This window comes from Ziziphus jujuba, chromosome 11 (assembly GCF_031755915.1).
Source record: "Ziziphus jujuba cultivar Dongzao chromosome 11, ASM3175591v1".
Taxonomy (NCBI): domain Eukaryota; kingdom Viridiplantae; phylum Streptophyta; class Magnoliopsida; order Rosales; family Rhamnaceae; genus Ziziphus; species Ziziphus jujuba.
In genome coordinates this window covers 18,291,563-18,363,651 of record NC_083389.1, presented here as the reverse complement: position 1 = coordinate 18,363,651, position 72,089 = coordinate 18,291,563, and the positions used below count along the sequence as shown (strand labels likewise).

General features: G+C 33.6%; 5 protein-coding genes and 1 long non-coding RNA gene across 8 annotated transcripts in view; 3 read left to right on the top strand and 3 right to left on the bottom strand.

Moving 5' to 3' along the window:
• Positions 1–23,981: 23,981 nt before the first annotated feature.
• LOC107432906 (protein ENHANCED PSEUDOMONAS SUSCEPTIBILITY 1) lies at positions 23,982–25,457 on the bottom strand. Its single transcript, XM_016044113.2, has one exon. It carries the CDS (start codon positions 25,455–25,457, stop codon positions 23,982–23,984), a length of 1,476 nt encoding a protein of 491 aa, XP_015899599.2.
• A 16,708-nt stretch (positions 25,458–42,165) lies between these two features.
• On the top strand, positions 42,166–46,260 carry LOC107432915 (thioredoxin-like protein AAED1, chloroplastic). Its single transcript, XM_048466108.2, has 9 exons — positions 42,166–42,433; positions 42,735–42,879; positions 43,009–43,054; positions 43,587–43,646; positions 43,949–43,985; positions 44,733–44,812; positions 44,958–45,049; positions 45,560–45,620; positions 45,879–46,260. Exons 1-9 carry the CDS (start codon positions 42,229–42,231, stop codon positions 45,936–45,938), a joined length of 786 nt encoding a protein of 261 aa, XP_048322065.1. The 5' UTR covers positions 42,166–42,228; the 3' UTR covers positions 45,939–46,260.
• Positions 46,261–46,701: 441 nt separating this feature from the next.
• LOC125418194 (DNA topoisomerase 6 subunit A) lies at positions 46,702–48,923 on the top strand. Its single transcript, XM_016044140.4, has 2 exons — positions 46,702–48,142; positions 48,702–48,923. Exon 1 carries the CDS (start codon positions 46,825–46,827, stop codon positions 48,097–48,099), a length of 1,275 nt encoding a protein of 424 aa, XP_015899626.3. The 5' UTR covers positions 46,702–46,824; the 3' UTR covers positions 48,100–48,142; positions 48,702–48,923.
• Positions 48,623–53,841, bottom strand: LOC107432922 (pentatricopeptide repeat-containing protein At5g02830, chloroplastic). The gene is made up of 12 exons (XM_016044139.4): positions 53,227–53,841; positions 52,671–52,758; positions 52,288–52,492; positions 51,903–52,010; positions 51,270–51,434; positions 50,572–51,165; positions 50,326–50,391; positions 50,112–50,192; positions 49,926–50,023; positions 49,641–49,851; positions 49,366–49,426; positions 48,623–49,153 (listed from the first exon to the last, which is right to left on the bottom strand). The coding sequence occupies exons 1-12, from the start codon at positions 53,792–53,794 to the stop codon at positions 48,810–48,812; spliced, it is 2,589 nt and encodes an 862-aa protein (XP_015899625.3). The 5' UTR covers positions 53,795–53,841; the 3' UTR covers positions 48,623–48,809.
• A 145-nt stretch (positions 53,842–53,986) lies between these two features.
• Positions 53,987–61,954, top strand: LOC125419281 (uncharacterized). Of its 3 annotated transcripts, XR_009634904.1 has the most exons (4): positions 53,987–54,219; positions 57,003–57,212; positions 60,849–60,892; positions 61,384–61,954. It is a non-coding gene; the product is annotated as an uncharacterized LOC125419281 (long non-coding RNA). The 3 variants fall into 3 exon arrangements; XR_007238265.2 differs by lacking the exon at positions 57,003–57,212 and having other exon boundaries at positions 61,470–61,954; XR_009634903.1 differs by lacking the exon at positions 57,003–57,212.
• A 9,773-nt stretch (positions 61,955–71,727) lies between these two features.
• The window catches only part of LOC125419698 (uncharacterized), a 2,283-nt gene continuing 1,921 nt past the window's right edge, over positions 71,728–72,089 (bottom strand). The window contains exon 2 of the mRNA XM_016044129.4: positions 71,728–72,089. This exon is cut by the window's right edge and continues 46 nt beyond it. Within this exon, the coding sequence (XP_015899615.1) occupies positions 71,864–72,089 (226 nt within the window). The 3' untranslated portion in view covers positions 71,728–71,863.

Sequence of the window (72,089 nt, the reverse complement as noted above, 5' to 3'; positions counted from 1 at the left end):
TTTCCAAAATCACCGTGGAAAATATACCAAATTTCAATTTCACCATCCCACATATTTTCCTTTAACATACCCGGTACGAAACCATCGATAACAACATAAAAATAATTTTTCTCGTAACACAAGGTCTAACAAATAATATTCCACGGGCATAATTATAAAATTTAAACCACCAATTTAAACAAAAATTTTTCTTAAAATATTTAAACCAATTATGCCCAAAAACAATATTAAAACCACATATGATTTATTACTGAAAATACCTTGCTCATGCATAATAAATAAAATTAAATCACAATAAAATAATAATTTTCCACAATTATAATTAAATTGCACCACATGAGCATAATTTCAAATATCAATTAAACACCAATTAAATATAATTAATCCCAAAATATTTTTAAAGGTGGGTCACTCACCTTAAGCGCGTATATCAACTAAGATCCTCCGCAGGATCAACTCCACTACCCCCACGTGCACTTAAAACATCCACAGTACACCAACCAAATATATTAATATTTTAATCGGGTAACTCCCAAATGGGTACCCGGGGAGCGAACACAAACGACAACTAAAATTGACGAGTAATATACCAAATCGAAGCTTGAGTGACGAGGATCACAGATCCGGTCTTACTTCCTGGAGATCGGACCCGAGGTGGCCGGAATCTTGCCGGAAAGCTTTCGGGATTCAACTCCTCGATTCTCCCAAACCGTCGTGAATTGAAGGAAAAGGACACCGGATTTGGGTTCAAGAGGTCGGATTTAGTGGAGAGGGACCGGCGGTGCAACTGGGTACTCGCCGGAACAGTGATTCCCGGCGAGCCGGCGGCGGCGCATCCGGTGGCCGATGACTGAAATTTTTAGGGGTTTTGTAGATCGAGGGGAGAGGGTTCCAACGGGACCGGGGGTGAGGCAAACGGAGGCCGGACAGCAAAGAGATCGGGGTCTGAAGGTTTTCGGTGCCTCGCCGGAAAATACTCAGATCCCGGCGCGTCGGAGGTCCGGTGGCCGTGAAATTTGGTGGGCTGGCCGGAAATGAGGAGGTGGTGAAGGGTGACTGGCGCGTGTGATCTGAAAATGGCCGGAAATGGGTCAAACGTTGGTGGCTGGCGATGGAGGGGAAAAATCACCGTCGAGCTTCGCCGGCACGATCTGGGCGCGTCTGGCGACCGGTGGTCGAGAAATTTCGGGGTTCGGCCGGGAATGGAGAGGCGCTCCCATCTGGCTGGCGCGTGTAGCAAGAATCGACCGAAAAATTTGACAATTCCGGCGACTGGTCATTTCTCTCTCTCCCTCTCTCTCTCCTCTCTCTCTCTTTCTCTCTCCTCCCCATCGTTTTTGCCAAATAAAAGCCACCGTGGGTGACACTGTTCACCCACGTGGACCAATCAGGTGAAGACACGTGGCGTTACTGTGCACTTAAGGCAGATATAATAAAATATTATGGTATCCGGCGAACTTTACACGTCCATAACTTTTTAACCAGATGTCCAATTTAAGCGTGCCGCTAGTCTATGAACTTGTATCGACAAGTACTTTACAACCATACAAAAGTCAAAACAAAATTATATAACGATAAAAAGTCAACTCTCGGCACCTTTTGGACAGTTTGCACCTCGACTTGTTTTGCCCATAACTTTCAAACCGTATTTCATTTTTCGACGTGCTACTAGTCTACGCACTCGGGGCATCATGCACTTCACCACGGTACCATAGTCAACTAGAAATTTCAACTGGAACAAAAAGTCAACTTTTGACCCACTCGATCAACGGTCAACCTCGGTCAACGTGCACGAATTCCGATGTGGTTTGGGTCGGGGTATTACAATCTTCCCCCCTTATAAGAATTTCATCCTTGAAATTTCGTACGTCACTGGAACAGATAGGGATACTGATCACGCATCTGCGCTTTGGGCTCCCACGTTGCTTCCTCAATTAAATGGTTCCGCCATAAAACTTTAACTAGAGGAATAGTCTTGTTACGTAGCACCCGCTCCTTACGATCCAAAACTTACACTGGTTGCTCCATATACGAAAGATCTTCCCTTAATTCTATGTCAGGAGTCTCGAGTACGTGTGAGGGGTCTGCAATATATTTCCGTAGCATCGAAACATGAAACACGTTGTGCACTCGAGCTAGCTCTTTTGATAATGCCAATCTATAAGCCACAGGGCTAATCCTCTCTGTAATCTCGTAAGGCCCAATATAACGAGGACCCAACTTACCTCGTCGGCCAAACCGTACTACTCCTTTCCATGGAGATAACTTTAGGAATACCCAATCTCCTACTTCGAATTCCAAATCCTTCCTACGCACATCAGCGTAACTCTTCTGTCGATCTTAGGCAATCTTCAACCGATCCTTAATGATCTTCACCTTGTCCAAGGTCACCCATAAATACTCAGATCCAACCGCATTATTCATTGCAAAGAGTCTCTCTTCTCCTACCTCACTCCAGCACAAAGGTGTCCGACACTGCCTCCCATATAAAATCTCATACGGGGACATCCCAATACTCGCCTGATAACTGTAGTTATAGATAAATTCTATCAATGGCAATTGTTCATCCCAGCTACCACGAAATTGCATAACACAAGACCTTAGCATGTCTTCTAATGTCTGAATTGTGCGCTCAGCTTGTCCATCAGATTGCGGGTGAAAGGTGGTGCTGTAGTTAAGTCTTGCTCCTAGTGCATCAGCCAACTTCCGCCATAGTCGTGAAGTAAAACGTGGATCTCGATCGGATACGATGGCTAGCGGTACTCCATGAAGACTCACAATACGTTGCACGAACAACTGGGCTAACTTCTCGGGTGAAAAACATTCTCGTACCGGTAAGAAGTGTGCTGACTTGGTAAGATGATCAATGATCACCCAAACACCATCATATCTCCTGGGCGTAGAGGGAAGCCTGAACACAAAATCCATATTGAGTTCCTCCCACTTCCACACAGGAATAGGTAAGGATTGGAGTAGTCCTGAAGGCTTCTGTCTTTCTGCCTTTACTTGTTGACAAATTAAGCATTTGGATACAAAATCTGCCACTTCTCTCTTCATGCCAATCCACCAATAATACTTAACAAGCGTTCAGTACATTTTGGTACTTCCAGGATGCATCGCATACATCGAGCTATGTGCCTTATCAGGAACGCAAAGTCATCCTTTATACACGAGGGCTCCATCTCTCCTTATGGAAAACTCCAAATCAAGACCTTCTTGTACCTTGCTCTTAATTGTTCTCAATTTAGGATCTTCCATTTGAGTCTCCACTATACGATCCACCAGCACCGGTCGCACCTGAAAACTAGCCATAAGAACTCCCGAAGGATGCATGTGCATTAACACCCCCATCTTCTTCAACTCCACCATGAGAGGTAGTTGGATGGCTTGGATGTGAGCAAGAGATCCGATAGCCTTCCTACTCAAAGCATCTGCCACTACATTCGCCTTGCTTGGGTGATAATCAATCACACAGTCATAATCCTTCAATAACTCCATCCATCTCCTTTGCCTCATATTTAATTCCTTTTGAGTGAAAATGTACTTGAGACTTTTGTGGTCGGTATAAATTTGGCATGTGGCCCCATACAAGTAGTGTCTCCACTTCTTGAGAGCAAAGACTACCGCCACCAATTCTAAGTCATGCATAGGGTAATTTTGTTCGTGCTGCTTCAGTTGCCGTGATGCGTACGCTGCCACCCTTTGATTCTGCATTAGCACGCAACCCAAACCTTAATGGGATGCATCACAATAGACTTCAAAACCTTCATTCCCATTAGGTAAAGTTAAGACAGGTGCGGATGTTAACCTTTGCTTCAACTCCTGAAAACTCTACTCACACCTGTCCGTCCAGCTAAATTCAATCTTCTTTCGGGTTAAGTTATGAAGCGGTCCAGCAATTCTTGAAAACCCTTCTATAAAACGATGGTAATATCCCGTTAATCCAAGAAAACTTCATACTTCCCTCACAGTGGTAGGGCGCTGCCCACTCAACACTACCTTCACCTTTTCAGGGTCCACATAGATGCCTTCGGCTGACACGATATGTCCGAGAAAACCCACTTGATTTAACCATAACTCACACTTGTCGAATTTAGCATATAGTTGATGCTGCCTTAGAGTTTGGAGCACTCTCTTCAAATGCCTCACGTGCTCTTCTTGGCTCCTAGAATAGATCAGGATGTCATCTATAAATACAATGACAATGATCCAAGTACGGACGAAACACCCGGTTCATCAAATCCATAAAAGCTGCTGGGGCATTGGTGAGTCTGAACGGCATCACTAGGAATTCATAATGTCCGTACCTCGTCCTAAAGGCAGTCTTAGGAATGTCCGACTCTCGGATCCTTAACTGATGGTATCCAGATCTCAAGTCGATCTTGGAAAACACTTTGGCACCTTGGAGTGGTCAAATAGATCATCTATCCTTGCCAACGGATAGCGATTAGGGATGGCTACCTTATTAAGTTGTCGGTAGTCGATGCACAGTCTTAGACTACCATCTTTCTTCTTCACAAACAAAACTGGAGCTCCCCGTGGCGATATGTTTGGTCTAATAAACCCCTTATCTACCAAATCTTACAATTGGACCTTTAGCTCTCTTAACTCCGTTGGAGCATCCGATACAGTGGTAGAGAAATAGGCACGGTACCCGGAATTAATTCAATGGGAAAGTCAACTTCCCTTTCCGGAGGCAATCCTGGTAACTCCTCAGGAAACACATTCGGAAAATCCTGCACAACAGGCATGTCTTCCAATCTGACCCCACTTACTCGGGTATCTATCACATGAACTAAATACCCTTGGCAACCCTTATTCAGTAGCTTCTTGGCGGTGAGGGTAGATATCAATCTCGGCAAAGGCCTCCCAACTTCCCTATGGAATACCACTTCAGGTAAACCTGGCCTCCTGAATGTAACTTCTTTTCTAAAACAATCTACAGATGCATGGTTCCTTGCCAACCAATCCATGCCCAAGATTACATCAAGTCCGGATAGATCCAACAGGATCAAGTCTGCTTCCATCACTTGATCTTCGATGCAGAAGAAACACTCCTTGATCAACTGGCTGGGCCACAAGGATTCTCCTGCAGGAGTGGCTATTTCTAATAGGCATTCTAAAGGAGTAGGGGTCATACCGACCCGAACGACAAATTCTCTTGAGATGAACAAATGTGTTGCTCCCGGGTCTATAAGCATACGTGAATCATTACCAAAAATATTCAAAGTACCTGTAACAACATCAGGTGTGGTCCGGGCTTCCTGCTGCGTCATAGCAAACACTCGACCTTGACCTGTCTGCTGGGGCTTCCTTCCTCTACCTCGACTCGATCCTGCAAACGACTAGATCCTGCAGACGATTGAGCCAATCCCGAAGAAGCTCCTACTGCCTGACTCCCCTGGGAACTCTGACCCTGAAATACACCAGTATGCTGTGCTCGCCGACCTGCCCCTGGCATGCTGCCATTACCATAAGGGCACTCCCTCCTTATGTGGCTTGGCTGCCCACACTGAAAACATAAACCATCCATCTGACACTGCCCGGAATGCTTCCTCTTACAAATTGGACAAATCCGCGTAGAACCAAAGTGTGACTGCTGATACGAGCTTGTATCCCTGCTGATCGAATGGCGAGCTGACTGGGACATACAATAACTGCCTCTCCACTGAAATCTACCTCATGGGCTCGGTCCACCACTACCCGATGAGCCTGAACTATGGCTCTTCTTGGATGCTCCCTGGCTAGGTGCTCCACCGTATGAACATTCGAATAATCTGCGCCTCAAGGGTTTGAGCATCTCCACCTGTCTTTCTAACTCCAGCGCTGCATCCCTGGCGGACTAATAAGTAAGATGTACTGATCCAGCAAGGGTGAGGGCTATGTTTTCGTTCAAGCCATCTATGAACCTCACCTTCTTCGCATGATCATCGGGAATCATGTGCATGCAGAATTCGGATAGTTCCCAAAACCTTCTCTCATTCTCGGACATTGTCATGTTCCCCTGTCGCAATTCCTCGAACTCTCTCCTTCTTGCCTCACGGTAGGCAGGAGGACAATACTCAGTAGTGAAGGCAACCTTAAACTGATCCCACGTATGCCTTCTGCGAGTCTTTTCTACTTTCCACCACTTCCGGGTGTCTCCTTCTAACATGAACCCAGAAATTCTCACCATATCCTCGTCGGGGCACTGCATCCCCTCTTCTAGGATTTTCTCCATGTTGGATAGCCAATTCATGGCTGCAGCAGGGCCTTGGCTTCCATCGAAATTCACGGCTCCCAAACGTCGAGCCTGATCCACGGATTGATTACTAGAGCTTGAACCTCCTAAGGCTCGAGTTAGTTGAGAGACAAGTTGCCTAAGGCTCGATCGACTCCCGGAACTCTCAGCTGAGTGTTCCCGAGTACTACGTGCGTCTAAAATTCCTCACCGGAACTCTAGACAAGCTCTGATCCCAGGGAAACCCTACCGGACCCTCCAACAGAAAATCCGGCAAAACCTCCCCTAAGGGTTGGACTTACCACAAATTTCCTGCACTCAAAACACACTTCTATATTCGTCCCCTTATTCCTCCCACAATACCAAAATTGATTCCACAATCTTACAGCACTTCACAGGAATAACAGTAATCCAGTGCATAAATAATACATAGGTGTCCAAAACAGTATACAGAGTTTCATGAAGTACTATTAAATAGAGAATACAACAAGGATGAAAGAAATATTACAATTGAAATAAACAAATACAAAGGTACTTCTCGAACTACGATAGCGGCGGAGATTTTGTTCTCTCCGGAAGAACGTCTACCACCTCTTGTACCTAAGGGAACGGAATTTAAAAACGTGAGATGCTAATCATCTCAGTGAATGACCCTATCTACTGAACACTTTTAATATTAATAATATAACAAATAAGGAAATTTAATTTAATACCGACAATTAAATAGATAATTAAATAATAAACAATTGAAAGTAATAATTTCTCTCAAAACTCTCACTATTCACTCCGTTGAAAAGGTTCCCTTTTTAAAACGTTTTCACAAAACCCATTATTCGTATTTCCCAAAAACCAAGGGATCAAATAATTTAATAAACAACAAATAAATAAATAACCCACATATAATTAAAATGTAATAAATTATAATAAATAATTTTTGAACACTTTGGGGTTTGAAATTTCCATCCAAAAATTTATACTTGACGCACCACACCATATACCAGTGATGCCCTCCAATACCCAGCGTCCCGAGCACCGACTGGCGTGGGGTTAAAGAGAGAAACTTGCAAACGGCACTTCGGCATTCTAACAGTACCGCTGCTGAAACCGTCATCCCGGCCAAGGAGGGGGGCGGCTGTGGCCAATATCAAACTTGCCTGCCTTTGATCCAATAGCAACTCATGGGAGACATAATAGCTTGCGCGCTAACCACATATACACCGGAACACCAATACTGTATGAGTGCGTCTAAAATAATTATTAAATTAATTATTACCGTACCGATTTTCCAAAATCACCGTGGGAAATATACCAAATTTCAATTTCACCATCCCACATATTTTCCTTTAACATACCCGGTACGAAACCATCGATAACAACATAAAAATAATTTTTCTCGTAACTCGAGGTCCAACAAATAATATTCCACGGGCATAATTATAAAATTTAAACCACCAATTTAAACAAAAAATTTTCTTAAAATATTTAAACCAATTATGCCTAAAAACAATATTAAAACCACATACGATTTAATACTGAAAATACCTTGCTCATGTGTAATAAATAAAATTAAATCATAATAAAATAATAATTTTCCACAATTATAATTAAATTACACCACATGAGCATAATTTCAAATATCAATTAAACACCAATTAAATATAATTAATTGTCCCAAAATATTTTTAAAGGTGGGTCACTTACCTTAAGCGCGTATATCAGCTAAGATCCTCCGCAGGATCAACTCCACTACCCCCACGTGCACCTAAAACATTCACAGTACACCAACCAAATATATTAATATTTTAATCGGGTAACTCCCAAATGGGTACCTGGGGAGCGAACACAAACGACAACTAAAATTGGCGAGTAATATACCGAATCGAAGCTTGAGTGACGAGGATCACGGATCCGGTCTTACTTCCCAGAGATCGGACCCGAGGTGGCCGGAAAGCTTTCGGGATTCAACTCCTCGATTCTCCCAAATCATCGCGAATTGGAGGAAAATGACACCGGATTTGGGTTCAGGAGATCGGAATTAGTGAAGAGGGACCGGCGGTGCAACTGGGTACTCACTGGCACAGTGATTCCCGGCGAGCCGTCGCGGTCACCGGCAACCGTCGCCAGCGGCGGTTTGCGTCCGGTAGCCGATGGCTGAGATTTTTGGGGATTTGGTAGATCGAGGGGAGAGGGTTTCAATGGGACCGGCGGTGAGGAAAATGGAGGCCAGACGGCGAAAAGATTGGGGTTTGAAGGTTTTCGGCGCCTCATTGGAAAATACTTCGATCCCAGCGCATCGGAGGTCTAGTGGCCATGAAATTTGGTGGGCTGGCCGAAAATTAGGAGGTGGTGAAGGGTGACTGGTGCGTGTGGCCTGAAAATGGCCGGAAATGGGTCAAACGGCGGTGGAGGGGAAAAATCGGGGTTCGGCCGAGAATGGAGAGGCGCTCCTGTCTGGCCGGGGCGTGTAGCAAGAATTGGTCGGAAAATTTGACAATTCCGGCGGCCGGTCGTTTCTCTCTCTCCCTCTCTCTCTCCTCTCTCTTTTTCTCTCTCCTCCCCGTCGTTTTTGCCAAATAAAAGCCACCGCGGGTGATACTATTCACCCACGTGGATCAATCAGGTGACGACATGTGGCATTACTGTACATTTAAGCCAGATATAATAAAATATTACAGTATCCAAACTTCACACGTCCATAACTTTTTAACCAGATGTCCAATTTAAGCGTGCCGCTAGTTTATAAACTCGTATCGAGGAGTACTTTACAACCATACAAAAGTCAAAAAAAAATTATACAACGATAAAAAGTCAACTCCCGGCACCTTTTGGACAGTTTGCACCTCAACTTTTTTTGTCTATAACTTTCAAACCGTAGCTCCGTTTTCGACGTGCTACTAGTCTACGAACTCGGGGCATCATGCACTTCACCACGGTACTATGGTCAACTAGAAATTTCAACTGGAACAAAAAGTCAACTTTTCACCCACTCGGTCAATGGTCAACCTCCGTTAACGTGCACGAATTCTGATGTGGTTTGGGTCGGGGTGTTACAAAGTAGCTGCGAACTGACTGTCCATATTGTGTGCCCTTTTTCGATTGCATCCCTCCGTTAACATGCCGAGAAGTATTCTTTCTTATTCCTTTACTTTGTTATTATCACTTCTTTGTAATTGCAATATTTACATTTTCCTTAAGCTATTTTTAGAACGCTCTGTTACTAAATTGTGGACTTGGAGAACCATATAAGATGGTTTATGTTTATTAATTATTTATGTGTTGTGTTCTTTGCTTATTTATTTTTTTTAATGCAATGTTGTAATCTTATGAAAATTTTATAGTAAGGGGGAGAAATAAGGTAGATACACGTTAATAATGTGTTTTATATGTAAAGAAAATTTAGGAAAGTCCATATTCAGGGAAGCTACTGTGGGATTTTCCATAAAATTTCCAATAGAGTTTTCCTTAGTTGAGGCTATTCTAGGGTTCTGGTAAAAAACTCTGGGAGGGTCCTGATAATGTTGGTATCAAAGCTTTAGGTTCTTGTATTCCTAGGAGATTGTACATTGTTAGGCATCACATCATTTAATTGCTTTACCTATCCAATGTTTTTGAAGTTCTTTTTCTGAATATCTGTTTTGTTCTTCTAGAATTCAATGTAATGCCCAAGGGAAGTAGACATGATACCCAAAAAGACTTATAGAAGTAGGTTGATGGTCAGGAATCTTGTCACACAATTAACTTAGGAGTTAGGTAACATCGATGCTACAGGGACACTATGGACCAGGCGAGACATTTAGGAGCTATAAAGTTTGGTGGAACTGAAGGCCTAGTAGCAGCTACAGCATAGTTGACCAACATGAAAAATATCTTAGGCAAAAGGTTGTAATGTCCAGATGACTATCAAATCAAGATAGCAGGTTTTATACTGGAGAGAGATGCCAGAAAATGGTGAAAGAATAAGACAATGAGAAGACATTATACTTGGGAGCAATCTAAGAACATGTTCACCACAGAGTATTACCCTCCTGTTTTCTGTGAGTTCAGGAGGAGAGAATTTGAGAGGCTACACCAAGGGAATATGATAGTTTCTGAGTATGAAAGAAAGTTTTAGGAGTTGTTTGAGTTTTGTACCCACCTGATTTTGGATGAGGAAAGTAAGAAAACAAGATTCATGGATGGCTTGAACGAGAATATAGCATTGCATATTTCAGGGGCACTGCATCCCACCTATCAGTTTGTTAGAAATGCCACCCTGAGGTTGAAAGGCAAATTCTGATGTGCAGATCAAGACACATGTCATCAGAGGTACTTATTTTGCAATCCTTAATGAAGAGTCACCTAAGAGAAGTCACAATTAGGGTTATTTTAGTAGTGGAAGATGGGGCAATGTAGACCAAGTCCCCTAGGTAGCTTAATGCAAAGAGGTCATAGTTTCCCGCAGTCAGCTCGACATTCAATGAACAACGATATCAAATCTTACTACAGGTCAAATCTTAGAGTAAGCTCTAGACTAGCTAGTAAGATTTAGGGCAAGCCATGTAGTGAGCCATGTGAGTGGGATGGCATATGTTTCCAGTGTAGATAGTCAAGTCCTTTGAAGAAGAACTACCCCTATCTTCACAGTGGTACCAGAGTATGTGGATCGGGCCCACAAACACATTAGTTCAGCAATTACAAAGGTTAAAATTTGCAAGCAAGCTAAGCTATAGGTGGTTCATCCGAATCAGTGCAACAATCCATAGTACCTAACAGAGGCATAGGGTAAAGACCATAGCCAATAGGCCAGACTAGGTGTTCGCTATGATGCAAAAAAAATCCTAGCTACTCCTGATGCGGTGAAAAGTACTTTGAATGTTTTTAGTAGTAATGCACTTGTTCTTATTAACCTAAAGGCCACATGTTCCTTTGTCTCATGAGAGTTTGTTGCCCAAGATGGAATAACTCCAATTCCTTTAGAATGTCAGTTAGAAATCTTTACTCCTGCAGAAGAGTCCTTATAGCCTAACGAAATACTTAAAGGATGTTTTTCTTTATTGAGAATAAGTAATGGAAGCAGATTTAATATTATTGGATCTTTATGGTTTAGATGTAATTCTAGGCATAGATTGGCTCATTGCAAATCATGCCTCCATGGATTGTTATAAGAAAGAGGTAACATTTAGGTGATCAAGTTTACTAATAGTAGTGTTCTGCAAAGAGTGCAAGCGATCCTCATCAAGTCTAATCTTTGCCCTTACTGCTAGACACCTGCTCAAAAAGGATTGTGAATGATATCTTCATATGTGACTAATACCCGAGTTAATGAAATAAAACTGGAGGATGTACCTATAGTAAGAGACTTTCCGAGATGTAGTCCCCAAAAAGTTACTAGAACTACCTTAAAAAAGAGAAACATATTTTGTAATTAACTTAGTTTTGGGCACTGTTCCCATTTCCTTACCATCGTGTCAAATGGCACCAATAAAATTGAGGAAATTAAAGGTTCAACTGCAAGAATTGGTGGATAAAATTTTCATTAGGCCTACTGTATTACCATGGGAGCACCAGTCTTAGTCATAAACAAAAAAAACGGTACCCTAATGTTGTGGATTGACTACAAGCAGCTTAATAAAGTTACTATCCTAAACCAAAGCTTCAATGACTTTCATGAACTCAATGACCTGTATATTTGGTCGTACTTAGATCGGCTTGTCATTGTGTTTATAAATGACATCTTAGTTTACTTAAAGAGCAGAGAAGAGCATCCAAGACATTTAAAAAGGGTACTACAAACTCTAAGGTAGCATCAATTGTATGCCAATTTTAATAAATGTGAACTTTAGTTAGATAGAGTGAGGTTTCTTGGACACATAGTGTGAGAAATCTACATGGATCCTGAGAAAGTTAGGGCTATGTTAAATTAGGAACACCCTACCACGATGACCGAAGTACAAAGTTTTTTTAGTCTAGGAGGGTATCACCACCGCTTCGTTGAAGGATTTTCAAAGATAGTCAGACCACTCCACTATCTAATTCGAAAGGGAGTTGAGTTTGAATGGACTGATAAATGTGAACAAAGCTTCCAAGAATTAAAGAAGAGGTTCACATCGACTCTTGTTCTAACCCTAATAGAAGGTAATGATAGTTTCGAGGTTTACTATAGTGTATCCCATTAAGGTTTAAGCTGTGTTTTGATACAGAACTAGAGGCTAGTTACTTATGCTTCAAGGCAAATGAAGAAGCATAAGTTAAACTACCATACTCATGATTTAGAGCTTGTTGCGCTAATCTTCACCTTGAAAACTTAGAGGCATTATCTACATAAAGGCACATTCAAATTTACACGAACCATAAAAGTCTCAAGTATATCTTCACACTAAGGGATTTTAACATGAGGCAAAAAAGATGGATGGAGTTATTAAAGGATTACGACTGCATAATTAATTATCATAATGGCTGACACTTTAAGTAGGAAGGCTATTGGATCCCTAGCCTACATACAGTCTGTTTAACTCCCTCTAATGGTTGAATTAAAAAAAAAAATGTCAGTGGAAATGCACTTGCATCCTTTTGGGGTACTCCTAGCAAGTTTTTAGATGAGGCCATTATTAGTTGATCATATTTTACAAGTCCAAATGGAAGACCCCTAGTTGAGAATAATCAAAAGCAAGGTACAAGAAAGGCTCAATCAAGGCTTTTCTATTAGGAGAGATAGGGCCTTAGAATATAGGGATAGGCTTTGTGTTCCTAACATAAAGGAACTAAAATAGAGATTTTAGAGAAAGCACATAGTTTAATATACGCAATGCATCCGGGAAGTACTAAGATGTACTATGCATTAATAAAGTACTATTGGTGGATTGGCATGAAGAGAAAGCTAGCAAAATTCGTATCAAAATGCATGGTTTGTCAACAAGGTAGAAAAACAAAAGCCTTTAGGACAACTCCAACATTTATCTATTTCTATATGGAAATAGAAGCACATCACCATGGATTTTGTATTTAAACTCCCTCCTACAACTAAAAGGTATGATGGTATTTGCTAAATTAGCACATTTCCTACCAGTGCAAGAAAAGTTCTTTCCCAAAAAGTTGGCTAAGCCATTTGTGAATCGTATAGTGAGTCTATGTGGTGCACTAGTGAGCATCATATCCGATAGAGTTCCACATTTCACCTCGTGGCTGTGGCAAAATTTGGTGAATGCATCTGGAGCCAAGTTAAATTTTAGTACTATTTTTCATCCACAGACAGATGAGCAGTTTAAAAGGATGATTTAGACTTTAAAAGACATGCTAAGGTCCTACAGCGTGTAGTACAAAGGGAAGTGGGATGAGCATTTACCGTTAGTGGAGTTTATTTATAACAATAGTTACCAATTGAACAAATGGATGTCTCCTTATGAGGCATTGTATAGGAAATAGTATGGAACTCCGCTATGCTACAATAAGGTGGGCGAAGAAAAGCTTATTGAATTTGAAGATTTTGTTAGATCTGATTATTTTCATATCACCATGGATAAGGTGAGAGTCATTCAAGACAGGTTAAAAGAACCATTAGATCGACAGAAAAGTTGTACAAATGAACGAAGGAAGGTCCTCAAATTTAAAGTCGGTGATTGGATATTTCTAAAGTTATCCCCATGGAAAGGTGTTGTGAGGTTTGGCAAATGAGAAAAACTAAGCCCTTACTACATAAGTCTATATGCAATGATCAAAATGGTGGGATTAGTGGCATACAAGTTGGCATTACCGGATGAGTTATCCCAAGTGCACAACGTGTTCCATGTTTCCATGCTACATAAGTTCATTACTGACCCATCGCATGTGTTAAAGGTAGCAAACATCAAGTTCAGGGAAGACATTTCCTATGTAGAATGGCCAATGCAGATTTAGATCGTAAAGAACAAGTGCTTCGCACAAAACAATACCTTTAGTTAAGGTCCTTTGGAGGAACCATCTAGTGAAAGAGGCGACGTGGGAATCTAAAGATCATATGCAAGCCTAGTACCTTTACCTATTTCAGTAAAATATAAAATTTTATGGATGAAATATTTGAATATGGGGGTAGACTATAACACCCATACCAAATAATACCGAAATTTTTCGCATTTTGATCAAATCTAACCGAAGTTGACCAAGATAGACCAAGTGGGTCCCATAGTTGACTTTTTTAGTACAACTAAAATTTTATTTTAACCATGGTACCAACTTGAAGTACACATCATAATGAGTTCATAGACTAGCAGCATAGCAAATTCGAAGTTGAAATCAACAAATTATGGTCAAAACAAAGTGTGGTCTGGATTGACCAAATGAGGCCTGAGGTTGACTTTTTATTTATAAAAGTTATGGTTTTGACTTATACACTATCATATAATGTTCATCGATACGAGTTCATAAACTAGCAGTACATTGAATTTGGAACTACCATTGAGAAGTTATAGATCTATAAGTTTATAATTATTTTTTCTAGTATTGATTTTACTAGGTATTTTTGAAAAAGTGCAAAATGGGAGAATTAAAATACCAGCCGATACGTGCCACATGCAGCATATGAATGGCTCACATGTGATGAACAGCATCCACTTTGTGGCTTATAATTGGGCCATTTGGACCCGATAGGAGAGAGAGAGAGAGAGAGATAACCAACCACCCTTGAAACCCTGATCTTCGACCATCAACCTTTCTCCCTACACCACCACCTCGAAGCCCACCTCAAACTCGATCAACTGGCCAAAAATCATAGCGAGATCATCGGTGCGTGCTGGGATCGGGTAATTTTCGACAGCAACAGCAATTGAGTTTTTCAACCAAATTGACCTGTCTTCAGCCACCATTTTACCTCACCACCACCATCTTACCCACTCAAAGGTCGACCAAGCCACAAAATTTCATGGCCAAATCACCAGCTATGTGCCAAGAATGGCATGATTTTCTGGCAGCAGTGGCGACCGTTGATTCCCATTTTTCAACATGTTTCAAGCTAAACCACTCTTTTCCACCATTTTTAACCCTTCTAAACCCAAATCCATGGTCCTTTCACTCAATTTGAGTTAGATTAAGAGATCCAAGAACTTAAAGTTGGCCCAGTCTTTCTGACAAGATTCCAACCTACCACCGGTTGAATTTCCGATAGGTAAGACCGGATTTGTGACCCCCATGCATTAAGATTCATTTTGGTATTTAGGTTACTATTTTGGTTAAGTTTTATGTTTAAACCCCCCGGTGAAATTTTTTTAAAATACCCTGATAAAGATTGATATACTAATTTGTGTTGTATTTTTATTGATATTTTAGGCAGCTTGTGAATCAAGGATTGAATCCCGTGGAGGATCTAAAGTGATTCTCATTTTTAAGTGAGTGGTATATTTTCATAAATATATTTTTAGGATTAACTAAATAAAATGCTGCTATGGTTTTGATTAATATTGTGTTATTTAATTATAAGGAATTGTGATTTTATGTACGTTTTATGAACATGTTTTTATATATATTTTTGTAAAAATTGTTGGTTGAGGTTTATAATATAGATTTTTATGAATATTTATATTTTTGTAAAATAGTTATTTTATGAATATGATTTAATCAATTAAATAATTTTTATGAGTTCGACGTGCTATGACATTCTGGTAAAATTTATAAAATGTATTGTCAAAAAGTTTGTACATTTATGTTACTTTTAGATACACCATACTGTACTAATGTTCTATATTGCTATTATCGTTGATTAGTGCACAAATATTATTTAGCCATTTTATGGGGGCTAAGGAGAGAAAGGGTCAATGGGTATTTTGCGCTATGAGTACTAGTCGTTTTTCCCTTAGTCATAGAATGGTATGTAATTAACATCGGCATCCTTAGGATGCCTAGGCATCGTATCACAGGTATCTCTTTGCACCTCCTTTTATCAGGTGGTTTTGGGACACCAAGCACCATCTAGCGTCATTCAGTATATAGTGTGGTGTATCATGTGTACATCTGATATTTTATGTGTTTTTTATTGTTTTAATGGATTTATTTAATTTGTGGTTTTAATTTATCAAATTAATCATTTATTTATTTATTTAACTGTTCAATTATAATATTCATTATATTATATCATTTTTTATTTTTCTTAATTTTGTTTATTTATGTATTTTAATGAATAAATTTTGGGAAATTAAATTAAATAACATTTTGCTTCACCTTATTTTACTTCATTTTATTTTATTTTATTTATTACAGTGATATTTAAATATTTTGGGATACAAAACTATGACTTTTGTGAAAAATGATTTTAAACATAGGAACTTTTTAAATTGAGTGTATTAATAAAGGTTTTGAGAGAAAAATTATTTTTCAAAATATTTACTTTTGCTTTTATTAAATTATTTTTATTATTATTGTTATTATCAATAATATTGTTGTTATTAATTTTTTTATTTTGATTAATATTGCTGTTAATATTAGATACATACCACTCATTGGGGTGGTTAGCATCTCATTAGTTTTTTTTTATTTTCCAACCTGTTCTCCTAGGTTTAGATAGCTACAAGACCGACCATCTACGCGACGCACGCCCATTTCCATTGTATCCTTCTATTAGCGTGCCAAATAGTATTTTTTCCTATTCCTTTACTTTGTTATTATCACTTCTTTATATATGCAATATATTTTTCTTTAAATTAATTTTAGAATGTTCTGATACTAACCTGTGGACTTAGAGAATTGTATAAGATGGTTTATGTTTATTAATTATTTATATACTGTATTCTTTTAGTTATTTATTTATTTAGTTTGTAGAGTGCTATAATGAAAATTTTACAGTAAAAAATGAGAAATAAGGCAAGTACATGTTAGGAATCTATTTTCTGTGCAGAAAAAATTTAGAAAAGTCTATTGTAAACAAGGAAGATAGAGAATTCTAGGAGGTCCTAACAGCAGCATTTCTGAATACTCGGTAATCATGCTTGTTGAAGCTTATGAAAGTTTTTGGATTACTGAAGCAACTTGAAAAGCGGAGGCCAGACCTTCACTTGATTGTCACGTCTGCCACTTTGGACGCAGAGAAGTTCTCTGGCTATTTCTTCAACTGCAATATCTTCACAATCCCTGGGCGAACATTTCCTGTTGAGATCTTCTACGCAAAACAACCAAGAAGTGATTACCTAGATGCGGCTCTAAACAGTCTTGCAGATCCACCTAACTGAAACTGAAGGGATATCCTTGTGTTTTTGACTGGAAAGGAGGAGATTGATTTACCTGCCAGTCTCTTTATGAGAGGATGAAAGAACTAGGTAAAAATGTTTCTGAATTGATTATGGAGCAAGAAAAGACCAAAGAGGAATGCATTCTCCTGCTATGGGAGCTGAGTCAAAACGAAAACGAAAGAAAGATAATTCTTTAAAAAAAATATATATGTATATATATATATATATATTTAATATCTATCGTTAGCAATATCATGTTAATGTCGCCTACTTCTTTCTTTTTCTTGGTGCTAACTATAAAAGGCAAGAGCTGAAAGATAAATCCAATACGAGATTATCTGATGTGCAAGGTCCAGATAGCCCTTGGCATATATTTATCAAATATTTGAGTGTTGCCCGGGGATCAGACTCACTCTTATTCAAGATGCCTTACATATTTGGATGACATAATTAGTTCAAGTGGGCCTTTGCTAGCTGGATGGTTTGGAAGGGCAAGAGTGGAGAATCCTCTACTTTCTTGAGCCAATATCAACTGAGCTTGCATTGATCTTGCCAAGGGATGGGCAATATGATGCTGTTGAGGTTACTTCATACAGTTGCCCTTTTCTATATTTTCTTTGAATATTACGTGTCACTTATTTGTTTGTTTGTATGTAAGTATGGTGAAGGCACATTCACAAAAGGAGAAGACATCAGAAAGTATTCAAGATACTGATGGTAGATGGTGCATACTTCATCATCTTCTTGGATGTTGCCTTCTCACTCAGGCACAACGTGGATTGCATGGAATGCTGAAAGATAGGAAAGTTTGTGAAGCTGTTCACTGTCTCTTCAGGTATTCTGTATTCTACAAACTTTGCATTTTCCACTTTTCAGTTACGTCATATATGAGCTTGCATTACCTCTCCCATTGAGTTAGCCTGAAAGAGGTAAGCAACATACTGCTTGCTGAGTAAATTTAACATGTGAACTTCCACCATGTGCATTACATGAATCTAGTCCTAAAGTGTTTCTAGAAAAGTGCAATATATATATATATATATAACCTAAGTACAAATTGTAATTATAATTTCCAAACATGACAAAGATATTGACATATGCATTGGAATAATATCTTAGATTCTCAGTCAAAACATATGGCATGTTATGGTTTTTTAAGTAGCTTGAGAACTGCTAGAGATGTCAAGGTCCGGTTTTTCTTTGTGCGAAACAAGGTCAAGCATGCTTTGATCAAAAAGCTGCCATTTCGAGCGAGACGCACTTGCTTCATCAACTTGTCGCTGAAAACTCTTCTGCTATGGTGTTGAATAAAAAATTAATCTAGTTCTAGTCATGGTAGACTTAAACGGAGAGTTTTATTGTATTAATAAAGGTTAAATAACTCCTTTTTTCATTTCTTGAGGGTTTGAGTTATCATTTTGATCGATCTATTCAGGGCTTCATCTGTAAAAGTTGCTTCCCTGGCTTTGCAAAGTTTGCCTCACGAAGGAGGCTGGCCTCTTCTTGATTTCAGTGAGTTGATTTAGAAGGATTTGCATTGTGTGGAACAAATTATTCCTTTGATTCCAGCATGACTTCTTTACTTTCTTTTTTCTTCGCTTTTTTGTTTTTCCTTTTTTTCGATCGTTTCAGCAGGTAAGTATATCAGGTGCTGCATCGGAGCTTCATTGAGCAATATGATATTAGGGAATGTGCATGCATGTTTTCCTTTGCTGCGCTTGAGCAAGACGAGGAAGCTTTTAAGTACAAAAATTGAGAACTCCGGTAGAGATCCATTTAATGAATCAGTCACTACCATCAAAGGACGACTTTGGGCAAACGTCTTCAAATTTACTTTGGATCTTAAGCACTTTCATGATGCATACTGTGCAACAATTTCCAATGCAGATGAGGAAAGCAAATACATCTGCTTGAGGCGTTTCATAATTGTTCTTTATGAATGCAGTGCCGTGAAGGTTTTCTACCAACTTCCTTTTTCATTTTTTCCTTTTCTTTTTAAACTTTTCTTTTCAGTAGCCAGAAAAGAAAATCTTAATTGATTTATTTTGAGAAATAACATTTTGTGAAATTAGAAACAACACTGTAATTTAACTTTGTTTTCTGCCTTTGAGTGCTAAAACCTAAAAGCGAGTTAAACTTTCTGCAACATGCCGTTGCTGGAGCATAGGTGAAGGTACTAATTATATGTTGACCTCATTTCTGCATCTTCCATAAACTAGTTCTCTAAGTTTATATTGCTTTATTTTGCTTATTGTGGTAGGGCTGCAATTAAAACCCTATTCAGACTAGTACTAATGTAATATGTTGCTTATGTTAATTGTGATTCATATTTTGTTTCAGATTCTTTGTGGTGGTCAGCTGCCTTTCATTGGTTTAATTGACAAGGTAGAGTAAGAGCTTGTCTAGAAGGTGTATCTTAATTGCAAAAAGTATTTGCCCCTGAATTCACAATTTCACAATGCTGTTGATGAAAATTAATGGTATGGTAATATGTGCAGGTACAGCGTTCAGATATCTTAATGAAGCGGTGTGCATTTAAAATGGATCCACACAACTGGCGAAGAGCAGCAAGTTACATATACCAATATTGTGACAGTTTACAAACAGAAGCAGCTGTGAGAGATTACCAGCACATTTCTTTAGGTCTGCAAAATGGGCTTTCTGCCGCTATCAATGCTCTCTGAATCTCATTCATACTGCATATGCTTAGATAGTTGGATTTATTGAAACTAAGCTTGATATGCATTATTGTGCCCGTTTTCTAGTAGTTTAAGTTTTTGGGATAGGCAGTGTTTTAACATGGTTTCGGAGTCTTAGTGACCAAAAGATCTTGTATTTGATCCTTGATACCCCCATTTGCATTTGTATTTGTGTTGAATTATTGTTAGGTTGGTTGAATTATTATTTGCATTGTTTGACATGTGTAAGGCCCAATTTCTTCTTTCTCTTAATGGGTTTACACGTGAGGGAGTGAATTAAAAATAAATTGGTATATATTGTTGGGCACTTTCCGAGTAATTTAAGCTTTAGGGATGGACCGTGCCTATGCTTGAAAGACATTCTGTTAAGGACGAGCATTATCCATTCAAAAAGGCTAGAAGATCGGTGGACGAGGAAGGTAACTAATGCAGCAACCAAGATTCTCTTTTATTCTTTATGTCTACATGTTTCACTATTGCATGATTACTCATATGATTATCTTTCACCCGTCCTGGATAAATTCCTAATATCATTTTTGCACTCGCACTATATACTCTATTTTTGAAGGAAATATACTGTACCTTCGTTGCAGCATCAGGCAATGATTTTCAGCCTCAAAAGTTGCATTCGTATACTGGCATTGAACAAATTGAGAATGAGTTTTTGTTAACTTCAGCTGAATATTTTGCTCCCACTGGCACATGTCAAATGGAGATTTACTAGTAAAGCTCTTTTTTTTTTTTTTTTTATTAATATGTTAAATATCTTTGAGGCAATCGATTTTATCATCTAATAAATTTGATTTTTATCTTCCAAATATGCTTCAAGAATTTACGAAATACCATCGGTTTTGGTCGATCTCCTAAACCAGACATATTTATATGATATGTGGTTCTCCATGGTAATATTACAAATATCATTACAATAAGCTATCTGCATGTAAATTTATATTCTTCATATTTTTAGGGAAATGGAAAGAGTTTTATATGCAATGTCACTAAAATGCTGTCCAAATAAAGTAGATGCTTCGTGGGTTGGTTAAGAGAAGTCTTATCTTTGTTATGCAAGTGGCTTCATTTTTTAAGTACATGTCATCCTTACCTCATATCCTGTTTGAGGCTTTATGATGGCAAACATTAAATGTATATTATTTATTTAATTTTCAAGGATGATCGCAGAAACCATGGTTTCCTATCTACTTCATTAAAGGATGAAGTGGTTGTTCACAGTTTACAAGATAAGGGTCCTGCGACTCCACAATCTAAGAGAATTAGTCGATGGGAAACTCCTGAGCTTTATATTGTTAGTATTTTTTCCCTGCTTTAAAATAGTCTCTCTTCTGAACTCACAGAAGGTTTTCATTTCTAATGTATCGATGTTATATTTTCTCTTCTTTGGATGCATTTTATAACTTACGGATAAATTTTTCTACAATTTCCTTTGTGGTAATAACTAGAATTAAAGCATCTACTTATATATATGTTTGAAGTACAGCTTGTAAGCTCTTTCTATGATCAACATAGCATGAGCCTGCAACTTAATGAGATTCTTTGGCTTAGTTACTGTTTTAAGTATATTCCTAATTATATATCCTTTGAATCAATATAAACTTAATTTATATTGATGCTTCGTTTGCTCATGCAGATATGTTGTCAACAAACGTGGCACCAGGGTGCTGACTACTTACACAAGTGGTACACAAAAACTTGGAATCACAAAATCAATGACATGCACCACGTGAATAAGGGAAAAACTTATATATAACTATTATATAGATGATATGGTATAATGAATTATTCATAAACAAACATTTAATAAATATTTTATAAGATTGACATGTTTTATTTTATCATTAAATGACATATCGTATATTTATATACAGATAATTAATTTTATATGACATGCAATTAATAGAAATGATGATTAATTTTACATTACACATGATTAATGGAAGTGGTAAGGAATGACATGCCAAGTCCAAGATGGAAAGTGTATTTAATTTTATCTCGTTACAAATGGGGTGGAGCAGACAGGAAGAGGAATTTCACTTAGTTAAAATTTGAATCGTAAACTTAGAAATGTATTTTTAGTGGTTTACCATTGAACCACGAATACGATCTTCTCTACCTTTGTTTCTTTTATTTATTTTCTTTTTTTTGGAAGATTTGAACTAGATGTGTTAAACAAGTGTTTTAGCATTCTTAGAATATTTCGTGTTCAAAAATTATAAGGTCATGTTCTTTTGTTTTCTGACTGCATAATGCGGTAGGAGAAATTTTGTATGTGATTTTGGTCATGATTCGTGGTCACAAATACAATTTCTGACACTAGATGCTGGACATGGTCATATGTGTTGGGTTGCATCGTTGCAGGAGTAATGTATCACTCAGGTATTTCTTTTTATTTCTTCAGTCTTATGCTCATCTGTGTTTGCTGGCATATTGTAGTGCAATTGGCGTAGGTTACCCCTTTTTTTTTCTGTTCTTTTTTTGTTAACTTGGTGGTGTTCCAAACACCACCTAACTTGTATAGATTATGAATTTTACGATTATTCTTATTTTCATTGAATGTAAATTTATTTGTGTAAGTTATTTCTTATTTGCGGTTTAGTGATTGTGTATGTTTTTCAAGGGAAAATAATGTTTAACCGAGATTAATGTGTTGTTAATTAAGTTAAATTTTCTGTTGCTCTTTTGTGTTTGGATTCCCTTTTCTAGTTTGGTGATAGTAGAGACATGAAATCTTCCTGACGGTGGAGACACCAAACTTTTGATGGATATTATTTTTTCTTTACATTCTTGTGCAACTTTTCGGCCGGCAACTAGGAATTTTTTTTAGATGTGGATTCGATAGGGTTCTTGAAAGTTTTAATTCTTTTTTCTGTAAGTTTTAATTATTATTATTATTATTACCATTATATGTTTCATATTATACTTATATGTTAATAATATTTTATTCTGAATTTGTTAAAAAGTATTTAAAAATAAAGAAAAAATGAGCGTTGAAAAATTAAAAATATTACAAAAATAAAGAATTAAAAATTTTCTATTTTATTGTCTATATTTAATTTATATTTCATTGTCCATATTTGCGTGTATTTTTTATTTGGATGTAGGGTTAATTTTATTAAATTTCTTTTGCATAGGATTAGTTTTATGAAAAATATTATAAATATTTTTAAAAAAAATTTAAACATTATTTGTTAGTAATGATAGACATTAATAATTAATGTCTTGAAATAGGAAATAGCCATACTATGTTTTCTAGAGTGATAGTTAATTTTTTTTGGTGATGTGATTGCAACTTTGTGAATTTTAATTTATTGGAGATTAAAAGGAAAAAAATTAATTGGAAAAATTAGTTTAATTTTTTTTCATGGTAAACTATTTTTCTCTTTATGTAGTGTTTTTAAACGGAATTTAAATGTGTTATTATATTTTTTTCACTATTGATTATAATTTTTTAACAACTTTTTTATTTTATGGATAAATATTTTAAATGAGTTAAATGAGGTGTCTTAGGTTTTGGCAAATTGGCTTTTTAATTGAATTATCAGTATTTTGTGTTCAATTGTTTTTTGAAAGTATTGATGGAAATTTATTACTTAAAAAATTGGTTATTTAAAATTTTTAAAATTTTAAATTTATGGGGATAAAAAAGTAGTTAATTTAAAACCCAAATTTGATTTTCGTATGGGGTAAAATGAACTTTTTATGGTCAACAAAGGTCAAACTGTTAATTTTGACCGTACGATTAACGATTAAGGTTGTTTTGATAGATTATGATAACCAGAGGAAAATTAGTAATGAAATTTTATGAGACAATTTATTAAAAGAAAGAAAAAACAAAACAAAAAAAACAAAAAAAAACGAAAAAAAAAAAGGCAAGAGATTTCAAGAGACCATTTCCATGAAGTGTTTGTCAGATAGAAGATTGGACATGGTGTGAGGCAGAAGCCAAACCTCAAGAGCAAAGCCTCCATCTTTGCCACCCAACGAGCAGCAACAAACACTTCCATCTCTCATCAGCTTTCTATTACCAAACAAAAATGCCTCTGGTCTCCCCAGCAATCCAAATTCATTGCCGAATATGTCAAATTTGGTATAATCATTTATTATCACCATCCCTGGATGACCAGTCCGATTGTTTTCAGTTACAACCCAACGATTCTCCAACCATTCATCGATCGACCCACGCACTTCCTTGTCACCGTAGTTAACCAGAGCCTGGTTCATCTGCCAGGCTGCCCAACCCACTCCATTTTCAACCAGCTCACCCACCTTGCTTGCTCCTTTCACCGCACCCACTGAGTTCCCAAAATAGTTTGGCGACAATGGTGGGTCCAGTTTTGCTCTGCAGTTTATAGGGAATATGAAAATGGATAACTCATCATCGGCTAATCGCCGTGCTTTAGTTATGGACCTCCACATAAATGCAGCCACCGCCTGGAATGAAGAGATTCTGGTGTAGTTGTTGTTGGTACTTATATCAATACCATCATTATTGTTAATGCACTCTGCAATGGCTTTAGCTTTGAGCTCTGCTATTTTCTGGGACGACAAGCGAAAGATTCTGGCTCTGCATTCTGGAGGAGCTCCTTCTTCAATGTTAGTAACAGTATGATCACAAGAGAGAGGAAGGTTTATAATTGGACCGTGACCATCAGGAAACCAACGATCAAGAATTGGTGGGCGAGAAATTGTATTGAAAACATCACTGGTACCACTAGTATTAGTTTGAAAGATCTCAGACCACATATTGATGAAATGCCAGAGAGAGGTTCCATCAGCAACGCAGTGGTGACAGCAGAAGCCCATGAACACACCATCATCTGCCAGCTTGGTTACCGTAATGGTAAGCAAACTCTTGTTTGGGTCGTTGTAGTCGAGAGCTCGGTCGTCGTGGAAAAAGGATTGCAGCAGCGAAGCCGGCACGTCAGCGTTAGGTGATACAAGATCAGACACTGCTGCGTTGGAGATGGCATATATGAATTTGGCACCACAGCGGTTGTTGTTGGTACTATTGCAGTCAACATAGAGGGAGTAGTAGCGTGAAGAAGAGTGTGAGTCAGCAGCATTTTCAATATTTTTGACAACTCGACCTGCAAATGGGTAGAAATGGATAAGGGCGAGGGAGAGAGAATGCTTCAACCTGTGCAATAGATTTTCAATGGAATAGGCCTCTTCATCCTCCTTTGCGTCGTCGTTTTTGGCAAAGAGAAGACCATATTGGACATAGTGTTGGGGATCGCTGGACATCAAATCCCATGGGTTTAGGTGGAAGCGGCGGTCGGAGTGTTCTTCCAAATCATGTTTTGGTTGATGAATGAAGCACTCTGAAACCATACTACTAGTGTTACCCACGGCCATGGTTGTAATTTTTTTTACACTATAGCAACTTCCACCATACTGCTACACAATAAGTGGCTTATAACAACCCCTACTTGGTTGCATAAATAGAACAAATTACTGTATAGGTTTGGCTACACGTCCACATATTCACCCAAAAAATAAATAAATAAATAAAACCACGTGTATAGCATTATCTTTTTCTTTTCATTATTGTTATTATTTAACCTAAAAATACAACCAAATTATAATATTATAATATTAATTAGTAATGATTATCCTTGTTTTATATATGCGTAACTATTTTAAATTATACAAGCCAAACTATTTTGTTTTTTTGGACAATGCGTAATAATTATCCTTGTTTTATATATATATACGAGTGTGATCCTCGTTAGATTCATCAAAAAAATAAAAATAAAAATGAAAAGAGTGTTCTTCACTAGAAGGCAACACTGTTTAGATAGCAAGTTTGGATTGGCACAGTTTTTTTAATTTCTTTTGCTAAGACTTAGACTATTTTATTTAAATCTTTGGTAACAGTGCTGAGAGTTTGGTTTGGTAGAGGTTGGTGGGGACTTTGTTTTTGCATTAATTAATATATATATATATATAGACTATTTTATTTAAATCTTTGGTAACAGTGCTGAAAGTTTGGTTTGGTAGAGGTTAGTTGGGACTGTGATTTTGCATTAATTAATATATATATATATAGATATATATTTATTGCGATGCATGAAATTGATTATTTTGAGAAGTTTTTCACAATTCCAAAACGGCCCTACAAAGTCTCTTCTAAATATGTTTATCAAAATATTCTTTTATTTCCTACTTCACGTTGAAAACCCTCGTCTCTCCTCCACGACGGCAAGAAACAGTCAACCCCAAATCACCGGATTTTTGACGAAGCTCGACGTCGGCCTCGTCCCTCCACTGGTGGTCATGACTGTTGTTTTTATTTGTTTTTAATAATTTGCTCGCAACTTATCTTTTTTGTTCATTTTCTTATAAAAAACCACCGACGTGTGAAAAATATGTTCATCAATAAAAATATAACCATAAATTCCCATCTGCTGTACTCTAATAGTTTGGCCATAGTTAGTTAAATAAAATGGAAGACGTTTGACGTGGTTCACTTCGATGATAGAGTATTTCTATTTGTATTCATAAAAATATATAGTAAATAGAAAAAATAGATGATTTATATTTAGATAATATTTAAAAAAAAAATAAAGAACGTTCAAAATGCATAAATGATACATAAAGTATTTTATTTATTTTAAAAATATAACAAAGTTTGTGTCAAAAAAATTATGTAAATTGATAGTTTATAAATTCATTATATATGTATATTATACGCTATAAATTAAAAAATACAGATATTGATATTAGTTATTTTTAATATATATATATATATATATATGATAAAAATATAACTATTTACTAAATAAGAAATAAAAAATAGTAAATAACTAAAAGAACAAAATAAAAAATAAAAGAATATTTTTATATTGTCAGAGAAAAAATTAAAATTATTTATTTTTCTCAAAAACACTTATATAATATGATAATATATTTAACATGTGTTTTAGTTTTTTTCCTTAAAAAGATAATTTTTATACCTTTAAAATTAATATAAAAAATGACCATTCTTTTCAAAAATAAAATTCTACTCAAATTATATGCATACGATTTGCGAATTTATTAATTAACTAGGAGCCAACCAGATCTATAGCTAGTGATTGGCTTTTTTATTTTTAATATTTGTAAGTTTGTTTCTATAAATATAAATATTTATTTTTTAAAAAAAATAAAAACCAATTATAACTATTGTAAATAATTGACAGCAAAACAAAATAAATAATTTTAATGGTTAAATATTCCTTTCTATGCCTTACCAGAATATACATTCAAATTATAAAAAATAAATAAAATATATATTTAAGTTATAAAAAATAAAAATAAACATTTTAAATAGTTTATAAAATAAGTTTGTATAAAAAATAATAATAATAATCCACGGCAGCTGCCATTAAGTTTGTCAGGTCACCTGTGGCATCTCACTGACAGTTCTATGCTATTGGTGGCTGATAGTGGAGGATAAAAGATGAATAAAAATTTGAAATTACAAAAGCTAATAATTATTAATTTATTTATTAGATGATGTAAATATATTAATTATAATATTTTAATATATATTATTTGATAAATAGATTTATTAAAAATTTTGATATTTATATTATTATTTTTGAAAAAATGATTTAATGGAAATTACATAAAAAAATTTATGAAGTGCAATTAGAATTTTCTTTTATTTTTAATTAATTCATCAAAATAAAGAGTTGATATTTATTAACATTAATGATATGTGAAAATAAAAAAACTAAGGTAAATAAATGGAGCCGTCAGGATGTTGATGCTGGCGGAGCGATAATAGTAAAAAAATATATACATAGAGTATTTTTACAGTCAGGACCATTCAGATAAAGATTTATGTGGATCTACGAAAAATAGACACTATACAAGAAAAAAACGTCGATTTTTTTCTCAGGAGAAAAATAAACGCTACACAAAAAAAAAAAATCAGATTTTTTGAAAAGTACCGATTTTGCATCGGTTTTGCTATAGGTCTGTATGAAATTTTATCCAATCGGTCCTAACCATAAAATCCCCTATATATATATATATATATGGTGGTAGAACTAGTTTGTTTAAATTAAGCTAAAAAAATTATAAAGTTACAAATTATTTATAATATTATAAAATTAAGAAATTAATTGGATATCCATAAAGCAATATAATAAAAAAAAATACAAAATTAAATAATATTATATTAAAAAAAGGTTTTAAATCTACATAAAATGGAGATTAAAAATCGAAATGCGATGTGTCTTATTCTGGGTTGTGACTGACCATATACATATATTTCTTTTTGTTATTTGGTTCCCCTCCCCCCCCCCCCCCCCCCCCCCCTAAAGGCTGAGAGAGATCCAATGCCACTGCACCATGCAGCAAGAATACTGATAAACTCTCAAATGCATGGTGGAGATTTTCCTCAAGAGGTAGAATCTAAACCATGTGTTTGTTTTTCTCTGTTTCGTGTCCATTCTAACTCTGTTTCACGTCCATTCTGAGATGTTACCAAAAAGTAGGTTGGCTTCTTGTATGAAAGTACACTGGATACAAGAAGCCAAGATTTGAGTATTCAGAAAAAAGTGACTTCAATGGTATCTTGCGGTGCTTGAATTTTATAAACAAAGATGGGTGAAAAGCTTATGAGTTAGGTTTGGTTCGGTTGGCTTAATTGTAAACTTTGATAAAGATTGATGATTTGTGTGTGTATGTTTGCAGGATATAATGGGAGTGTTCAACAAGAACTGTATGATAAGCTATGCAGCATACAGGAACATCTTTCCTATATGGGCCCTTGGAGAATACCGTCTTCATGTATTGCGCTCCCTTTAATTGTTAAATAAATTAATAATTGTAGACTTAGCATAATTAATTACTCACTTACAAGGCCTATTTATGCTATTAATGGGACTGACTTATTTTAATATTTTGTAGTATAACCCTTGGTCACACACTCTCTATAAGACTCCAGTTGGTCCATTGGACTGGAGGACCAACTCTCTTTATAAGCCCATTGACTTATCCATATTTTTTCTAGTATTATTATATTATTAAATTATTAGTATTTTGTGTGTGTTAAAATGAATGGATAGGTGTGACTTGCAGACATTATAAAAGGTCTAGGGCAAGCAAACAAATATATGCTATACAGTATTGTGATATTAGGGTTTTCAGAGATCTGAGAGTGGTGTGTCCATAGGCACTACTTTATATTGTTTTCTATTTTGCAGGATTAAAGATTTAATTTATTAATGGCTGTGTTTGGAGGTTAGTAATTTATGATTCATGGAATTTATTATGTATGTTTAGATCCACAAATTCTAACAATTAGTATCAGAGCATGGTTAATATACATACTAAATTCTTTTACAATGTGTTCCCATTGTGAATGTTGATCTGTTATTTTACATACATGTATATATATATATTCGACCATTGATGATCTGTGTATATTGATTACATAATATTTATTTTACTATTGTTTGCTCTTCCTTGATTAATCAGAGATTATATGTTTACGATCTATGAAATATAACCCGACTGTTATATACTCATTAAAAAAAAAAAATTGTAAAATATTCGGTCGTATACTGCTTTTGCAAAATATTGAGAAAATTGTGTTTTGCATGAATTTTTGATCTGGTATTGTGGATTCTTGTCTCTACGTCGAATGGAATTAATTTTTTGAGGTAATTTGGAGTAAAAACTTCGAAATTGGATCTGGAAATTCTTGTTTAAAAGTCGAATTACATCTTGCTTGAGTGTTAAATTTTTTGGGTCTTTAAGCCAAATTGACCCCTAAATATTGTTGCCCACACTGAAAGGATTCTTTAGACACCAGAATTGAAGAAAAATTCCTCCAGAGAAGCCAATTACAGGTGGGTCAAAGATTCGGGTCGCGTGACCCGTTTGGATTGGAACCGGATCGCCCGTGACACGGTTGGCTGAGGGAGATGAAAGAAACGATAGGTGGTTTATGACTGTGTGATGTCATCATGCTGATGTCAGCACGATGTGTTGTTTGCTGATGTCAGCAGCCGGAAATAAAAAAAATTAAAAAATTAAAAAATTAAAAAATTAAAAAAAAAATTTGTTTTTCTTATTTATATTTATTCTCATTTATTCATTTATTTGTTGATTAATTATTTATTTATTTGTTTATTGGTTATTAGTTCATTTATTTATTTGTTTAATTATTCTATTGTAATTTTTTTTTGAATTAAATTAAATATTTATGCTTGATGAATTGGATTGTGTTAGCTTTCTCTAAAAGGATTTTGTGCTTAGTTGGTATAGAAGTGTGGAATTTTAAGTACTCACCTGTCGTAAGACTTATTTTGTTTGCATTATGTGTACAAATATAATGTATGTTGGCATAGTGAATGCGATATTTTATATTTACCTATTTCATGAAATTGCCAATATGTTATTATCTCCCACTTATCAATCAGGATCTATACGGATAACTAAACTACCCTATTGGTGGTTTTAGTTACTTTGTATGATGCTTGGAATGGCAGTGGAAGCTGATTGAATGCCATGAATCGCAGATTCTAAGTTACCCTGTCGGTAATTCAGTTCAATATATTTTATTTTGGTTATTTGGTTGACTATCCCTGGCCTGCGAAAGGGTATCTTTAGTGCTACAAAGACCCTAGCGATATTGATTTTATGTTATGTGATAAGGGGCTGGAAAATGGTTATTGTTTTATATATATTAAATGCTCTGTTGTGTTTGCTACTTTCACAGTTAGTATCACCCCGAATGTTCTGCATATGACTGTCATGATGAAATTAGATGGGACAAACTATCAGAAGTGGAAGAAGACTTTAGTTATGAATTTGACATTTATGAAATTGGATTTAGCTTTGGAGATAGATCCACCAGAGATACCAACTGATGAGAATAGTGCAGTAGATAAGAAACTTTATGAGGATTGGAGACATTCTAATAAGTGCTGCATAATGATGATGGAGAATCATATGGATGAATCAATTTATGCAAGTATTCCAAAGGTGGAAAGTGCAAAGGAACTTCTTGAGAAGATAGGAAAGAAATTTATCAAGTTTAATATGAATGAGAAGCATTATTATTTGGACCTTTTGAATAATACTAAGTATGATGATACTTATCAGATAGGAGAAAGGAAAGAGTACTTCAATGGAAGGTGTGGCTACTGCAATAAAGTTGGACACAAGAAGATAGAGTGTTGGAATTTAAAGGGAAAGCAAGAAAAGAAATGTAATATTTTAATGATTGAGACCAATATTATTGATGTGCCTATGAATACTTGGTGGTTTGATACTGGAGCAACAATTCATGTTATTAATTCATTGCATGGGATGATAAGGCAAAGGGGGCCAACCAATCTTGAGCAGCATATTTATATGGGAGATAACTCAAGAGTGAAGGTAGATATCATGGGAACAATCAAGTTGAAGCTTTCCACTGGATATGTTTTAGAATTACAAGAAGTTTCATATGGACCCTCAATTAGGAGGAATTTGTTACCTATTTCACTTTTGGATAGTCAAGGTTTCAGTTTTTTATTTGGGAATAATAAAGTTGAGATGTATAAAGATGATAAAGCTGTTGGTTTTGGAACTTTATGTGGCAATTTATATAGACTTGATTTATTTAATAATAGTCCTAATTATTCTGTTAATTCTATTGTTGCCCCTATTGTTGCTTCTTAACGTCCAAAAGTTAATGATAATTCCTCAATGTTATAGCATAAGCGTTTGTGACATATTTCTAGGCACAGAATGGAAAGATTAGTAAAGGATGGAATACTTCCCAATCTTGAATTTTCGGACTTGTCAACTTGTGTTGAATGTTTGAAAAGGAAATTAACTTCTAAGGTTAGAAAGGATAAGATAGCAAGGTGTGGAGATGTTTTGGAATTAATTCATACTGACATTTGTGGACCTTTTACACCAACTGCTTTGGGTGGTTATAGGTATTTTATTACCTTCATTCATGATTTTTCTCGTTATGGACATGTTGAGCTTATCCGTGAGAAGTCAGATTCTTTAGTTGCTTTTAAAGAGTTTAAGGTAAAGATGGAGCTTCAAAAAAATAAGAAGATAAAAGCTGTGAGATCTGATAGAGGTGGTGAATTTTATGGCAGATATGATAAGATTGGAAGGAACCCAGGCCCAATCACAATTTATTTACGTGAGTGTGGTATTGATGCACAATATACAATGCCTGGTACTCCTCAGCAGAATGGCATAGCTGAGAGGAGAAATCGCACTTTGTTGGATATGGTGCGATCTATATTGGCAAATTTTAGCTTATCAGATTACTTGTGGGGAGAGGCTTTAAGCACAGTGGCTTATATTTTGAATCAAGTTCCACGTAAATCCGTTCCTAAGACTCCTTTTGAGTTATGGTCAGGGAGAAAGCCTAATTTGCATCATTTTTGAGTATGGGGTTGCAAAGCTGAAGTAAGAATTTATGATCCCCAAATTAAAAAGTTGGATCTTAAAACTATAAGTGGGTATTTTGTTGGCTATTGTATAGGATCTACGGGTTCAACATTCTTTTGTCCATCTCACACCACAAGAATTGTTGAATCAGACAGGGCTGTTTATTTTGAAGACGATTTTGCATTTGATGATAATAATGGTCCAAGGAAGGCTCAATTTAAAGAAGAAAATGTATTCATTTCCAGTATTGTAGTTCCTGATAGAGATATTATTAATCCAGTAGTTGATGAACCAGTAGTTAATCAAGATGAACCCATCATTGAGGACCAGAATATCCCAGCTATTGTAGATGCTAATGTGCCTTTAAGAAGGTCACAAAGGATTAGGAGATCAACTATTCCTGATGACGATGAGGTTTACTTGTAGGAGTATGATTTTGGCATAAGTGATGATTCAGATCCAATCACTTATAAGGAAACCATAAGCAGTTCGCACTTAATTTTTTGGTTGGATGCAATGGAATATGAAATGAAATCCATGGCATTAAATAATGTTTGGGACTTGGTTGAGTTACCATTCGGTAGCAAGCTTATAAGGTGAAAATGGGTCTTTAAGACTAAAAGAGACTCCAATGGTCAAGTAGAGAGATATAAAGCTAGACTTGTAGCTAAAGGATTTAGCCAAAAGGAAGGAATTGATTACACAGAAACATTCTTTCCTGTATCTATAAAGGATTCTTTTAGAATCATTATGGCAATTGTGGCACATTATGACCTAGAGTTGCATCAGATGGGTGTCAGAAATGCTTTTCTAAATGGTGATTTATTTGAAGATGTGTATATGGTTCAACCAGTTGGCTTCCAACAAACAGGGAATGGTAATTTGGTTTGTAAGCTTAAAAAGTCAATTTATGGTCTTAAGCAAGCTTCGAGGCAATGGTATCTTAAGTTTGATGAAGCTGTCATCCAAAATGGTTTTAAGGAGAATGTTGTTTATAGATGCATATATATAAAGATCAGTGGGAGCAGTTTTATATTTCTGGTATTATATGTTGATGATATACTTTTAGCTACTAATGACACTGACTTATTGGTTGAGACAAAGTAGATGTTGTGCAACCATTTTAACATGAAAGATCTTACTGAAGCTTCTTTTATTTTGGGCATCGAGATTGTTCGAGATAGGACTAATTATGTGTTGCAATTGTCTCAAAGAGCTTATATTGATAGAATCCTTAAGAGATTTAATATGCATAATTGTTCTCCTAGAAGTGTACCGGTCACAAAGGATGAAAGATTTTCTAAGGATCAATGTCTCAAGAATAATAAAGAGAGGATGACGATGAGAAATATTCGCTATTCTTCAACAGTGGGTAGTTTGATATATGCTCAAGTATTTACACTGCCTGATATAGCTTTTGCTGTGGGTGTGCTTGGTAGATTTATTAGCAATCCTGGTCTTATTCATTACCAAGCAGTTAAGAAGGTCTTTAGGTGTCTTCAGAGTACTAAAGATCATATATTGATATATCGACGTACCAACTCCCTAGATGTTGTTGGTTATAGTGATGCAGATTATAAAGGTTGTGTGGATGATAAGAAATCTACCACTGGATATATATTTATCATGGTAGGAGGTGTTGTATCTTAGCGCAGTGCTAAACAGTCAGTGACAGCATCCTCAACTATAGTGTATTATGATAATACTGCGGTGGTGTCTTTCTCCAATAATTTAAAAGGTACCCCTGATGCGAGGTACATTGATGTTAAGTATTTTGTGGTTAAGGAGAAAGTTGAAGAAGGTCTCATTACTGTTGTTCACACGCCTACTTACAGGCATATTTGAGGAGCATGTGTCCCGTATGAGATTGTTAGACAGCTAAGACTGCTGTGGGTCAATGGGAGTTTGTTAGAATTTCTGTAGTAATATCCATGTTGAGTATTATTTATTTATTTGAGTATTTTGATACATTGATGTATGTGGATCATTATTTATTTATAAGATGATTTATTACATATATTATTGCTCCTATATTTACAGGCCTGTTGAGACTATTAGTCTATATATATGTATATGTTGATCCACAGATGCCATGGTGAGTCCCTACTACCTAGTTTGGATATATTGTTGTATCCTGTTGATACACAATGTGCTCGGATGAAATGGTATTTGTGTGTTGAGAGATTGCACGTAGTTAGGTAAATCTCTACTACCTAGACTGAGTTTATGACATACAAAGTGTCCAGTTAAAATGGTATCATGTTTTGGGAGATTTATTGAGAGAATCTCTACTGCCTAGTCTATTATATTGTTATGCCCTGTCGGTATGCTATATATTTAGATGAAATGGCATTATAGTTCGGAAGATTCTGTAGTAAGTGAGTTTGGATTATATATATATACATATGATGATGATTATGTAGTCAAAGTAGGAGAATGTTAAATAAATTAATAATTATGGACTTAGCATAATCAATTACTTATTTACAAGGCCTATTTATGTCATCAATGGGATTAGTTTATTTTAATATTTTGTAGTACGGTCCTTGGTCACATACTCTCTATAAGACTCCAGTTGGTCCATTGGACTGGAGGACCAATTCTCTTTATAAGCCCATTGACTTATCCATTTTTTTCTAGTATTATTATATTATTAAATTATTAGTATTTTGTGTGTGTTAAAATGAATGGGTAAATGTGACTTGCAGAAACTATAAAAAGTTTAGGACAAGCAAACAAATATATGTCATATAGTATTTTGATATTAGGGTTTTCAGATATCTGAAAGTGATTTGAGATTAGTGTGTCCATAGATACTACTTTATATTATTTTCTATTTTACAGGATTAAAAATTTAATTTATCAATAACTGTATTTAGAAATTAATAATTTATAATTTATGAAATTTATTATGAATATTTAAATTTATAAATCCTAACATTAATTATTTAATTGATGTTAACTAATATCAATCACTCAACTTGTACCTTTGTTTTCTTTATTTTTATAATCAACTACCATGCAATTAGTTGGGAAATTTTGTATTATGCACTGCAAAAGTACATGAATTTTGCCCCTTGTTTTTCCTGATCTATCTGTGCTTTTTGGATCAAGAAGTTATATTTCTGAGACAAAATGTGCGTTCCTATCTAATCCATCTGAAGAGAATTACCAATAAACAAAAATCTAATGTATTTGAAGGGATTCCTACAGTAACCTGCTCGCTGTTTCCCAAAAAATTTAATGTTATTTAAGGTGAGGGAGAAGAACCTCTTCCCACTTTCCATAAAATAAAATAAAAAGTATATGATTACCTTCTCTTTAATTTTATATTTAATAACCCTTTTCTCCCCCAGAAAAAAAAGAAAAAGAAAAATCAATTGTCAGAGTCACAGCGACAGTCTCTGTTGTCCCAGTTCTTGGAATAACTCCCTACAGTCTCACATCGAAATTGGAGTCCACATGGGTTTCAATTTCAATGTGATTTTGGGAAATCTAAATTTTAATAAAAAAAGAAAAGGATATTAAGTGTTATTATCTATTGGATTTTGTTTTGTTTTGTATTTTTGGATGAAAAATAATAATAACAATAATAATAATAATAATAATAAAAGGGATGGAGATTGGCGCAATTTTACTTTTACAGTAAAGTCTGTATTTGTAGTTTCTTTTCTAGGTATCTTTTTTTGGTGAGAATTTCAAATTCTGTACCATTAATCAATCTATTAGCAGTTAGGAATCGGATTTTGGATTATTAGCATTTTTTTTTTTTTGAGTGAAAATGTTTTGTTAGTAATTAAAGACTGTAAAGGAATGCAAATGTATTTTTCTTCTTCACATTAATTGAAGTTTGATTTGAAGGTAGCTACTACAATGGCATTATTGAAAAACCCCCTTTAGCAATCTTCACTCTTGTCGTTGTTCGGCCTTCATTGTTTTATTTATACTTCTAGGTTTCTACCTGTCCCTCTCTTGCACTAGTAAATCATAATCTATATACATATATATATATATATATATAAAAGAAGAGATTAGGATACACATAATAATGCGGTCATAAGAGAAGTAGAGCATCCCACAGCCATAATAAAATGGTCATCCCAATATTAAGATCAAAAACTTTTAAATGGATTTTCTTTTATCGGCTAGTCAAAGGGAAACTCTTGGAGAAGAGACATAAGAAAAAAAAAAAACAACGAAAAAAATAAAATTAAATACTAAAGGATAATAAAAAAGATTAGAGATAAGTTAAATGAAATCCTAAGATTTTCTTTTGAGTCTTTAGTTTTCTATATCTTATTTATATTTCTTCATTTTATAACACCTTTTTCATTTTTAGGGCAACAGCTATCATAATTAATAATGAACGACAGGAGACATTAGTGTTGACGATGACAGGTTGGTTGGTACAGTTTGTGGCTGTGTTTTGGGGATTCACATATTTCTGTGAATAAAATTGAAATTTTATATTTTCAGCTAAAAAAAAAAATTGAAATTTTATATATTATTGTTAATGTGAAAGTGAAAAAGGACGAAATAAGTAAATAAACGGCTGAGATTGCATACATAGGTTGTTTTAGGTGTATCAAACGACCAATATTTATTAGCCACAGGAAAATCAGAGTTTTTCTTATTTTATTATATTTTAGTAGGTGAGAGAACATTAATTGGTGGAATCTATATTCGAAAAGAAGGACAGATTTTTTCAATAGTGAGGTCTTCTGTCCCATTTATTGAGAAAAGTATTGGGCAGGACAGACCATGAGAATATATAGGCGCATCTAATTAAAATTTGTTTATCTTGCATCTAATTAAAATTTGTTTTTCTTGCTAAAAGTTTCAAATCAATCTCATTTGCCGTAGATATATTATGAATCCTTCTCTATTACCATTAACCTATGATTATATTTTGATCTATTATCATAAACATTTTTCATCGAAATCCATACTTCTTTCCAATTAAATTAATTATTAGAAGTGATACCAATATCTTTTTAATGTATATTTTTTATTTTATTTTATATTGAACAAGACTTATATATATATATATATATATATATATAATGCATTCTTTAAAGGACCACCAATTAAACTTTTGTGTATACCTCAAACAAATAAAAATAACGGCAATGAGCATGGGAAATAGAATAAAATATTGTAATAAGTTTGAAGAATTTTGAAGAATTCCCGTAAAATATTTTTCATGGAAATTTCTTATGTCTTATAATTATTTTCAATTAAATTAATTAATTATTATATAAAGTGATATCAATAACCCTCGTAATATTATATTTTAATTTTATTCTGAAGAAGATTATTTTTTTTATAATATAAAGCATTAATCTTTAAACAACTATTAATTAAATTTTTTTTATAATACCTCAAACAAATAAAAATTTATAACACAAATGAACATGGGCATTTCAAAGTTGGATTAGAATCAAATGTTGTAACAATTCTAAAAATGAAATTGATATAGTTAATATTAGCTACTATGGAAAGCTAAAATGGTTATTAATATATTATCCTATCCTAAAATCTATGGAAAATTGAATTGGTGATAATGAATGCTTCTTATGTTACATCAAAATGATAACCCATCAACCTCATTCCCAACTAATGTTCTTGACATGCTCAACAAATATCCAAGAGATGGTCGCATGGAACCGATGAACTGGTAAAAGATAAACTGGTGCACCAAGTGAGGTTCTTGACATGCTCAACACATATTGAGATGATGATCATATTGAATAGGTAAGAGATAACTGGGCACGGTCTAAATTGATGGTTTGGCAAAAGTTTTGCAGCGGGATAGAAAGGCAACAAAGATACCTAATTAGAATAATTAATTTAATTTGAAAATTTTAAGATTTCTTATTAAAGAAAATATAATTTTATCGGTGGTAAGAAAATATCGCTATCAATTGTATAATTAATTTATTTGAAAATTTTATGGGAACTAAGAAATTTTCATGAAATATATTTTTTATAACTAATCAAAATTGTAACTTTAGATTAGCAGATGTTAAAAAGGGATTACAGATACAAACAGTAAACATGTCTGGTTTGGAATTTTTTTTATTAAGGTGGTAAATTTTAATTAGAGAAGAGCTAATTACACTCATTTGGACACCCGCTTATACACTGACCCCTTGCTATATCTACCACGTGTCTTTTACTTTTTACAAAACTAAAACATATTTTAATTAAAACAAAAGTCATTAAATTTAATATATATTGCGAAACTGCTATTCTTTTCTTTTATAAAAATGCAAAATGAGTTTTAAAATTTTTTAACAAAGTAATGCTAATTTGTTTTATAATTAAAATATAGAAAACAATAGTATTTCATAGTTGTTCATTTAATTCAAATTAAAATAAAAAATATATAAATTGTTAATAGATTTATCAAAGTAATATGATTTAATAAAAAAAAAATATAGGAATAGAAAAATAAAGAAAACCTTCCTAAAAAAATTAAAAGTTTAACTTAAAAGGAAATAAAGTACATAATTGACAAATTTATTTAATTAATAGTACATATTTATTAATTTATCAAATTTTATTGATTATTTTAGTTTTTGAATATTATTTGTTTTCTAATTATATTATACAAATTTCTTATAATGTTGGTTAGTTAAATAAATAAAAATAGTTCAAGTGAAAAAATTGAAATAAAAGTTTTTTATTATATTAAAATATTTATTTTGTTTTAGTTAAAGATATAGAATGAATATCAATTTTATAATTAAATTGAATATGTTGTATAATAAAAAAATGAAAAAAAAAAAAGGTGAAAAAAACTTTTTATATTCAAATTGATCCAATGATAATAAGGTAACATGAACATAATTTGCATCCTGGTTTTAGAAAAAGATGAAAGACACATGCTAGAATTTCTCTTCTACTTAAACGGGTCCATAACCCATGTGGTTTTTGGCGGGCGCAAATAACGTAATATGAATTAAATTGATAAAAAAAAAAAAATGCAAAACAAGTAAAATTTTTCTTGGGCATGTTCCCCTCGTGCCACTCTGACTGACATTTTGAAAGAAAAATAATAATAATGATAATAATGATAATAATACGACTAATTGTATTAAATCAATGTGATAGGATGAGATTTATTATTATTGTTATTATTTTGCTGCAGTAGTGCAATCTTTTTCCCTGTATTTTTTTTTTTTTTTCCTTTTGTTAAGTGAAAACGTAATAAGAAAGTGACTAATTGTATTATTTAATGTGATTGGATCAGACAATTTTTTTTTTTGTTTATTTTCTTGTATTATTTTACTGTGGTTGGTGAGAACATTTTAAATTAGTGGAATCTATTACAGAAGCCTTTTTTATTTTTTTTTCTTTATTTTGGCTGTGAGTGAAATAAATAACTGTAGGAATTTTCCACGAGGAAATTAATTATGTAAACCATCAATATCCGTGTAAAAGAAAAAGGACAGGTCGTATCGTATAGTAGAAAACGTTAATAAAAAGAAAAGATGTTTTTGTAAAAAATGTGCGAGAATGGATGACAACCATAAAATGCGCTTTGAAAAAAAAAAAATCTTTCTTCGTGGCTTAAAAATTTATTATACCAATCTTTCATTTTAATGGATTTTTATTATAGTACCAACACTTTCTTTCTTCCTTAATTTAAAATATTGTATTATGATACCTCTCACAATTGTTGATGTTATGTATAGTCTAATGTAATTGAGAGAGAAAACAGGCATAACATATCCAACTTTTAACTTCACCAAACAAATTTAGTTCTTTATAAGGCTTAGAAGTGTAGTGCTGCCCTTGGCTTTAGATTTAGAATTATGAATTTTCAAATCAAGCTCAAATGGAAATTTTTTTTTTTTTTTTTTTTGGGGAAGCTTAAATAAAATAGGTCAAGATCTTTAAATAACAAAATATATAATTAAATTAAAACAAAGTAGAAAAAAATTATATCAAAAAATAAATATAAAATGTCAGGATTTTTAGTTTTATATTAGCATTACTAAAATCACTTTAAATCATATGTTATTTTTATCTTTATTTATATATAAGTATGTGTATATATATATATATATCGCATTTTCTTTTTGTTTCAAATTGCTACAAAGCTCTATCATAAAAAAAAGAAGGAAAAAAAATGCTACAGATATCTTAATTAGAATTAGAAAAAGTAAATAAATAAATAAATCACACAACCATTGTTGTTGGTCAACCCCGCCTCCACTAGTTTCTGGCCGCCACTTTCCTCTAAACTTCAAACCACACAACACAAATGTCACCATTTTTCCACCAAAAACTTACATCATTTTCAGAGTCTTTCTTGTTTAACTTGGAGTATAATTCAATCTGCAACTCATTAGCAACAATATGATCAAAAACAATTTGATAGTCTCACTATTTTTTAAAATATTTTTCTTAAAAAAAACAGAAAAGAAAAAAGTAATTACGAATTTTAAAAATTAATCTTTAATTGTCTTGTTTTGAGTATCAAAAAAAAAAAAAATGTCTTGTTTTGTAAAGAAGAAAAACATAATTTACATCAACCAAATACATCCTTACTAAACTTCGTTTTGGATTTGTAGGTAGAGTCAAAGAGTTATATGAAAGTGAATATAAAATATTCATAATATGTTTGCAGGGAAAATCAAAATTCAAAGATCAAACTAACATATGAATTAATTAAAGTCAATTTACTAAGATTATAAAAACTACGCAGTATTTGGTATGCTTATGCTGTAATGGTGGCAGAAACATTACCTATCCAATTAGTAGTGGATAATAGAAATTTTGTTTAAAGAGTACATCGTTGAATAATGAAATATACATAATTATTATATATTTGCAAACTCTGGCAATAAATTAAATGGGATCTGGGATCTGATAGTGTTGAAGTTTTGAGTTTGGTATTGTGATTAAACCACTTGTGTTTCCCAAAAGATGGAAGAAATGCTATTTCGATGGTATTGAGGACATTGCATTTAGCATCTTTATCTAATCTATTTCCAAAAAAATTGGTTGCAATGGAAAATGGTAGTTGGAAAATAAGCAAATGGACTGTTAGTGGTGGTAGAGAATTAAGGAGGGACGATGGATTGTGTATGATAAGGTGAGCAATTCCAGTGAAGTTTTCTTTTATTACATGCTTTTTTCCATTAACATATGTGTGTACATGTCACTCCTCTGCTGGTTGATTAGAAATTAATGTTTTTTTTTATTAATTTATTTTCATTGGACAATATAAACTCATTACTTGTACATAATAAAAATGAACATTATCACTATCTGTTTTTATTTTTTTATGATAGTATATATATTAAAAATACATCATTATTGAAGCGGTTTAGTTCCGTTGGTTGAGTACCACTATCTATATTAAAAAAATATAGATTTGAATAACTGAGAAGGAAACCTAAAGGCCATAAAAAAAAAAAAAAAAAGAAAGGCATACCAAAAATAAAAATTACATATTAAAAAAAGTATTTTTTTTCTTTAAAAAAAGAAAAAAAAAAGAAAAAAAAAAGGTTTTTTCACTTGTAAAACGAAACGACAGCACTTTCCTCAAACGACGTGTAGTTATTCAAGAAGTCCTCCGGCTGAAATAACGACTATTCGTTTCATAACGAACGAACTCCACGTGGGAGTTGGGCTCCCACAAAAAAAAGCAACGGTCAATAACCCTTCCCACCTGCAGACTGATTCTCGTTCCCAACTGAGCAGCCAAAAGACCATGGCAGCAGCTCTCCATGCAACACTCTTTGCCAATACTCTCCAACCCAACAGGACCACCAATTACACTTCGACACGTGAAGTTCCAGGCCCATCTCCCAATCGCAACCTCAGCTTCCCTGTCATCACCAACCACTTCAACGAAGTACCCAGATTCTCTCCACGGCAGACCCGCTTCGTAGCCTCTGCAATATCTGGTTCTCCTGGCAAGTTTTTTTTTTTTTTTTTTTTAATTTATATATATATTTTTTAATTTTGGGTTTCCATAGCTGTGTGTCTCATAACTATTATCTGTTTGGTTTCGAAGAAAATGGAGGAAAACTAGTAAGTATCCTGTTCCTTTTTTTTTTTTTTTAATAGCTTTTTGTATTTGAATGCTGTTCTTTCTTTCATTTTCTCGGAAACCAAACAGACAACTATGGAATTTTTTTAATAAAAAAGGGTGGGAGGGATGGGAAGGGGGATTTATCATGTCTTTTGGTTGGAATCATGTGTGGGTTTGAACAGGGATTGAATCTTCCGTGGCCGATGAGGAAGATGTAGCAAATTTATTGGACACAGTAAAAGTGGTCGGCTTAAATGGAGTTGAAATCCCAATTTCTGATTTATGGAAAGATAGGAAAGCCGTTATTGCTTTTGCTCGCCATTTTGGGTAGTTTCTTCTTTAGCTAATTTAAGGGCTTTAAGTCTTTAGTTTTAGGACAAAGTGTTTTTACACCCCAGTAGAAAGTAAGCAGTTTCTATATAACCGGAGAGATAAATTTTTGTTGTTTGTCTTCAGATGTGTCTTTTGTCGCAAACGTGCTGATTATCTTGCCTCCAAGAAGGTACTTTTGTGGGTTTGGTAAAATCATTGTAGTTGTTTTTTTTATACTTTTTTATGCGCTTCAAAACTATGAACTTTTGTGGTATGAAAATGCACTTTTCCACCTTACAGAATCATGTTAGCAACAACAGGATCTGATCATAGTGAGACTAAGACCTAAACAAAGCATAACCAACCCGGTCCCTTGTCATCGTTCAGCTTGTGGAACTATTAGTCTATCAAAAGTTTCTTCTAGAATCTCCATGCTTTCTGTTTTGTATGGATTTCAATTGAATTCTGCACTCTGACCATAATACTAGAACCTGGTATGTGAAAACTTGTGTGGAAATCTCAGTATTTGGTATTTTTAGTCGATGATATCTTCGTCAATCCCAAAAAGCATGTTTGTGTTTTGAAAGTTGCATCAAAACTAATCACCAGCAATACATGGTAGTGAGCTGGCTCTTAAGCATGCTTGGTTTGGAAATGAGACATTTCTTTAGACATTTTTTTCTTTTGATAACATAGTTCTGATATAGTTTGAATCTGTACAGGAAGTATTGGATGCTTCTGGCGTTGCACTTGTTTTAATTGGACCTGGTAGCGTTGATCAGGTATGCAATAAGAGAAGCATGTAAAATTTGCTTCTGCATTTTGCTTAAATGTTTTTCTAAATTTGGTGCTGAAACAGTTTTATGTATTTGTTATCACTTTTTACATTTCGTAGTGGAGGTCTCACAAGTTTGCTTGTTATATTTTCTTTTTTAGTTTTGAAGTTTTTACTATGCTAATTGTAATTAAACTTTGCAAAATCTTTGACATGGAATCTATTACTTCTTGGTTGTTTCTATATTCCTGCCTATATTCCCAATTTTTCATGCATGAATATTATAACCATAATAGTAATTTTATACAGGCGAAAACGTTCTATGAGCAAACAAAATTCAAAGGAGGTATGTTTCTGGAAGAACTAAACAATGATGTCGGTTATTACATTTGCGCAATTGGTTTTACTTTCTGTTGTGCTTTTTTACTATCAACTAGGCAACTAACAATAGGGCATGAAACTCAAAGTATTTGAATACCATTTAATTGGTTCTTTTTTGGACTGAATAATGAAATAAAATAGATAGTTAACTTATCAAGATGCATTGTGTACACTCTGTTGGGGTAATAAACAACATTTACAATCCATTGCATGTACTCTTTTTAATACACTATCCCTTTCATGACCATAACCTTTTTCAAACTGAATTTCTCCAGCTTGTTAGCAAATATGCTCTTCTACTAGCTAGGACAGTAAAATTATGTGTTAGATATGGTTGCCTAGATTGTATGTTGTATCGAAAATCTCATAATCTAAGAATCTGTGTAGGACATGCTGTTACCATTACCAGCTTCTTTTACCAAATTCTGTATATCAGTGGATGTGGTAGAGATTAGTTTAATGAAAAATAAAAGAGCTTTTGATACAAAAGTAGGCGAATCCAAATGCAACCTTTTTGAAAATGATCAAAATGTAGAGGTTTACGAGAAGGTTGAAGAGTGATTGTGGCCTCCACGATGCTGTTGTTTGAATGGTTAAAAATGAAGGTCTACTGAATATAATTTTCTCATCTGATTAGCATGCAGGTTATCTTGCTGTTTATATTTTCCCTTTCTTATAGCAATCCACTGACCAATTTCCTTACATGTTTCAGAAGTTTATGCTGATCCTAGTCACTCATCGTATGAGGCATTAAGATTTGTTTCTGGGTTCACAAAAACTTTCACTCCCAAAGTATGTGAGCAATTTGTGTATTCTTCATTAATAAATAATGCATATAGAGTACTTTGGCACAGAGATGAGGTGTTTATGGAGGTCTTTGGATTTTTATAACAGCAAATCAGAATGTCTCATTTGAGTTTCTTCCATGATATTGTAGGCAGGCCTTAAGATAATACAATTATACATGGAAGGTTATAGACAAGATTGGAAGCTTTCATTTGAAAAGGACACTGTAACCAGGGGTGGATGGTAAGTGACGCCTTTATTTTTTAAAGTATTTTATATGATGAACCATTACTAGAGATTTTACAAATTCTCATATTGTGGAAGTCAAAATCGACCTCTTTAATCTGAGGAGAAGTATTATATACTGTTTATTTGAATAAACTGGAGATGGCAAGCAGAACGTTGGCAGTGCTCAAACAGTAGATCATAAACTGGACTTTTGTTAACTGTAACAGACCAAATATAAATGTTATAGTATACATATATAAGAAAAAAACAATAGTGGTTCAAGTTCAAACTTAAATTTTTGAGTGAGCTTGAGCAAACAAGAACAATAACCTGACCATTTACCAAAAAAACAGCACAAGAACCTATCTGGTAAATTTCATGAGTATTTTGTAAAGTTAGAAGATAACAAAAGAATGTAAAGAATTTGATTCACGTTCTCGATCTCATACAAATTTACTTTTTCCTTCTCATGCATAGCTCTGCTTCTTTATTTAATATGGAAACTAACTGGCTTCTGTTTGCCAGGCAGCAAGGTGGAATAATAGTCGCAGGTCCTGGGAAAACCAATATTTCGTACATTCACAAGGTTAGTAGTCATTAATGCTGCATAACTTGATCCTTCTTCTTTTATATATCTAACCAGCTAGAACTATCTATGTTGGTTCTCAAATGTATAGTTTCAGTTCAAAAATGAAATTTTCTCAAAGAAACACGACTAGTATAGTCATTAAGAGATTTCTCTTTGTTTTTGTATCTTAATATCAATGAGACAATAACCATGCAGAAGTGAATACTTGTGGGTGTTTCATAATGTCATGTTTTGTTTGTTTCAATACTGGAGTAGGATAAAGAAGCAGGGGATGATCCCGATATTGAAGAAATCTTGAAAGCATGTTGCTCATGAAAGCAAAGAAAGAGACGATCTCTTTGTGAAGGGGAACTACCTTTTGGCACAGGTCTTGTGCTGTTGTTATGTATATATGTAGCCGCTTGCTGCCTTGTTTGATGGGACTTTCAAAGATTAGTTTTTGAGATCCTATAGCAAGCTATGGCACAGGAAAAAATCCCATAAACTTATCTAATTTGGGAGTCCTCCATTTTTACTGTATCATTTCAAAAAGTCCTCCATTCTTAAATTTATTGTTGTAGTACTATATATTTTCTATTATATGTAACATACTATCTTAGACACCCATAAAAGAAAAGGACTTTGTTATAATTCTACACTTTCATGGACTGATTGATTATTATTAGAGTTATTTGTACCATGGTACCTCTAATTTTAGATTGTTTAACAATTTAAGTATTTAATTTTAAAATTTACAGTATAGAACCCTTTGTTTTTTATTTGGTCTACATAGATCCAAATGGCATGATGGCAAAAATGACATTAGCATGATGTTAATGGTTTAATTGTGAAATTTTTTCGGAAACTATAAATTTTTTTCATTGTTATTAATATGAAAGTATTGAAGATAATGACTATAAAAGTTAGGATTGCACAAATAAAAAATAGATGATACAATGTGATAGATTTTAAAACCAAATATCTAAATGACAAAACTTTGAAACATGCAATTTACTTTTATTAGGTACCTTTTTATAAATATATTATTTTTTAATTTTAAAACATAAAAAGAAAGAAAAAAAAAAAAAAATTCTAGTAGTCGTTGTTATGTTTTTTTCTGTACCTCAAGCGGAGAGCAAGCGAAGCAGAATCACTAATTTCATTTCCCGCCTGTTCTTCGTTCCCTGATATTTTGTGGACCCTCTGTGACTTTCTCTCTTCCATGGCCGACAAGAAGAAACGCCGTCGACCCGAGCCGAACTCCGACGACGAAACCCAGCTTCCCTTCAAGAAGAGCCTCAAACCCGACTCGCTCATCCTCAAATCCCTCGAGGACTTGACAAATTCTCTCCGCTCCACAACCTCTTCTTCTTCTTCTTCCAAAACCCTAACCCTAGCCGACCTTTCTCTCTCCTCCTCCTGCCGCGAGGTTACCGACCTCACACTCTCCTCCGTCCAGTCTTCCATCGAATCCCTCATCCTCAGGCTCGCCCACTCCATACTCTCTGGCAATGGCTTCTCCTTCGACGTCCCTTCCCGTTCCGCCGTCAACCAGCTCTACGTCCCGGAGCTCGATAGAATCGTCCTCAAGGACAAGACCTCTCTCCGTCCCTACGCCAACATCTCCACCGTCCGTAAATCCACCGTCACCACCCGAATCCTCCAGCTCATCCACCAGCTCTGCATCAAGAACATCCATGTCACCAAGCGAGACCTCTTCTACACCGACGTCAAGCTCTTCCAGGATCAGACACAGTCCGATTCGGTCCTCGACGACGTTTCTTGTATGCTCGGCTGCACCCGTTCAAGTCTCAATGTCGTCGCCGCCGAGAAGGGAGTGGTTGTGGGTCGCCTTATTTTCAGTGATAATGGGGATATGATCGATTGCACTAAAATGGGTATGGGTGGAAAAGCCATCCCGCCGAATATTGATAGAGTGGGGGATATGCAGAGTGATGCATTGTTTATACTCTTGGTTGAGAAAGATGCTGCTTATATGAGATTGGCTGAGGATAGGTTCTACAATCGGTTTCCGTGTATAATCGTGACGGCGAAAGGTCAGCCTGATGTGGCAACTAGGTTGTTCTTGAGGAAGATGAAGATGGAGTTGAAGCTTCCTGTGCTTGCCCTTGTGGATAGTGATCCATATGGTTTGAAGATTTTGTCTGTTTATGGTTGTGGGTCGAAGAACATGTCCTATGATAGTGCAAATTTGACTACTCCTGATATCAAATGGTTGGGGATTAGACCGAGTGATTTGGACAAGTATAAGATTCCGGAGCAATGTAGGTTGCCGATGACCGAGCAGGATATCAAGACAGGGAAGGATTTGTTGGAGGAAGATTTTGTGAAGAAGAATCCGGGGTGGGTCGAAGAGCTGACTTTGATGGTGAAGACCAAGCAGAAGGCTGAAATTCAGGCTTTAAGCTCTTTTGGGTTTCAGTATTTGTCTGAGGTTTATTTGCCATTGAAGCTCCAACAGAAAGATTGGTTGTGAAAGCTGTTGCTGAAGTTACAGACATTTCCTTAGCGTTAAGACTGTAAGTTCATGTCTTTCATTGAAAGATAGTTCATTAGTGATGCAGAATATTTCATATATTTGTAATGCTGTTTAGATTTTTTCAAGTTCAAAAAGAAAACGAGTTAATTGGTAATGATTGCTTGACTTGGTTGCTATTGTAGATAGCAACTAACTTTTAGGTTTTAATGGTGCATTTAGAACTGATATGGGGCACAGTCATTTTGTTGTTGTCCTAGATTCTACAGCGAGAGTTCAAATTTGTGCATTTGAAACCATATTCATTTTTAGACCTTCGTGTTTTCATAATATGTGGTTTGGAAAGAGATGTTTAAGCCCCTATCTGCTTGAAAAATACTTACATAAGTTTCTATAAAATTCTATCAAGGTACTAATTTTATGTACGTTCTATAATTTTCAAATACATCAAATCTGGCTGTGCACATTGTACACTGCAATTATAGAAAGGAAAACACAACTAGGATGGTGGAAGCACTCGAACTTACTAAATGAATGTGAGAAGAGATGGTATTTAATTTTATTGATGTACAAGTTACATTAGATTTTGTATATGATTGTAGGGGGCAATGGCGGTATAATACTACAATGACTTGTTGCTTGCTAGAGTCGAGGATTAAAAGATATACCAGATTCATCATATACAATATGGTAATGATATATAATGTACATCACTGTCTAATAGCACTTCTTCTCTGCAGCCAATGGTTCAATGATTCACCTGTGACCCTTAACCTCTGTATAACCACAGGTCTTCTGGTTGAATGTTTATACTCATTTGCTAATCCATTTCTTGCCAATTTGTCTTTAGATTTTGGGCTCAAATCAACAGAATTCTCTTTATCAATATGTTTGTCAAGTGCAATTTTAGAACCCATTGGACGAACCTCTAGCCCCAATTCATCCTGCAAAAGTTTAGTTATTGCATCTTTCACCTCTAATTTGCGTTTATCTATTTCTGCATTAATCTTGCTGGTTCCTAAGATGATCAGCATGTCTTCTTTTACTGGATGTCCTGGTACCACAAATCATTTTGACATCAACATGATGAAAGAAATATTCAAGTTGGCTGTTAGATGTTTATCTATCATTTCCTTGTCTCATCTTGCTTGTATTCTCATAACATAGTTATATCTTATTTGACATGGTCAAAATTTATATTAATGAACCATGAGAGAATTTATCTCTAAGTTAATAAAAAAAACAAATTAAGGAAGTTATTTTTACCTAGACTATAGTTCTCTTTTACCATTTGCAGAACCGCAAGAACAACAATCCGAGCTTCAACCTGTTAAACAGTTACTTCAGAAACTTGACAACATAGAAGAAAATGTACAAAAAGTCACATCTTTTCTATGATGAACTAACAAAATAAATGACACGCTGGTCTTGCTCTCCAAAGTTGGAAACGTGCAATATATACGCATTGCATTGTTTATGACATGTTCAAAGTAACTGCACAGACGAGCTTTAAAAACTCATGGAACAATACTAATGCGAACCTTTGTAAGTCCCCGAAGGTCAATTGCTAGGCTTTCAGCAATACGCTTTAGTAAGTGTTCTGCTACTTTCTCAAGCAGCAAACTCTGAGGTCTCCCTGAGTCAGTTTTAATGCAAGGACTCAACTCTCCTTGGTTCTGATTGTTGTCCTGTGTAACTCCCTCACACCACTCCTCAATTAGTTGCTTGAGATAATAATCATTAGATTTGTACCTGTGATAAACAAACATTATCAGCTTTGCTCCTATGAATAGTATTTCATATGAAATTTGACAATGCAGACAAACCCTGCTCTTCGCATGTCCTGATATACAGCCAAGCATTGCTGAACTTCATGCAAAGAACCATATCTACTCCTGGCCCTTAAAAGTGTATTATATGTCACCTGGAAAAACCTTCAAAGGTTCATACATTTTGCATTGAATATAGATCGGTACATGTTATGCCTGACTTCAAACTAGATTGGATCTCACCAGATTTGGCTGTATCTGATATCTTTTCATTTCTTCAAATAATGAGAATGCTAACTTCAAATCTTTACATTCCACACAAACCTATGAACCAATTGAGGCATCATTATCTAAACAAATTAATCAAGATAATTCAATACAAAATCTACTTAACCATACATGTTAAAGCACAATTATCAGGAAGAAGCTAACTGAGTGTTACAAGAGAGCTTGGAACCTTTATGACTGTTGTATATGCAACAACATCAGGTTCAACTCCATCTGCACGCATGCTTCTCAAAATCTGCACATAATAAACTATTGTTATCCAATATCCTTGTAAAGATTTTGTATAATGAAAATGAAGGCAAAAAAAAGTAGAGCCATAATGAGATAAATAGTAAACTAGATTATCTAAAAATTGAAAAACAACACAACAAGGAACACTGAAATTAAGTTAATTGTATTGTAATTTCTGTTTTACCTGCAGGGCACCCTCAACATTGCCTGAGCCTCCACAAAGATCAATCAAAATTGACCAGCTTATTTGATTAGGAAAAAGACCGACTGTTTTCATCTCATCCATCAAAACTTTTGCACGGTAGTAATCGGTACCACATGCCTTCATTAAGGTGTTGTATGTTGTCGTTGTTGGTGTAAAAACAAACCCTTTAGAATAGTATAAATTATGTAAATTAGATGAAAAATGAGACATGCTAGTAACACGCCTTCCACAAGCATTTGCTGCACTTGAATTGCCATTTATATTTCCTTTGTCATCTTTGCCAAATGTCTTCTCGGCTTTATTTCCCTTCCAAGCCTGGAAAAGGCGAAAAGCCCTGTCATACTGGCAAGCCTCAACACAAGCATGTAGAAGGATGTTGCAACACTGTGAGTTAGGTTCACAGCCTGCTAGAAGCATCTCCTCGAATAATTGGATTGCCTTCTCCACAAGACCTGCATTAGCACAGGCATTGATCAATGATGACCACGTAATAGTGTTTGGAGTTACACCGGCTGATAGCATGTCTTTTTTGACTTCCAAAGCCATTTGCCATAATTTTGCATCTGCAAGAACCTGGAAAGTTGGTGCATTGATTATGGATAACCTTGCTTAATGGATTTTCACGTACTAGAAAGGCAGAGTGTCTATGTGTGTCAAAATCAAAATCTATCTGGTACCTTTACTATAGTGCTATATGTGAAAACGTCCAACTTCAACACTCCTGATGATTCCAACTCTTGTACTTCCCTATAAATTTCTTGTGCCAAATCAACTCTGCCAGCAATACAGCACGCCTTCAAAAGGATGTTATAAGATGCCATATCTGCTTTGACACGTAGTTTCTGGACATAAAGAATAAACGTATTAACATTATTCTGTTTCTAACTAGATAGAACAATAAGGCTTTTATGCGTTTCAAGAATCGTTAAGCAGAACCTGCAAGGGATCATTTCCATTAATTTGTTAAGTAATACTAAAATGGATTACATATTTTTGCAAGCAGAACCTGCAAAGGATCATTTCCATTAATGTGTCAAGTAATTGCCAGGTGCTTTTACATCTAATTTGATGGGGAAAACCGCTATTTATAAGAAAATCTTAAACTGTTGTACTCTTTGTCAGTAGCATAATATACAGAACTTTGTTAACATAAATAAATAAATAAATTGTTAGATTTGATGATCCAAATTCTTATTGATCCGATTCGAAAAGCTTGGGGTGCGATCCATTTGGTGAAATTTATTTTCTGAAATTTTTTGAGGCTCTATGGTGGTAGCAGAGGTGAGAGAGAGAGAGAGAGAGATAATTACTTGCATATTCTTGTACACATGAAACGTGTAGTTCAGATCATGGGCATTCACATTCATGAGACTGTTTAAGACATAAGTATTAGGAGTGACCTTCTCCTTGATCATGTCCTGCAAAAATTTGGGTGAAGAAAGTTTAATGTCCAGGCTCAAATTCTGCACTGAAATAGAGGAATTTCTGAAAAGAATTAAAAACCATCAAAATTTTAAATTTTCCAGAGAACAAATTATTAATTAGATGATAGTTAGGTGCACCTTGATATCACATAATCACAAAAGTTGGCGGATACTAAAATAAAATAAAAAAATGAGTGAAGAATAGTAGTATCACCTAAACATCCAACTATTAAAAACCAGTTTGAAATAAGGCAATGAAGGTGGCGAATACCTCATAAATATGCCTAGATTTCAGGTAGTCACCACAACTTCCACAAACATCAATTGCCGTGCGGTAGATATACATGTTGGTACTGCTCAAGTTCTTCTTGGATGCTTCATACACTGTCAAAGCAGACGCCAAATCCCCTCTCTTTCCAAATTCATATATGATGTCGCAGAATATAATATTCGCATGCGGCAGAAGACAAGCATACCTGCAATATGTGACGACTAAAGCATTAACAATGCATGACACAAAATAGTTTGGCAGATTTCCACCAATGTATTTATTCAACAGAATCCGCCCATCGTTAAACATATCCCAATGACGGAAGTATAAGCTAAAAGCAACCTTTTCCATAGACCACCCAATTAGAGAACATTCGGTCATACCTTATAGCCATATTGGGGTTACTTTTTCGAGCGCAAATTTTGATAACATCAGATGTCTTCATCACTTCGTTGATTGGGAAATGAAAACCTGAACCAAGCAATCATCCGTTACCCAACGCATAATCTTAATTAACAAAGTTAATGCATCCCAAATCATCCTCATCCATACACTTATATCAGGTAAATATTTCAAATTTTTCAAACCCCACCTACATGGTAAGAAACTGAAATCAACAATCTGAAATTGATAACAGTCTTGGACTTTTTTCTTTCAGCAATCTTTCCTCTAAAAGAAGTTGAACTTTAATTACCTTAAACAGAGTACTAAACTGCTTACTATATACTACTGTTCAAAGTTCTATCAATACAATACCAAGAGCCCTGTAATAATTATCAATGCAGCTAGGAATGCTAAGCCACATTCCAACACAGCCAAATCACTTGGTTCTACTTCACCATTATAACCAAATATTTGAATAATACAAAAGCATGAGTGGATTTAAATCGTAAATCAAAGACGCGAAGTAGTAATTACGAAAAATGTGGGAAAAATTACCAGCAAGAATTTCCATAAGCTCAACAAATTCCTCGACCTCCCCACATTTCAAAATCCGGCGACACTCCTTTACCAGCAATTCCATTGCGGACCCATCAAAGAGCTTCAACGGAGGAACCCCAAGCTCATCTACTTTCCTGAGAACCTCGATGACACTCCTCCGACCTTTCCCGTCTCGAAGAAACCCCGAAATCCCCTTTGCAATGAGATCCACACTCAGCTCTGCAGTAAACTGAGTGGGCTCGACGCCCGAAACCACAACACTCTCCACAAGCATTGCGAAATCTTGAAGCTTCCCATCTCGGACGAGCTTCGAAGCGATGTTGGCGAGGTAGGAAACATGGGTTTTTTTGGTGTCCCATCGAACAGTAGACAGAGGAGCAGAACGAGAATGAAGAATCGAAAATGGAGAAGGAGTAGGCGAAGAGGGTAGTTTGGTGGGAGAGAGCTTGGAGGAGTGGGAAGAAGAGGGCTTGAATTGTTTGTGGTGGTGGGAAGGTGTGGTGGAGGGCTTTGGAGGATTGGTAATGGAGGATGAAGATGAACAAAGGATCACCAACACTCTCATTCTTGGCCAACCGTTTTTCTTGGGGTGTTGAAGAAGAAGCTTTAATGGGTTGGGTTTTATATAGTTTTTTTGGGCTTTGGATTGGATTTTTTTTTTAATTCTCAAACGCTATTTCTGAAAACGCTATCAGAAACCACGTCTCCATTCAACGACACGCCGTTTACTTGTATACATACGGCATTCAAAACTTCAGAACCGCTGCGGCTAAACTCGTTTCCGTTGCTTCATTTTCTGACTATTAACAAATAAATATCTATTCTGACGTGGCAGAATTATTGCAAAAAGCCGGGTCAGTCGTTAACCCGTGTAAACCCGCCACGTACAAGAGTTGTGGGGATGTAAGCCAAAGCTCGTTGTTCGAATCGACTCCTGAGTTGGCGGTGAAGGAGAGAAAACAGGTGCAAGAACGTCCGGAGCCTCAAGTGGTATGTCTAGCGCAAACCCCATTTGTGTTCTTATAAAAGCTTTTGCGACTTTTTATTTTGAATTTCATTTTTTTTTTTTTTGTTTTTTTTTTTTTTTGTTTATGAGGGGAATAGATGTTACCAATGAAATTTTGCCCAGAAATGCTAAAGCACTGTAAAAGAAAATTGCATTAATAAATTCTAGATTTCTTTTTTCTTTGTTAATTTTTTACAACGGTCAACTGGGTTGCTTTGTGCTTTATAATCAAGTTTTTGGTAAGCCAAAGTCAGAAAGATATATAAAGTGATATTTGAAAGTCATTTGATCTTCAAGATTTGTACGATTGAAGAAAAGGAAATGATTTATTTGAGGCGGCTATTAACCAGCCTAAAGTAACTTTTGGCAACTATTTTATATTCTTTAAATCTTGTTACCGCCCCAAATGTTTGGAAGTCCTTTTTATAAACTAGTTGTAGGTTGAAGAAGTGTATGGGATTTTATTAGGAGGGAAAGCAATCAGACCTTGATCCCAGGTCTTTTATCGTGTGAATTCTATGAAATGAGGCAGTGTTCTAAAGGTAATGTTGGAGAGGCAAAGGAGAAAGAATTACATGTTAAATACTTTGTGTAAACATATGAATCATTTATAGAGTTTGTTTGTACTAGTAATAAGATTGGTTTTTTTATTTTTTTTTTTAGTATAGATTTTAGACATATTTTCTGTAATATTTCAGTTGATCCAATGAACAAAAGGATTTATTTTTTAATTGACTTATTTTTTTATATTAATATATATTATTATTTATTAAATATTATATTATTATTGTTACTATTATTATTTATTAATAATTTGGTGTATATATATATATAAATAAATTAGGAATAAGTCACCAGAGAATTAGTCCTATACATGCAATAGAAAAATTAAAGTTTGAGGTATCTAAAGATGTCTGTTTGGTAAAAACCTGAGGGAAAAAAATTAAAGAGGGATATGTCTCTTTGTTATCTATTTTGCATGTTAAATAATTCTATTATTATTCAATAACTGCATATAAAAAATTAGTAATTAATTAAATACAGTTCTATAATTGTGTGTATAGCTCTTTAAGCAGTAACTGATGCATATTTAATTGCTTATGTTGTATTATCAATTGGTATCAGAGCCATACATATAAATTTATTATACCATATTTTATGCATTTTATGTAATAGAAGTATTAGAATACTATTATTGCATATATCAATCGATAGTGGTATGATTGAATTAACTTTTGAGTTTTATTAATTGATTTCTTTTCAATCTTGTTGTTCACTTTTTCTTTTTTTATTGAAACGTTTTAACTGCCCTTTAATTGTATAAATGTAAACATATTATATTTTATGAGTGTAGGATCCGGTTCCACTTACATTTTTGCAGAATTTTGGAAAAAATTGTTTTTGCACAAATTTATGACTTGAGCTATTTTATGGAAAATTATCTCCATTCCCAATTTATTTAATTAAAAATGCTCCAGGCCTAAATTAAATAATTTTTAGTTAAATTGCCCATTGAAAAGCTTTATGTTATATTTGACATAATGGTAAGGATTGGCTAAGTGCTTATTTGTTGCAATATTTGGTATGTCCAAACCATGAATAGTCATGAGGCGTAGTGCCTAATTGGCATAGTGGTATGGAATTTTAAATATTCATTTGTCGTGAGACTTAATTTGTCTATATCATGAAATTATCGATGTAATAGAAGTTGATATAGTAAATATAATTTTATGTACTCACCTATAGTAAAATTTAATTTGTTTAATTTATGAGTGTCAATTTGGAGTTGGCATAATAGATAGGATCCTAAGTATATACCTGTCATAAAACTCAACTTGCTTATTTAATGAAATTGTCATTGTAACTCATTCTCTCTCACTTATGAATCAAAATCCATACGAGTGATTAGGCTACCCAGTCATAGGATGTTTGAAATGACAGTAGAAGTTGATTAAATACCATAAATCGCTGGTGATAACTTAATTCAGTGTATTTGATTGTAGTGCTTTGGTTTACTCTCCTTGGCACGTGTATAGGTATCATTTGCGCTATAAAGACCGTAGTGACATTATGTATTTAGATATAATTGAAAAGGGCTGTGAAGATAGCATTTGTATAGTTCTTATGATGTATTACATTCTTGTTGTTTGCTATTTTATAGTTGAGAGTACTCTTAATACTCTGTCTATGAATACCATGATAGAATTGAATAGACTAATTATAAAAAATGGCAATAGATTCTGATAATGTTTGACTCTCACAAAGCTAGATATGGCTTTGGAAATTGGTCCACCAAATTATAATATTGTTGAAGTTAAATGTTGCATAAGGACTACAAACACTTGCATAATTGCTATATGACGGCCATTGAAAATCACATGCATGAATCAATATTTTTAGGTATCATATTTTATAAATATTGTTCATAAGTTTTTGAGATTAGTAGGAAATCTATCAATTTTGATAAATTGAGAAATACCACTATTTAAATTTATTGAACTTTATTTTATATGATGAAGTTAGTAGTGTGAATGAGCTTATCTTGAAACTTTTCTCTTATTATATCGATTTCATGGATCTTGATAAGAATTTTGATAAGGAATGTCTTTTACTATAATGAGGAGCTTTCGTCTCCTTTGATAATATTGGGTCAAGAATCAACATACTATGAAGTTTGTATATGTTTTGGATAAGTTTACTACTATTCTCTTTAAGGAACATGATGGCATCAAACTGAACATATTTAAGTCTTTTGCTATATGACCAGTCAAAAAAAGAATTCAAGAAAATTGCTGCAAAGAAAAGACAAGATGTGAAGCGCAATAATAAGAAAGATTTTATGACCAATTTCATTAGCTTAAAGGGAAGTTTGTCATCAATAGATGGAAATGAAGAATTCTTTAATGAATGGTTCAACTTTTGCCACATTCTTTCATCTGTTGGAAGTTGATAGCTTAATAGGAGATGACAAAGAATGGTAAGTTGCTTGAGCCTAGCTATTGTGAAACTTTATATGGCCTTTTTTGATAACTTGGCTTTTAAATTATTGCTTATATTAATGCCCTTTTCTTGTTATCATTGCTCATATAGTTGTACCAATATGTGCCAGAATAAGTAATAATTTTCTATATTATATGGTATTAATGCCTATGTTTTTATATACCACTTACTTTAGGAGACTATAAATATTTTATTACTTATATTGATAACTTCTTCTATTATGAATACATTGAGATTATTAGTAAGAAGTTAGACTCCTTGATCACTTTTAAAAGAGTTCGACGTGAAAATAAAGCTTTAGAAGAATAAAAAATTGATGGCTATGATGTAGATGGTGAATACTATGATAGATATAACAAGATTAAACGAAATCCAAGGTCATTCAAAATTTATTTGAGTGAATGCGGCATTGATATGTAATTTACCATGCCCGTTACTCCTTAACAAATGTCATAATTGAGAGGAGGAACTGCATTTTGATGGATATAGTGCGATGTGTGTTGGCAAATTTTAGTTTGCCATTTTTCTTATGGATAATAAGTTATGTCTTACTTACACATTTTCTTGTATATGAGGTTGTAAAGGTGAGACTATGATGTATAATTCTGATATTAAGAAGTTGAACCCTAAAACTTTTACTAGTTGTCTTGTTGGTTCTTGTAAAGGATCCAAAGGTTTCAGATTTTACTATCATCTTACACGATTATGTTAGTTAAGCCAAACATGACTTTTTTTTCGTTTTTCCTTTTTTTGAGGATGTTTCATTTTTAGTGAGAGCAAAGGTCCAAAGGTGCTTGTTTTTCAAATAGAAAGTGAATTAATTCCCACTATTGATATCCCTACCAAAGATTTTTATTGTTTCAATAATCTGGAACTAGTAGTTAGTCAAGATTGAATCCATTGAAATACAATGAGATATTTTGGCAGCTCATGTTGATGTGTGCCTTTTGAGAAGATCATAGAAGGTTTGAAAATCTATTATACTAAATGACTATGAGTTTTATTTGTAGGAATATGAGTTTAACATAAGTAATGAATCGGGTTTAGTCACTATGAGGAAGTCAATAAGCAGTTTAGTATCTAATTTTTTTGGTTTAATTATTTGAAGGTAGCAAACCTATTGGGTGCAAGTCTATAAAACCAAAAAAGACTCCAATGGTCAAATGAATAGGTATAAGTTGGACTTGTTTCTAAAATATTTAGCCAGGAGGAGGAAATTGACTATAAAAAGATGTTCTCTCTTGTATTCACAAAAGATTCTTTTAGAATCATTAAGGCAATTGAAGCTAATTATGATTTGAAGTTGTATTATATGGACGTCAAAATTGCTTTTTTAAATGGAATTTTATATTTGGATATGTACATATATGGTCCAACTCGTTGGCTTCCAAGCAATAGGGAATGAGAATTTGTTTTGTAAGCTTAAGAGATCTATTTATGGTATTTAGTAAGTCTTGAGCAGTGATATATCAATTTTTTTAATAAAGTTGTCACCTAAAATAGTTTTAAGGAAAATGTTATTGATTTGTCCATATGTTTAAGAAATAGTGGGAGCAATTTAATATTAATAGTATTATATGTTGGAGACATACTGTTGGTTTTCATTGATACTGACCTATTGACTGAGACAAAACTGTTATTATGTATCTTTTTTTATATAAAGGATCTTAAAGAGATTTCATTTTGTACTTGAAATAAAAATTCTCTAAGACAAAATTAATTGTGTATTGTAGTTATCTCAGTCAAAGCCTATATTGGATGGATTGTTAAAATTTATGATTATCTTCTAGTGCAATACCAATAATAAGCTCTCTAGGGATCTATATTCGAAAAATGAGAGACTGATAAAAGGGGACAAATAATAATAGTCTAGTATTCTTTTGCATTTAGAAGTTTGTTGTTCACTCAAGGTTGCATATCATTGGATATTGTTTATCTTGTGGGTGTGTTCTAGTAAATGCTTGAGTAGTTCCGATTATGTGTACTATGAAACAATCATTTTTGTTTTGAAATCAGTGCACCATTACTTTGATGCAGTGGAGTTTTGTGAATTGATTATAATGGTTATATATAAATGATTTAAAAGTCTAATAGAAGGAATGTTATTTATCATGGCAATAGAAACTATTTTATAAATTAATGTTGGACAACACTTATGGCTTCATTGTTTGCAAAGGTATAGTATCTAGCATGTTTTAAAACTATGATACATATTTTTGGATGCACTTTTGTTATATGGTCAATAATGCTGTCTTGTGGTAATTTCACTGCTATATCATTTTGTTACGAGTCTTGTTTTATTGTGTACAAGCCTATTATAATATGGTGGGAATCCACTAACAAATGATAGCCTATAGACTTGCTTGAGGAGTATGTATCCCTGTATGGGATTATGAAACTGTTAAAACTGCTATAGTTCAATGGAAGTTTTGTAATCTGCAATGATGTGCATGTTGTATATATTATGATTGAGTATTGCCTTGCAAGCAATATATGTATATATGTGGATATTTTAGTGTGATGTTTTTTTACACATACCGTTGCTCCTTATGCTTGTAAGCTTGTTTGCAACTTTTAGTCTATATATGTGTATGTTAATCGCAGCTACCATGATGAGTCCTTACTACCTAGTTTAAATATATTATTTATCCTGTTGATATGAAATGTACTTGAATGAAATGGAATTGTGTGTTTGAGATTGCATGTGGTAAGTTAGATGTCTATTACTTAGACTGAGTTTATGGCATACAAAGTGTTCAATTGAAATGGTATCTAGTTTTGAGAGATTTACTAAAAAAATCTCTATTACCTAATCTGATATATTGTTGCGCACTATTAGCATACTGTATATTAAGATGAAATGGTATTTTATTTTAGAAGATTATGTAATAAATGAGTTTATTGTTGTATGTGATAATTATGCAGTCTAAAAGGAAGATTGTTAGATGTTTTGTGTGAATTAGCTATAATCATAAAACTCACTTACAAGGCTTGTTTGTGCCAGTAATGAAATTAACTTGTTTATTAATCTTTTTCAGTAGTCTTTGGGAACACTCTTTGTAATACTTCAATTGCCCAATTGGATTGAAAGATCCATTCTCTCTAAAACCTCAGTTGGCTTATTATATATTATATTATTATTGTTAATATTATTAATTGCTAATTATTTTGTGTGTGTATATATATATATATAAATCATAGAATTAGTACAATACATACAATAGAGAAATTACGGCTTGAGGTATGTATGAGTGCCTGTTTTGTGAAAACTTGTGGCAGATCTTGAGGGAGAAAGGTTAGAAAAGAGTGTCCATTAGGCATTGCCCCTGATTCTTTGGTATCTATTCTGTTGGTTAAAAGATTCTATGATTATTTAATGGTTGTATATAAGAAGTTAGTAATTAATTAAATGCAGTTTTATAATTGTGTGTGTAGATCTTGGGATTACAGAGTTACAATTGATACATATTTAATTGTTTATGTTATAGTTGGACTTGACAGTGACAAGCATGGCGAAGGGTATTAGATATGAACATTATTTACTTAGATGATCCCACAAATATTTGTGATCTTTACGTATCTTTTTTTTTTTTTTTTCTTTTTCCACATTTAGAAATAATGGAGAACTGGGATCGCGGATTGAAATCGACTGACATTGTAAGTCTTTCTGATTATCTTAATGATGTTTATCCTATTAGTAACCTGCATTTCACTTCTGCATGGTTGACAACTAGGAAATATCATTGCCAAAGTTACTTTGGTTCACTTAATATGTGTTTTTTACAAGATGTTTGTATTTTGTTGAAGACACCATAGTAATTGCATATCTTGTAAAATGCAAATTTCCCTTTTATTTGATTCCCAACTCTGCCCACTTTTTTGGCAATTTTTGCACCAATGAAAAAAATGGAGTGCTTTGAAGCTGTTAGGAAACTAGATGCGGATCTAAAGGATCAAGTAGAAAATTAGAACTCCATGTAGAGTGAAGCATTTTGGACAGATTTACATTTGATTTTCAACTTGAAAACAGTTTTTTTCTCAATCTTGAATGAAATATATGTATATATTTTTTGTCTTCAATCTTCAATCAAATTTGTGTTAATCTGTTGAAATTGAATGTGTCTGATATTGAATTTGTATGCTTATAGATATGGTAGCATAGTATGCTATAGTTTACATAAACATTAAAAAGGGGATATGTTGTTTGGTTGGCTTGCTTTTGGAAACACTGAAGCGAAAATAGTATCCTGGTCAAGAAGTAACCAAGGCTTATGAAGTTCTGCTGTCCAGTCCTGGACTCCATTTCCCAATTCCTGCATGTTTTGGCTCACACATACACATGCAGGCATGCAGACACTAGTGGGGAAAAATAATGGAGCAAGAGGAGAAGTAAAATAGATGCAGAGAATGAAAGTTTAGCGTTTATTATTCGACAAGACTTCTGCACATTTTTTGAGCAAAGTTAATTAGAAAGTATCTGTCATTGTATTAGTTTGCAGGACTGCCGGTTCTCCATGATATAATTTTCTGCTCTGTTTTAACTAAATTCTCTTTTGATCTAAACAAATAATTGTTTTTTAAAGAAGGATTTAAGACGTTATCCACCTAACTTATGTTGCAGCTCAGAATGTCTTGTGTGGGTCTCTTGTTATATAATTCAGTGCTAACTATTATGTATAATTCATAAGGATTGATATTTTCCTCTTTTCTTGAGTTTAATTAGATGCATCATTGGTTAGTGATATAACTGGCTATGAATTCCACCAAGGGACTTGGAATAGTGAATGATGATGTTATTTTTGTCTGCCCGACTGAAACTTATGAATTGGTAGAGAATTGGAATGCACTATGTGTAAAATTGGTAAAGAATTGATATAGAATTGGAATGGACCATCTGTAAAATGTTCTGCTAATGTCTTTAATTGTATGACACCAATGAATATTCTTCTGAAGATGGAATAAGTACCTCAGCAAAAGCTGACAGTGCTTATAAAGTTCTTCCCCATGATGATGATGATGAGGACGTGAATAATGAACTGTGCTTGGATGAATCAAAATGCTTCGGAAGCAAGCTTATCAAAGACATCTCTGTTCATGTCCCTCAGGGGAAATCTCAGTGACCAAACCAATAGCAGGAGGTGATTTGGTGTCCAAGATCAAAAAGAAAAAGAAAACCTCACTTACAAACATCTTACCTATTTTGGTTTTGCATATGTCAAAACTCAAGAGATGTTCTGTTGTAACTAATTATTGTTTTTTGGGATCCATTTAAGTAATCAATGGTTGTCAAAACTATGAATTCCATATTTTTATTGAATAAGATTTGCTTTGGCTTCCCATTCTCGTGGTTATAACTAGTTCCTAAGATTCCTGAACACTGAAGTATACAAGTAATTAAATCTCGCCTCATCCATTTTACTTCAGATTTTGTTCAGCATTATAGCAGACAATCAATGTCTACAAGTACTTTTGATTAGATCTGAACCAAAGTTCTTACAAAACCATGAACATTGATACAGAATTTCATAGGTAATCTAAGGGATTACATACGATATTCTTGGCAAACAATACAAAGTTTTGATTTATTATGGAAGTAAAAACTTTTCATGGATTTCTTAACATAATCATGCACTTAACAATTAGAAGTGGGTTAACTAGATTAATTACTTCAAAATCAGGAGCAGAACTATTAATGTACATGAAACAAGTCAAGGCCTCCATTTTTGAATATGGCAGAGCAAGAGAAGGGAAATAAAGTTAATAAGATTCTGTTCATGATCTGACTATATTATATGATAGGGCGTTATTAAGAATACTACTGGCTTCTTGGTCTTCTTCAATGACCAAAAATGGCTGGAAGAAATTGAAGACACCATTTTGAGTGTTGACTACGAGTCTCAGCTACAGACGAATCAAAGGAAAACACAATGTTAGAAAAATCCAAGCGACCGTGGGGAGTGAAAAAGACAACGTCCCATCGAAGCAGGACAAAGAGACAACTCTTACTGTTTATGTCGGATTAAAAATCCAAAAACACGGTTACGTGAAGAGGCATAGCAGGGGCCAAAACTGAATACAGCTTGCAAACCCAACACCTGCGTTGAGACAAGGAAATGCATTATATAAGTTGCAGAAATATATATAGACGACCCCACAAAAGCCGTAAGCATTTTAATGTATGTCAGCAATGGAGTTTTTTTTTTTGGTAAATATGTCAGCAATAAAAAAAAAAAAAAAATATATATATATATATATATAATAGTTATCGGACCACATCTGAACCACCATGTTTAAAATGATATTTTTTTAATAACGTGGTTTTAAATGTGTACGTTATCTATATATATATATATATATATATTTATATATAAAAACATCAATTTAAATGTAATTGGTAGAATTTTTTTATATATTTATATATCAATGCTGTATATGTTGTAGTCGTTGATATAGTAGAAATGTGAGAAATAAGAATTATGGATGGATAGGATTCTAGAATAGGAAAGAGGAAATTGTATTTGATTTATTGTATTTTATATTGTTTTATCTGATATGTATAAATGTTTCTAGAAGTAAAATTTTGAAAGCTGAAAAATTGTTTATTTTTCACTTGAATAAATATAAAGATCAAAAATTTCTTTTGAGGAAATAAAAAAAGTTAAATGTAAACAAAAATTTATGAAGTGGGTCTTTTCCTCCTTTCAACAGTTCAATTCGTCCAGGGGATACCCTAGTTTAATATACATATGTATATATATATATATATATATCCTAATTAATTTACTTTATCTTCTTCTCTTTCTCCGATCAAATAAAGAATTTACTTCATTCTCTTCTTCATTTCCTCTGATCATTTTTTTACTCTTACTCATCCCTCCGATTAAATGTATCTTAAAAGTTAAATTAATTAATTTTACTATTATGAGGAATAATCAATCTTTCAGTTAGCTATGCGCAACTATGATGATATGAGGATGATAAATAGTTATTGCTCTCCATGACATTATCCACCTTAGCATTTCTGATTGTTTAATTTAGAAGAAAAGTCAAAAATTGTTTATATAATTTGACACCACCAAACTTTGACACCACCAAACTTTCTTCTTCTTTTTTTTTGTTTTTTCCCCTAAAGACACCACCAAACTTTCATGGCTAATATTTGTAGTTCCTTGAAGAACAATGTTATAAATTTTGGTGAGTGAAAATTCCTCAGGTAACAAGATCTCTAAAGGTAATAAATAACTCAGAGATTTGCAGATTGATCATTCATTTGAAGGAAAAAGCCAAGAGCAGTTTTATCTTATAATAGGTGTTTTTTACATGGACTTGTGCTTATCTTATAATCATTTCAATAGGCTTCTATATATTACTTCCTCTTATAATTAAGTACATTCTTGAATTTGAAAAACTTGCACTACATTATCAAAATAAAGCAAAAGTTGAAATAAACCAAACGTTGACAAAGAACAGTAAGGTTTTCATGTCATTAATCGTGATTAAAAAAAAAAAAAAAAAATTTTCTTTCATTGGGTACCATTAGTCAAGAACGTGATATTGAAGGCACAGGGATCAAATATGGTCCCAGGAACAGCTTAATAAGATATAATTACAGTGTACTTGATTAGTTAAAAACTAGTAAACTTCCCACATTATTGCACATTACTGAAATTGCTGGAATTAGTTTTCTTTGAGTAATGCATATTCTAAATTCATGTATATTTAATAGTAAAAAGTAGCAAATTATTTTTGTATACAATTTTACTTTAAGAATTGGGATACTTAAAATGATAAAATTTAGGCTATCAATTTATGAACTAAGGCAAATTCGTCTAATTGGACTTTTTTTTTTTCTTTTTTACTATGGTTGACCGCACTATCTCATGAAGCCCATATGACCATATGACTCTCATGTGATCAATATTAAAACTATAATTAAACAAATTAGAGGTACTAAATATGAAATCCTAAAATTTAGATACCTAGATTGTAATAAATTGAAAACAAGAGGTTTAACTTGAAACAACTTATACGAAATTAAAGTCTAATACGCGGCAGAAGCAAGTCCTATGGAATGGAGCTGTTAAATCAGCACTAGCTACAAAAATCAATTGAACCAAATTTCAAACCAGGCCTCTAAAATGCAGCATTTTAAAAATGAAGTTGAAAAGTGAACCCGAAATTAGAGATGGTAAATTGATTATCCTTTTCTTTGTCCCCTCAATAATAACCGTCTAATGGTAATGCTATTGTTTGCTGAAATCCTACAAATAAAAAATAATAATAAAATAAATAAATAAATTTAATTATCCTTTTATTTGTTTTTTGATGATGAACAAAAATATATTAGGCTCTTTTTTTTTATTATTGATAAAATAGTAACACACATCTTTATGCTTTTTCACAACATTTTCAGAATATAACAGCTTATGAAATATTCAGCTCTGCCTTTATTGTGTTTATTTCTTTGGCTTCCTTGTATTACACGACAGGATGTTTGAAAAGTCTCATGGATATTTAAACATATACATAGTTAGATAAAATAAAGCTTTTAACATAAAGATTAACATAAGATTTTATTTTTTGGCTTTTAGAATATATTAAAAACTGAAATTTAAAATTATAATTATTAATCTCGTAGTATCAACAGAGTTTATTTTTATAAATAGAATTTTAATATGTTATTAAATTCAATTTGATTACTTCTTAAATTTTAAATCATAACACTTAATTTGATTTAACTGTCATTAAAAATAAATTTTAATTTAATAAAATAAAATATTAAATTTTATTTAAGATTGACCATATATATGTATACATATTTATTATTTATCTAATTTACTTGCCTTCCAAATCAATTATTTGCTTCTTTCGAAGAAAAACCCAAAAAAAAAAAAAAATTATTATTAGCTATCTAGAACTATCTGTGCCAATCTCCACTCAAATTTATGAAGCTTAGTAAAACCACCAACCTAGCACTGATAACTTTAGAATTTTAGTCATAAAAATGAATATCTTGACCGTTTAGAATTAAAAATAAAAGAAAATAAGGAACATCCTACAAGTAGACCAAGTCATACTTTCTATCCAATAGTTGAATGAAAATGAAAAGCATAACAAAGAATTGACATGCACTATATATATATATATATATGGTTTTACTATAAAAAACACTGAATTATTACGTAGATAAATCCACTAATATAAATATGATTTCTACTTTTATATAAAATTAGTTCTTTCGAAATGATATTCGATGTTAGATTTTACCTTACAAAATGAATCTTATCTTTGTTTAGCAAATAGCATATTATTACTTATCTGGTGCTTTGTTTTCCAAAGACAAATGTTATCTTATCCAATAGAGTGACCATTTAACTTTGTGAGGATGAAGGGGGCTGAAAATTGATGGTTTGTCTACAATTCCATATGGTTAGGCTGATGATTTCTTTTACCAAAAAAAATAAAATATATATATATATATATATATGACGAAAAAAAGGAATAATTTAAACCCAATCTCAATATCCATTTATGGGCAAGCTTTGCACTTCAATTGCATAGAGATTATGTGTCTGCTAGCTGTGCTTCAACTTATGTAAGCAATTTGTAATATATAAATATATATTATTTTATCAAGGCCGGCCATTGAATACAAATAATTCATGATTTGGTAAGATGTTGGTTTTGGTTTTATATATCTAAATACAAATAATTTGTTAACTTCAAATATTTGTTACTACTGGTTAATCATTATTAAAGCATTTTTATCATTTCAATTATGTACAAGCTTAAAAAAGAAAAAATATATAAAACAAATATAAAAGTCAACACAATTTGAAATAATTTTCAACTTAATATTTTTTTATCCCTCTAAAATTTATAATTACCTATAAACTCTAATTAACTAACACTAATAAACATTCGAAATAAATAAATTACCAAATTAGATAGAGAAAAACTATTACCAAACGACACCTTAGTTCACTTTGTGGTTGGAGATCTTTTATATATTATGGATAATTTTGCCCATAATCCTTCATCTTAAGAAGATCCTCTTTAGTTTTGAAAATAACAATTGCACTCTAATTTACCCCTATCAGCATGTAAAAATATTTCAAAATAATATGGATATATATGTGTGAGATTTTGAAGCCAAAATGTCGAACATAGAACTTGAGTTAAAATTCAAGGAGCTAAATGATGTTAACCTCTCATATAAAAAGTCACAATCAAAGATTAAACCTAAAATTTTAAAATTATACAATGATGATAAAATAAATTATCATATTATCAATGTGAGTACAATAAAATTATATATGTAAATTTGTCAAAGAAATGATTATAAATTTGGAGATGTATTCAATTTAGAATTTGAAGGATTTTAAAAATATTTAGAAGTTTAGAAGTATTTGATTTAGGTTTTAAAAGAGTTAATTAAAGTTAATTAAAATTCAATTCAGATTTTAATGAATTCTATAAAAGTTAATTAAAATTCAAGGGTATTCAATTAGAGTTTTATAAAAATAAAAAAAATTAAAATCTATAGATATTCAAAAATTCATTGATTTTATTTTAAAATATTTAAAAAATGATGGATTTTAATGAATTTAAAGGATTTTAAATGTAAAATTGTAAAAAAAAAAAATTATCAATATGAAATCCAACCTTGACCTCAAAGATTTTATTGAATTCTTAAAGATTTTATTGAACTTTTATAAATTTTTTATGGAGTCTATATAATTCCATAATAATCAATCAAATCCTATAAAGTCTATAACTCATTTGAAATCCATTAAACTCTCAATTGAATACATCCGAGTTGTATTCAATTTAGAGTTTGAAGGATTTTAAAATTGTTTAAAAGTTAGAGGTATTCTATTTAAATTTTAAAGGAGTCTATACAAGTCCAATGATATTTAATTCAGATTTTGATGGATTTTATAAAATTCCATTAAAATCCAAATATATTCAATTAAATCTTTATAATTATTTTAAAATCTAGAGGTATCTGAAAATTCAATGATTTTAAAATACTTTAAAAAAATGATAGATTTTAATGTATTTAAAAAAAATTTAAAAGTGAAATTGTAAAAAAAAAAATTGTCAATATGAAATTCAGCCTTAATTACAAAGATTTCGTTGGATTCTTATATATTATTTATAAAATCTATGCAAATCCATAATAATCCATCGAATCCTTTAAAATCTAAAACTTATTTTAAATCTATTAAATTCTAAATTAAATACATATCCTCTATATTTTTATTTGATTATGTTTGAATGTTTAGTAATTTGTAAATTATTTAATATCTCGTTTTAATTAGTTTTTTTTTTTTTACTTGATTTTCTGTTTATATTAGCTCTTTTATCTTAAATATAATATTCTATAATCCCAAGCCTTAACGATGTATACAAACTATGAACAAATAAGGAAAATTTTATTTATTTGAATCAAAGATGTTTTATATAGCAAAAAAGTTCAATCATTAGACAAAATGATAATATTATTATTTAAAATCATATATTGGAGTGGCAATCAGTGGCCCCATATTTTAACCTGTCTTATTTAATAAAGTCATAGAAATCACTAGCTAGAAAATTCTTGTACCTGTGCAGTAAGTTCTTACAATTAGGCTGACATAATGATTTATCGGTAAAATATCTTTTATCAGTTTTTGAATTGCTTGGCATATTACATTAACTGAGACAAGAAGTCATGTTCTCTTTCTTTGTCTCTCTTCTTGAATCTAAGGTCCTGCATATCAGCATTCACTGTATCTCGTGATCTCAAGTGGCAGTGTTTAAAGTATTTACAAAGCAAGGACTTGTGTTTCCATTGCCATGCAGATAAAAGATGAAGAAAAATAAGGAATAACAAGACAAGCCCTGTGTATGGATTTTTCTCTCCTTCAAAATTAATTGAAATGAGCCAATAATAATTTACAAATTAAACTTAAAAGAAAAGAGGATAATTTTGCAAAATTAACGGCATATTATTCCATGTTTCATACATCATGCTAATCACAAAGCCTTTAATACTTTCTGTAAACAAACGAGCTAGAGAGAGAGAGAGAGAGAGAGAGAGAGAGAGAGAGAGACAGAGAGAGAGAGAGAGAGAGAGATTACTTCACTCTACTTTGTAAATAAAATACACACAGAGAAGTGCTTCTGGCATGCTACAGGCATAGAAGAGAATAAGGTTGAGCTAAAGGACTTCAGGAATCAAACCCAATGCTAGAGATGAGCGATATCCTTGTTAAACCTCTTTCCCTTGAGAAGCTAAAACAAACAACAATGCACTTCTGGACTATATTTGTTTCGAGCCATATGCGGTTGCAGAAGTTGTGCATGTTTCCTGATCATCATCAACATCCTCTGTTCTCACTTTCTTTCGTCTGATCAGTTTTCTTCGAAGTTCTGAACATATTATCACCACCATCTTCACAAACTGGGACTTTATATTTTCTTTGATCTGGCCTCTCCTTGGGGGAATTCTACCCTTCTTAGCAATTGAAGGGTGGCTGGTTTTTGATTGACCCATTTCTGTAGTGCAATACCAGGAACAGGGAACAACCTCAAGTTATTTCCAAGAAGAGATAAAGAAAAAGAGAAGAAAGCAGAAAGTAGTTCCTTTGATGTGGGTTTGAACTATAAATATGTGTTGGGGAGATTTTTTAATGGGGGGCATATATATATATATATATATATATGGCTAGATATTGTTGTGTGGGAGAGATATGTTACTTGGTTTACAAGCTTTTACGCACCATGGAATTTTCATTGAACAGTTTGATAGCTAATAAAATGCACGAGGAAAATAATTGAAATATAATAATGCAATTGTGTTTTTTGAAACTTTCAAAAATCTAGAATCCTAAGAGTGAAATTCACTTCCACAATGCTGTCAGGCATACGAGCATTCAGTCAGAGCATTTGTTGATGGTCCACCCTCTGATACAACTTCCGCTTACAAATAGATATTAACGAAATTAAGTCAAATCCTAATTTTGACACTTTCAAATGATAAAAAGCTTGTATAAACAAGGCTATTTGAGTGTTGGTCATCTTTAATTTTATAGATACAAAATAATTTTTTTTGTTGACCTGTTAATCTAACTTTTAGAATTAATAAAACCACAGCATGGTATTATATATATATTTTATTGTTATTTTAGTCACCAAGAAACTATTATTTATTAATTGTGCAAATTTAGTATATACAATTGAGTTCAAAAGGTCCGGAGTCTACTCACGGTACAAGCCAAAGAAAATCACCAACAACATGGCAAAGATTATTGCCAATCTCTCTGGTCACACTCTGTCACCAATTTTTTGTCTCCTATGAAAAGGACTTAACATGTACTATTGTCAATGTGAGAGGAAACATATGTAACAGATGTCCACCTCTAGTGACAGCAAAACCAAAAGTGGAATCAGAGTGGGATAAAACTAGATTTGGGTTCTTGACTCTATAACCAGCATCCACGGAAAAGGAAAGCATAGAAACACTTAAAAATGAATAACGCCCGTCCTTAGCTGTTGCATATGACTACAAACTTAAGTGGCAAACTAATTGATGACTTTTGAGCTTTAGCACTTTCTTTTTCTAAATGATCATAGACATAATTATCAACAAGGCAAACCTTCTGTTGACCACCATGCTGACATGGGTTCCTCAGCAGCCTAAAAGCTATCTCTGACACACAATTCTCCTCAACATCGTCTACATCTTTTGCTGCTCATCCTAGCAATACATTATAACCTGCAATCTCCAATCACAAGTAGACAATGTATCCATGGTGAAAACCAGATAGAAAGATGAGAATAGAGGAATTCATTATTCAAATCTAAAGATCAAAACCCTGCAATTGTGCCATAAAAACTTATAAAGGAAATCTAATAGCTTTTATTAGAAGCAACTAAGGGAAGAAGAAACAGAGTTAAGAAGAATGGATCGAATCTTCATGACCCTTGAGCATAGCAAAAGGTTGATCTGTCATTGCTATGCGTTCTCTTCAACTAGGTATAACAGTGCTGAAGAAAACAAGGAACAAATGGACCTTTTGTATAGAACTAGAGCCACAACTCATAAGGAAAATTACTTGGCTAGCATCCTTGACTCTTGCCTATGCTCAGTGCATTCTCAACCATCCCCAACATCAAGTGACTTTCATATATAGTTGGTGGCTGTTTAAATCTACGATGCATGGACTCAGATGTGAAGTTTCTGGTGCATGTATGCATCCAAGTGCTGGATTTATCTGTTTATCAAAGTTTTTCCATAGGATTTAGAGTGTTCAATAGCCATGCCCGAATCCAAGTGTCCGACATGGGTTCGGACTGTGTCGTGGAACAAAGTGAAGAGAGTCCAAGTAACATAGGTGTACATCACATCATAGTTGGGCATATGATAACAGCAAGATTGCCAAAGAATATGTACAAGAACAATTTTCATCTAAAGCAAAGAGCTTTGAGAATGATGAAAACAACAGTTGAAGAAATAATTAAGCTGCATTCATTTTTTAGTACATATACAATTTTCTTCCGTACTCCCATATCTACATATATGTGATCACAACTTTAGAAGCACAGACCTGCTTCTCGGATTGTAAAAAATTTTGAGTGATATCACTTAACTGGTGCAAGAATGGTGTACACCAAAAGGAATGTAACTAATATAATGGCTCCTACTAGAGTAAACCTGGGGCTAGTCCACAACATAAGGTTTGACCTCTCTGTTCTCTTGATGGGATCAACCTCCTCGGACAAAGGATAATTTGAACGCTTAGGATTCCAGCTCACGTACTTGTTTGGAGAGAACTGTGAGAAGAGGGTTTTTTTCTTCCCTTGCTTC

Coding starts and splice junctions, on each gene's coding strand:
- LOC107432906 (XM_016044113.2), bottom strand. CDS start 25,457: ATGGCCGTGGGTAACACTAGTAGTATGGTTTCAGAGTGCTTCATTCAT.
- LOC125418194 (XM_016044140.4), top strand. CDS start 46,825: ATGGCCGACAAGAAGAAACGCCGTCGACCCGAGCCGAACTCCGACGAC.
- LOC107432915 (XM_048466108.2), top strand. CDS start 42,229: ATGGCAGCAGCTCTCCATGCAACACTCTTTGCCAATACTCTCCAACCC. Junction 44,813..44,957: donor CAAAAACTTTCACTCCCAAA/GTATGTGAGCAA, acceptor ATGATATTGTAG/GCAGGCCTTAAGATAATACA. Junction 45,621..45,878: donor ATATTTCGTACATTCACAAG/GTTAGTAGTCAT, acceptor ATACTGGAGTAG/GATAAAGAAGCAGGGGATGA.
- LOC107432922 (XM_016044139.4), bottom strand. CDS start 53,794: ATGAGAGTGTTGGTGATCCTTTGTTCATCTTCATCCTCCATTACCAAT. Junction 52,011..52,287: donor AATCTAGGCATATTTATGAG/GTATTCGCCACC, acceptor AAATTTTTGCAG/GACATGATCAAGGAGAAGGT. Junction 51,435..51,902: donor ATGTGTACAAGAATATGCAA/GTAATTATCTCT, acceptor CTTTATGTCCAG/AAACTACGTGTCAAAGCAGA.